The sequence below is a fragment of the Nicotiana sylvestris genome, chromosome 4 (genome assembly GCF_000393655.2).
Source record: "Nicotiana sylvestris chromosome 4, ASM39365v2, whole genome shotgun sequence".
NCBI lineage: Eukaryota > Viridiplantae > Streptophyta > Magnoliopsida > Solanales > Solanaceae > Nicotiana > Nicotiana sylvestris.
In genome coordinates this window covers 9,449,245-9,521,333 of record NC_091060.1, presented here as the reverse complement: position 1 = coordinate 9,521,333, position 72,089 = coordinate 9,449,245, and the positions used below count along the sequence as shown (strand labels likewise).

General features: G+C 38.1%; 3 protein-coding genes across 3 annotated transcripts; 2 read left to right on the top strand and 1 right to left on the bottom strand.

Moving 5' to 3' along the window:
- Window positions 1-16,592: 16,592 nt before the first annotated feature.
- On the bottom strand, window positions 16,593-17,158 carry LOC138889231 (uncharacterized). Its single transcript, XM_070172507.1, has 2 exons — window positions 16,972-17,158; window positions 16,593-16,855 (listed from the first exon to the last, which is right to left on the bottom strand). Exons 1-2 carry the CDS (start codon window positions 17,156-17,158, stop codon window positions 16,593-16,595), a joined length of 450 nt encoding a protein of 149 aa, XP_070028608.1.
- A 28,845-nt stretch (window positions 17,159-46,003) lies between these two features.
- Window positions 46,004-50,226, top strand: LOC104225997 (protein S-acyltransferase 8-like). Its single transcript, XM_009777883.2, has 5 exons — window positions 46,004-46,148; window positions 47,646-47,831; window positions 48,251-48,541; window positions 48,750-48,980; window positions 49,170-50,226. Exons 1-5 carry the CDS (start codon window positions 46,104-46,106, stop codon window positions 49,581-49,583), a joined length of 1,167 nt encoding a protein of 388 aa, XP_009776185.1. The 5' UTR covers window positions 46,004-46,103; the 3' UTR covers window positions 49,584-50,226.
- A 1,243-nt stretch (window positions 50,227-51,469) lies between these two features.
- Window positions 51,470-65,161, top strand: LOC104225999 (26S proteasome non-ATPase regulatory subunit 12 homolog A-like). Its single transcript, XM_009777885.2, has 11 exons — window positions 51,470-51,605; window positions 51,690-51,884; window positions 53,000-53,107; window positions 53,199-53,303; window positions 53,463-53,519; window positions 53,599-53,795; window positions 55,363-55,462; window positions 56,336-56,448; window positions 63,624-63,777; window positions 63,870-63,947; window positions 64,632-65,161. The coding sequence occupies exons 1-11, from the start codon at window positions 51,603-51,605 to the stop codon at window positions 64,851-64,853; spliced, it is 1,332 nt and encodes a 443-aa protein (XP_009776187.1). The 5' UTR covers window positions 51,470-51,602; the 3' UTR covers window positions 64,854-65,161.
- Window positions 65,162-72,089: the final 6,928 nt, after the last annotated feature.

Sequence of the window (72,089 nt, the reverse complement as noted above, 5' to 3'; positions counted from 1 at the left end):
TTTATTACGACATTTACAGTGGGTGTGAACCCCAAACCGAATGTTCCCCAGTTCTCGGGGAGAGATACTGGTTGTATAATTCCTTGCAAAGATAAGCCCAGAGCTTTGCCGGGTATAAAGCCATTCTTTAAAATTTCATAAGCTACCATGACTGATGCAGAGGATATCTTTGGATTCGGAAGGTATTTCCACTCTGGAATTTTCTCCACCGACACTGTGTCGGACACTTGGTATACCCATGGTCCCTGGTCATTTTCTGTTCCCTCGACTGGTACAATGGTACTGTTGCGAGCATTTAAACTTTCTTCCCCATGCACAACTATTTCTTGATGATCCCATTCAAACTTGACAGCCTGATGTAGTGTTGACGGGACTGCTTTAGCAGCATGGATCCATGGTCGACCCAACAACAAGTTGTAAGAAACAGTTATGTCCAACACTTGAAATTCCATTGTGAATTCAACTGGCCCTATAGTTAGTTCCAACACTATGTCGCCAAATGAATCTCTGCTTCCACCGTCAAACCCCCGTACGCAGATACTATTCTTCTGGATCCTCTCCTCTTTAATTTTTAATTTGCTTAAAGTGGAGAGAGGGCATATGTTTGCACTTGACCCATTGTCAACCAATACCCGGGTTACTACGGAGTTTTCACATTTCACGGTGAGGTAAAGAGCTCTGTTATGCTCGGTACCTTCCACAGGTAATTCATCATCAGCAAATGTAATTCTGTTTGTCTCAAAGATTCTGTTGGCTATTCTTCCCAAATGATTTACAGAGATCTTTTCAGGAACATGAGCCTCATTCAGGATTTTCATTAAAGCCAGACGGTGCTCCTCTGAATGGATCAGTAATGACAACAATGAAATTTGAGCGGGCGTCTTCTTTAATTGATCCACAACAGAATAATCATGGAGTTTCATTTTTCTTAAAAACTCTTCCGCCTCTTCTTCCGTCACAGCTCTCTTTGTTGGTGTTGGATTATTTTTAGTTTTTCTTAACTCTTCGGGAGTAAAACATCTTCCCGAACGAGTCAAGCCTTGCACCTCACACACTTCTTCCTTGACTTCTTTTCCCCTGTACATTACAATCACCCGTTCATAGTTCCATGGGATGGCTTTGTTGTTGATGACCGGCAGCTGGGTTATAGGTGCAATAATAACCCGATCTGTACGGGCTCCTTCCACGAATACAATGGGTTTGTTAGCAACCCCTGGTACTATCACTTTCGGCCTTTCTTTTTTTGGAGCAACTTTGCTCGATGATCCCTCCTTGTCTACCACAGATGATTCATCGCCATTTCTGCTCTGTTTAGGTACCGGTTTCTCCTTTGTTAACTGCTTATCTAGTTTGGCTTCATGAGACTTGATCATCATGACAGTTTGTGACGGCTTCTTTGTCTCCCCATCAGCTTGTATGATTTCTATCATATTGGCCTCTTGATGGGCTGGCATTGGATTTCTATTGATATTTGGAGTTTCTGGGGTTTGAACCTCGATTTTATTAGTATCAATCAGTTCTTGTATTGCATTTTTCAAATGCCAGCATTTCTCCGTGTCATGGCCTGGTGCACCGGAGCAATACTCACAGCTAATGGTGTAATCCAGATTCTTTGGAGGAGGATTGGGTAGCTTGGATTGTATTGGTCTCAGCATGTCCAGCTGTCTCAGCCTGTGGAACAGACTAGTGTAAGACTCTCCCAATGGAGTGTAAGTTTTCTTTTTCTGTTCTCTTTCCCCCCTGAATGCTGGCCTCGGCCTGAAACCTGGTCCGGGATAGGCTCGTGGGTAAGTACTTGGTATGACAGGAGCACGCCAATTGGCGTGAACAGGTGGCTGATTGTATGCTTGAGCATGGTTAATGGAGAAATGAGACTCCGAATGGTGATAGTAGTGTTGGGATAAATCATGGTGGTAAGTTGATTGGCGAGGTCGTTGTTGATTATAGTAAGGCGGTAAACCTCTTGGTCCCGACCAAATTCCTGAATCAACTACGGCTGCTTCCTCCCTCTTCTTTCTTCCGATTCCTCCTACCCCGCCTTGAATAGCTTGAGTAGTTGCCTTAATTGCTGAATAGCTCATGATTTTATTTGTCTTGAGGCCTTCTTCCACCATACCTCCCATCTTCACTACTTCGTTGAATGATTTCCCAACCGCTGAAACCAAGTGGGCATAGTAAGTTGGTTCCAAGGCTTGGAGGAAGTAGTCTACCATTTCACTCTCCTTCATAGGAGGATCCACTCTTGCTGCCTGTTCTCTCCACCGGAAGCCGTACTCTCTGAAACTTTCATTGTGTTTCTTCTCAAATTTTGTCAAAGATAATCGATCTAGGATGATTTCCAGATTGTATTGGAAATGGTATGCGAATGCCTGTGCCAGGTCATCCCAGATGTACCATCTCCCATGATCCTGGCGTGTATACCACTCCAAAGCTGATCCGCTTAAACTTTGACTGAAGTAAGCCATCAATAATTCATCCTTTCCCCCAGCTCCTCGCATTTTGCTACAAAATCCCCTTAAGTGGGCTACTGGGTCGTCGTGCCCGTTGTATAGGTCAAATTTGGGCATCTTGAAGCCAACTGGTAATTGTACATTGGGGAATAAGCATAAATCTTTGTATGCTACACTGACTTGTCCACCTAATCCTCGCATGTCTCTGAATGATTGTTCTAGACTTTTGACCTTCCTGAACATCTCTTCTTGTTCAGCATTTTTGGTTGGCTTGTCAATTTCTGTTGGGAGATCAAAATGAGGAGCAGTTGAATTATTTTCGGAGGCTTTGAGGGTGGGCTCCGGGGGGTAATTTTGGTTGTCCTGGGACTGAAATGTAGGCTCACTAGGAGATTTGTGAAATGTAGCAGGGGGAGGTGCTACGAAAACAGGAGTCATAGGAGGAGGAAAGTATGGAACTGGTTTCGGAGGTGGAGACTGTGGTGTCTGAGAGGTGGTGCCTCGGTAGTGCTGGTAAATGGGGAAGTTTGGGGATAATTCAGTGGTAATATTATCCTGAGTTTGGGTCATTGATGGAGCAGGGTTATTTGGGTAAGATGGGGGTAACTGTCCTGTAGACCAGGCTTGGTACATCTCAGCCATTTGCTGCTTGAGTTTAAACATCTCTTCTTTCATTTTCCCGACATCCATCTCCTCTAGCTCCATACCTGTGTCAACATCTGGGATAGACATACTTTCGGGTATTGGTCCTTTTGATCTTGTGTGATAGTGATAATATGCCAGTATACTCTTTAGAGAAACTAACTGCTTGAATTCTGAAAATGAACAAACTTGTTAGTTTTGAGAGTTTAACACATATATAATCACACGTTGAGATGCAATGCTCCTAGACAAATAATCCCTTTCTATTATGCATTTGCTCGGCTGCTTGTGTCGTCCCAGCTTTCTTGAAATTTTTATTGTTATTCACTTTTATTTATTATATATGTCCTTTATCGTGGTGGTCGAATCTTATAGAGATTGCCTACGTATCATGCCCTTACATGAATCAGACATTGCGTAGTTCGGACTAAAGGCAATCACTTTTATTCATTATACAAAGATGGAATTACATTTGAAAACTTTTAAGAAAATGGTTTGAAACACACACACTTAAATCAAAATAAAAGATACAATTCTTAACAACATGCCCCACTTTCCATTTTTGTTGTCAAATATTGGATTATCTGCTCAATGCGGGGCTTGACCTGGATGGCCTCCCAGCGTACGATACATCCTTTCCAACTCCATTGCTAGATGACGAGTAAAAGTGGGCGCATGCTCTGTAAACCTTTCATAATCCATTCCTTGGCAGTTTACATAACTTTGAGATGTGAAGACTGCCAGGTCGTGGATTTGTACCTTGAAACCTTGAAGACGTTGGTCTTGGTCTTGCAATTGCTGCTGACGAGTGGTGGCTATATCTCTGACACGGTTTTCACGATCTAGAGCTGATTCTAACAGAGCTCGGAGTTTGGCCTGCTCTAATCTTGCTTGCGCTCTTTCTCTGTCGAGGTCTGCTTGTTGATGTTCTCTGTTGCATCTTCTTGCCTCTTCTAGTTGTGCACGAAGTTGGTTTTCTGATCGTATCCAATGGTCTTTTTCCTTCTTGAATTGTGCCCTGTCTTTTTCGGATTGCCTATCTTGGCGTTCCTTATTAGACATGGCTTCTTCGTTTAATCGTTGGATCCTTTCTTTTGCTTTGCTCAACGTCCTTTCGTTTTCTGCAAGAATAGAATCATAATCTTGCATTCTTTCAAAAAGATTGGCGATGGTTTTTTGATCCTTCCAGCTCCTCTTTGGTGTTTCAGAAACTCTTTTCATTTTTTGGAATCGAGCATGAAGATTTTCATTCTCACAAGCTAGACTCTTCTTCTCGCCTTCGGCTTCTTGTGCTTGCAAATCTTTCTCCAAACTGAGGCTTCTCAGATTTTCTTTTAGGGCATGGATAGTTGCTTTGTACCCTTTTTCCTTTTCTCCCCAGATCAACCGCTCTTGGATTTTATCATTGAAGTTTTGAACATGGGGTCTTTTTGTTGGCCTTCTTAGCTCAGGCTCTGGTACATCATCCACGCGAGACCGTTTTTCAAACCACCTTGCATATCCAGGATTTATCTCACCCTTTGTAGTGTCTGGGACTTGAGTATCACTTTTTAAGTATCGACATCCATTCCACATCTGCTGAAGTAGAGCCTCGGGAATAGTGGCTTCTGGGTGTAATTCGATTACTTGCATACTCAAATCTTCATCATCAGGAACTACTTGATATCTCCCTAGTTGCCTTAAGACTCTTAGTGGCGCATACGGCTGAATGCTTCTCAATCCCAATAGTAGTAGATAACTATTTGAGGTTGACATGTGTATTACTTCCCTCATCGGGAGCCATCCCAAAGTCCATTCAATCTGATTTGCCGTTAAAGCCTTTAGATGAGATACCCATGCTTCTATTCCTTCTGGAGCCTGATAATTTTTTGTTCTTTCCTCATAGCTCTCGATGCAATTATCATTGTTTGACCCATACTGTATGATCTTGGGCTGTTGTTGGAGATGTTCCATCACCCACATTTGCAACAAAATTTTGCATCCTTCGAAGACCTTTGCTCCTGATTTACATAAAGTCAAAGCCCGATAAATGTCTGATAGAATGATGGGGACAAGGGTGTGATTTTCTTTGGTGGTGAGGATTTGCACAATTTTTGTGGTGCGAATATCAATTGTTCGCTCTTTGTTTGGGAAGATCACGATTCCTAGAAAAGCCACCATGAAGGCAAAGCGACGGTGAATCTGCCAGATGTCTTTGTTTTGCTTGTTAGTAAGGCCTTTCTCATGAATTTCGAACCCATCTGACTTTCCGAACCTTGAATACAAAAAGTTGAAGGAACAACATCCATTGATGACATTGTTTTTCCTGATTTGACTGCTGATGTTCAGAAGACCGAAGAATCGATGTACCGAAGGAGCCTTTGTGAATATCAGGCTTTGATTTCTTAGACTTCCGTCAAAACCAGCATATCCAGCTATTTCCTCTAATGTAGGAGTAAGCTCGAAGTCAGAGAAACGAAAGACATTGTGAGCAGGGTCCCAAAAAGTTACTAATGCCGCAATCAGATCATCACGGGGTTTAATCTTCATAATATCCGTGAGGTTTCCCAAATGCTTGACGACCCATTTTTGACCGTCTTCGCCTAAATCATACCACCATATTTGAAGCTGAAAGAGAAATTCTTCTGTACTCGTGGATGAGGGGCTTTGTGTGGTGCTCATTTTGTATCTGAAGTTTAATTTAATAAAGTTAAGACTCATTTTGAAAATAAAAAAAAACTATTTTCAAAATTTTATATTTTTGAAAATTTACACTAAAAAAAATCATTTTATTTATTAAATATCTTTATTTCAAAAAAAAAAACCCATTTTATTCCTCTCTTCTCACCATGATTTCGTTTAAGCTGGTCAACAAGCATGTTCGAGGCAAATGAATGCACAAGTAGCAAGTAGGATGCATCAGGATGGTCTTTTTGTTTCGGGTTCACCTGTCCTAGACAGACCCAACCCCTGTGTTGAGTCTCCAAGGCCAAATGTATATGATGCAAATATTCGTTCCTACTAGGGATCCGGTACATGGCTGAGTTATTCTAAGTGTAAAACCTGAGGTTGATTGTTCTAAACCTGGCTTACCCAAACGGACAGTTTGAGCCGAAGCGGGGGCAACGTACCGGGAGCACGAAAGTCTGCCCGGCCTAGTTACTTGTCCCAACTCCGTCTTATTTGGTATGACTTTAACAGAAAGGTGGGTCACGCGCACGTGTACACCATAAATTCAGAAGACTCAGAAAGAAGGGGGTTTCGTAGCAGTTGTATATATTCACAATTCAAATAATATTAAAGCGGTAAAAAGCAACATTTAGCATATTAGCATATAAACAGTTGAAAATCATATAGTAAATAAAGCCAATTAACACAGATATTTTAAGCTCGAATTCTTTAAACCCTGAACCAATGGTTCTGGGTTATAGTTTACACTTTTAATTCCCCAGCAGAGTTGCCAGAGCTGTCGCACCTCCTTTTTACCGCGCCTGCGAGGGTGCGTAGGGAGTTTTCTCCAATTAAAGGACAGTCGAAACGGGATTTGTTTGTTTGTTTCAGAGTCGCCACCTGGGAATTTTAAGGCGTCCCAAGTCACCGGTTTTAATCCCTGAATCGAGGAGAATATGACTCTGTTTGTTATTCTGCGAACCAGAAATCCTGAGTAAGGAATTCTGTTAATCCGGAAGAAGGTGTTAGGCATTTCCGAATTCCGTGGTTCTAGCACGGTCGCTTAACTGTTTTTATTATTGGCTTAATTATCTTGATTTTTATTAAATACTTTTTGTTACGTGATTTTTCTACCGCTTTTACTTATTGTGATTAAGGACCCTTCTTTGAATCGAATTACGCGTACGTATATTCGTGTTATAAATTTAAAAATGCGGAATTGTGTCACGCGTACGTATACATGATAACTTTTGATAATATATTTATTAAACAATCATTTTTTCGAAATTGTGTTGAATCAAGAATATTTGTTTTTCTTAAATAGTGAACCGCACATCTCGGGTTTTTATGAAATCAATTTAACGTCCTCGAAGAAATCCCTTATATTAAATATTCGCTCGAAATTGTGCGTACGCATAATTCGAATTGCTTTTATTGGTATAATCAGGTTACGCGAACGTATCCCTAATTACACCAAATATTCTTAATGGTATTATGAATTTTTCACAAATTGTTTGTTATATCTACACATTTATATGAAAATACTGAGAAATTCATATTCAAGGGATGTCTTTGAATTCTTTTAAAAGAAATTCACGATTTATTAAATGCTGTCCGTCGATTATAATTCCCGGATATAAATTATATTCAGCCCAACTATTCAAGTTCAAAGAAAAGAATAAAAATATGATTCTAGCAAATACAACATATATATGCCAAAGGATGAATTGTATATGAAACTAACAAACATGATTTATGAAGGGAAGAAGTATTTTTGAACAATTTTTCATTATTTAATTCATTTGGTGCAAATTCTATTTCTAATTACCATTAATATAAAATGTTACATTTTATACATCTCATCTTATTCTCATATACTTGGTTTTAATCTAATAAGCCTAATTATTTTAATTGATTTGTTTACGATAGTAGATAGGCATCGAATTGATGAGAAAGTGAATTATTATACAAATTGATTAACCACATTGCCTTATATGCAACATATTTGTATGTCTTGAAACATTCATAGCACTTTAACATCATAATGAGTCATAACAACTCAACTCATCATCCACTAATGGTTCTATAGATACCTGTTATCATGCCACATAATAACGTACAACTTATATCATTCCATCCATAACTAAATCAAGTATCAGAATAAACTAGAAATATGGTTTTGACATTTTCACGCTATTCTTTATTCAACTAACAACGCCACAAGGCCTAGTTAATGGCCAATCTTTATGTCATGTTTCCTACCTTGACAGTTCAAATACGACTAAACTAATGAGATGAAGGGCTAACATTATTACAAAGCTTTATACGAATTTTCAAAGTAAGACGATTAACTCATAGCTATCAAATTGAATTCACTACTAATTAACTAACATGAAACAAAAATGAAATTTAAACTGATGAACTTGGACAAATAGAAAACAGAATTGCAATTCAAGCTTCATTGATTAGTCATGTTGAATCTCTTTCCAACATAAAATTTAAAAGACATGTACCTGAAAATGAAGGCAGAATGAGTAAATTTGAGCAGTAGCAGCAGTAACAAAATCAGCAGAATAGCAGTCTTTCCACAGATTTGAGCAATAATGAGACCCGAGAAACCCAGATGCACAGTAACAGTATTTTAAAAGAAAACTTCAGATTTTAACTAAACTATGGATTCAAATAAATCCGGACAGATTTAACCAAGGGACATTATTTCAGATTTTAGTTTCTCTTCTGTTTCAAATTCCTGTTTTTGACTTTTTTGTTTCTGATTTTTTTTTTTTTTTGTTTCTTCTTCTTGAACTCTAAAAAAAATCTCCTCAATCAGATTTTTTCTGTTTCTGTTTTCAAATTTCTGTTTCTGATTCTATTTCTATCTCTTTCTTTCTTTCTGTTTTTCTCTCTTAAAATCTGCCCTCAAATCTGATTTTTTTCTCTTTCAAAAAAAATCTCTCTTATCAGATTTTTCTCTTTCAAAATCTGCCCCTAAATCAGTCCCAATCCCCCTCTATTTATACAGGGCTGTCCTGTACCCTTCTAGTGCTGCCTGGACCCTTTTCTCCTTTTAAAATCAGAAAGTTTTCCATTAAAACTACTTTTGAATACTTTAAATCCTATTGAGTGCTATTATCCTGTTTTTCAGCAGCCCATTACCCTTTGTTTCCCACTATCCTATTAAATTAAAAACCATTAACAAACCACTTTCAGCCCACTATTATGTCACATTACCCTTACTGTTTTATCCCAGAAATGCCCCCTGACTCCTACTGTTATTACTGAAAAAATCAGAACCTACTGCAAAACTGATTCTATAATCTGTATAAACTTGATTATTCTTCTGATTTACAGTTATAACCAATCCTATGAACCTCCTAACACAATTGTATTTGACCAACTTTTGTAAACTTGAATTCAAACTTAACATCACAACAATATTACACTGAGTTCAGTATAATGATTCAAACGAACTTTAACTTTGAACAAAATCAAACAAACACAGGAGCATTGTCAATATACTGACAATGCCCTGAAACTCAATGTTCAGAAATCAACATATACACACCATTGACAAACTTTCTGATTTATTAAACAAGAATCAATTAATTGGGAAGAACTAATTGATTAATTTCAATGATAATAATCAACTCCAAACAGATAAACAGGGTATTACAAACAACATTTTCAGAAGCAAGATTCACAATACAACTAATCGACGAACTTAATCGAGTCGATTACACACATTGTACATAATCACAATCAACAGAAACAATTCACATTTAGAATCAAGTAGACGGGTAGGGGACAGTATAACAAAATTGACTAGAAAATTATGAAAATTTAGACAAACTAATGAAACGAACATAGAGTATACGTAGAATACACACAAGAAACAGAAAATTACCTCTGAACCTTCAAATTCAACCGGACTCAACTCAACTTGGATTTGGATTTTGTTTGAAATCAAACAGACCTTAGTCGAAGTATTTTCTACTGAAAATACTTTGACTAAGGTCGATTAAACCTCAATCTTTCATCTGAAGTGAAAAAGATGCCAAGGCTGGAAAATTTAGGGTTTCAGACCTTGGCTTTTAAATCTGAACACTTCTGGGTGGATTCGAGGGAAACCAAAAATGGCACAAGGGTGAGGGAAGCCTAAAGGTCATTTGGTGTTAATTTGGGAGGAATCTGAGTTTGTTCTTGTTTGGTCCGAATCTTCAAAAGAAGATTCGAGAAGCTCGGAAATGATTCGAGCCAAACAAACTTCAGATCCATAACGAGGCATGCTAGGGGGTACTATGGTGTTATTTTGGAAGCCATTGGAAAGGTTTGAGTTTGACCCACCTTCGATTTAGTATTAGAAGAGTTGGGGTCTGATTCGAAGGAAACTAAGGTCAGATTTGTGTAGAGGATATTCAGGGGGTTCTAGGGTGTTATTTTGGTAACCGGCGGCGTTGATGCCGCCGGGTTTCAAGCGGTGGGATTCTAGGGCGGCTAGGGTTAGGGGTGGGGTTTGGGGACGATGATGAACAGTGAGAGGAGGGGGGTGTTCAGTTAGGGGCCGGGGTAGGGGCTTGAGCCTTATATAGGGGTGGGGTGGATTGATCTCATCCGTTGGATCAATTAAGATGCACGGTTGAGATCAATCCACTTATCCAAACGACATCGTTCGATTTAAGTTGGGGAAAGGGGTCAACCCAGGGTTGAAATGGATCGGGTTTGGGTGAGTTTTTAAGACCGTGGGATCAAGATGGATGAACGGTTCAGATCTAGTTGCCCTTAAACGTCGTCGTTTCATTTATGCAGAAGCTGAACTGGACCGTTTGATTGCAATGAATCAACGGCTCAGATTTGAGGTATCTCATGCGGCGTCGTTTAGGCTTGTTCGAATTGGACCGGACAGGGGGATGTTGGATTGGGCTGTGGGGGGGGGGGGTAATTTGATTTGGGCCTGGATTTTAATCCAGGTCCAATTTTTATTTTACAACTTATATTATTTTTTTCTATTCTATTTTATTATTTATCATTAAAAAATCCTAACAAAAATTATAAAACAATTTTTAACCTTACACAAAAAATATTAATCACTTCATAACAACTATTCAACATACACATAAAACATTAATCACACAGTGGAATATAAAAAAAATAGAACGGAATGCATATTTTGGTGATTTTATTTAAATTATCTTTCAAATACATAATTAAATCGTATATGCATGCAACATGTATTTTATTTTAATTTTCATTTTATTATGACAAAGTAAACATTTACGGACATAACACAAATATTTAATACCACGCAAATTCAAGAATTACACAGTAAAAGAAATTTATTTTATTTTTTTGATTTATTTTGGAGTAGTTTTCGTAAGGCAAAAATCACGTGCTCACAGCTAGTACCAGGCAATACAACAGCAATACACCAGCAGCAGCAACTCAATCAATACTCCAGAAAAAAAACAGAAAGGTTGTAAACCAACAGCAACAGCAAAATACCAAGACAAACAGACTCAACCAAGCTTGTATTAAACCCAAAACTGAACCAGTAGACCACTGAACCACTTAAGCAATCAAAAGGAATGAGAATCACTGTCCAGAATTCGAATTACATCTACGGATGCAATGAAACAGTATCTTTCTTTTGGTTTTTTGTTCTTAAACTCTCCAGCACTCTCTAAAAGAAACTGATCACTTTCAAAGCTCCCAAAATGTTGTTTTTTTCTTCTCTCTTTTTTCTAAAATTAATCCCCCATATTTATACCCAACTCTTGAACCCCTTTCCAGCCCCTTTTTTTCTTTACAGTTGTCAAAGAGATCTTTTATTATTGCCCCCAAGTTTCTTTTACTTTCCAGCTTGTAATATTCCTCTACTATGTGTATCCTTTTAGCTTTTATCATTATCCCTATACCGTTATGTCTTGTTCCCCACTATCATTAAGCAAATAAAATAATTTAATGGTCCATTAGTACTTTCCTGACAGAATATTCAACTAAGCCATTTTCTAATTTCAAACTTCCCAATTACCTCCTGAGTAACCTGGAATTCCTATCCTACCCCAGTTATGACCAATTCAACTACCCATTAACTACACTGATTCCTGAATTTAAACTCTAAACACCTCAGCTATAACCAATCCAGTCTATCAAATGTCTAACAACCGAATGACTAAAGCTGAATTCTAATTGGAACAAATGGACTGAATTTGAATCAAAATCATATTAACACCACACTGAACCCAACGGAATCATTGAAGCTGAAACTGAAACTGAATCAAAATCGCGTTGATACAGGGATTAAGCTAACACAATTCTAAGTCAAACCTATACAAAATGCAGGATCACTGTCAGTATATTGACAATGAGCCCTGAAGCTACGTGTCTAAAGATCAGTACATACAACACTCGACATCAAACCATTTGACGAAACTACTGGTCTACAAACAAGAATGAATTAATCGATGAAACTATTTATAACATATGTTATTAATTGACAGAAGAAAACTGGACTAAGTAAATGGTCCGATGGAGAAGGGAGAAAATAATGGACAAAGACGAATTACAACGAACCTAATTTAGGCGAACGAATAATCGATTGAATTACTCAAACGAACATTAGAGTATTTAATCTAGCCAGAATCAGAAAAAGAGGCGGAATATTTACTGGATTAAGATTTTAACTTAAACTAAAAACCTAAAAAAGCGACTAATTACAACTTAACACAGACAAATAAACATATAGAAAAAGGAAAAGAAGAAGCTAAGAAGAACTTACTGTTCTTTTCTCGGATCCCACCAACATGCCCATTCAAACTTGAGTTCCAGTTAGTATTATACGTCTATTTCGTCAGAAATAGGCTTACAATACTAACTAGAACCCGTTCAACCCTGACAGCTTCGAAACAGTCTCGAACCGTTGAACCCTATATCCTCCATTCGACGAGTTTTACTCGGATTCGAGCCAATTTGGTTAGGGATTAGCGACGAGGAGGTCCAGGAGATTATTGGGTGTGATTTTGGGGTTAAGTGGACAGGCTAGGGTTTGGGACGGGGATGTTCGATCTAAGATTCGAGAAGTTATAGGATGATTCGAGGCAAGATGAGGGTGGATTTGGAGAGGGGAGATCGAGGGGAATCAGTGGTGTAAAGATGGGGTCGTTTGGATCACCGGAACCGCTGTGAGGCAATTTCCGGTGGGCGAAGCATGGTGGTAAGGAGCGGAGGGTTCGTTTGGTCTCTAAGGCTTAGAGACGAAGAGGTGAGGGGAGGGGGGGTTTGGCTTGGGGGTGTGGGGTAAGGTTTTAGGAATATATAGTGGGGTGGGGATTTTCTCTTGGCCGTTGGATCATTCACGATCAACGGCCTGGATCACTTCACTAATGAGAAACGACGTCATTTGGGTTTGTGCGAGGGTCGGGTTAGACCGGGTATAGGGAATGGGTCAAAACGGGTGATCTGGACCATTCGATCAAAAGAAATCAATGGCTTGGATCTATTGGCCAAATACGACGTCGTTTGGATCTATCTGGAGACGGACTGGATTGGGGCGGGTATTGGGCTGATTTTTTGGGTAAGAACTGGGCTGTGGCCAACTTGGCCCAGTCCGGTTTCCATTTTTTTTCTTTTTCTTCTTTTTCTTTTATTTCCTAATTAATAAAACTAAAATTCTAAATTAAATTTTAAACCAAATTAAAAAAACTAATTAATTCATAATAATAATTATCACACACAATTAAATACCAACTAAAATAAAATCACACAATTGGAGATTAAATGGTAAAAAATGCAAAGTACATATTTTGTGATTTTCATTCTCGCAAATTCAAATATTGTTTAATTAATTTCTAATTGTAAAATTAAATCCTAAATGCACATGCAACACATATTTTTGTATTTTTACTTAATTAAAGCAAAAATAAACATGCACAGACAGATACAAATAAATCATAAACAACACAAAACTATTTTGTTTTAAATTTTTTGGGAGTAGTTCTCGTAGGGCAAAAATCACGTGCTCACAGACATGTTTCTCTAACTAACAGCAGGTTTAAAAGTAAGTAGAATAAATAGAAGGGGAAAACACGATTAAAGTTACTTAATGAAAACTGAATTTTCAACAATTAGCACAAGTACACACTCGTCACCTTACGTACAAGGCATTTCAATTATCACAATACCAATCCTAAGGGGAAAGTCCCCCACGCAAGGTTAGACAAGTCACTTACCTTGAACCGGCTCAAAATCAACTCGAGACCACGTTCTTGTCACGAGTACTCGACTCCAAATGGCTCAAATCTATTCAATTCAATTTCATAATGTAAATAACACTTCAAATAACTGATTCTACAATTAAATTCTAAGTTAATACGCGAAATTAGGTAAAATGACCAAAACGCCCCTCGGGCCCACGTCTCGAAATCGGGTGAAATTTACATTTTCAGAAACCTCGTATTCTCACAAGTCTATACATAACAAGAACATTAAAATTGGAGTTCAATTGACCCCTCAAATACTCATGTTAAGGTCCCTTAATCTAAAGCCCTAATTACCCATTTTTCCCAAATTTTTCACAACTAATTAGGTCTTTAATCACATATAAACGAGTTATGAAGTCAAAAATGTTACCTCCAAGTGATTCCCCTTTGTTTTCCTCAAAATTCTCCCGCAAAAGCTTCAATCCCGTTAAAAAATGGTGGAAAAATGAAGAAGGATCGCGGATTGGGCTTTTAAAACACTGCCCAGCGTTTTAATAAAATCCTTCACTGCGATCGCGGTTCATCGCATGCGTTCGCATAGAACTGGTTGACTTCCCTCTATGCGATCGCGTACCCCCAATCGCGTTCGCATAGAGTAAACACTCAACCCCCTGCCACGCGCGTCCACACTATGCGTTCGCATGCAGCCTCACGCGACCGCATTGCTTTGTCTCCTCACACTTTGCGATCGCGGGCCAACCCTGGCGATCGCATAGAACAAATTCTGCCACCTCACCAACAACCCTATGTGATCGCAGCCTCACTATTGCAATCGCATATAAGGAATCTAGATACCAGATTTTCTGCAATTCTAACAAGTTCCAAAATGACCCGTTGGGCATCCGAAACACACCCGAGGCCCTCGGGACCTCAACCAAACCTGCCAAGCAATCCTAAAACATTATTCAAATTTGTTCCGACCTTTGGAATGCTCAAAACAACATCAAAACACCTATTTTTGATCGGATTCAAGCTTAAGAATTCCAACAACAACAACAACATCCCAGTATAATCCCACAAGTGGGGTCTGGGGAGGGTAATATGTACGCAGACCTTACCCCTACCCCGAGGGATAGAGAGGTTGTTTCCAGGAGACCCTCAACTCAAGAGAGAAACAAGAGACGATATATTAGTACTATCAATAGACGCATAATAAAATAACATAAAATACATAACAAAATTGCACAATAATAGCAATATAAAAAAATATAGGAAATATGAAAATGATGGAAGGTATACTAATATTCAACAGATAAAGCCCTGCATCGATAGTTGATCAGTAGCAGCCTAAGGCTAACTCCTAACTGGCTAGTCTCACTCTAGTGCGATGTATAAACATTCACAACTTCCCTAACCTACAACCTTAATGCTCGACCTCTACAATTCCCTGTCAAGGGTCATGTCCTCATTAATCCTAAGTCATGTCATGTTCTGCCTGATCACCTCTCCCCAATACTTCTTGGGTCTCCCTCTACCTATCCTCATGCCCACCACAGCCAGTCGCTCACACCTCCTCACTGGTGCTTCAATGCTCCTCCTCTAAATGCCCGAACCATCTGAGTCTTGCTTCCCGCATCTTGTCCTCTGTGGGGGGACACGCCCACTTTCTCTCGAATATCTTCATTCCTAATATTATCCATCCTTGTATGCCCGCACATCCACCTCAGCATCCTCATCTCTGCTACTTTCATCTTCTGAATGTGTGAGTTCTTAACCGGCCAACACTCGGTCCCATACAACATAGCAGGCCTAACCACTACTCTATAAAACTTACCTTTTAGTAACGGTGGCACTTTCTTGTCACACAAGACTCCCATCGCTAACCTCCACTTCATCCACCCCACCACTATATGGTGTGTGACATCCTCGTCGATCTCCCCGATCCCCTGAATAACTGACCCAAGGTACTTGAAACTACCCCTCTTAGGGATGGCTTGAGAGTCAATCCTCACTTCCACTCCTGCTTCCGTCGGCTCGGCCCCAAATTTGCACTCGAGGTATTCCGTCTTCGTCCTACTCTAAAAATAATTCCAAAAACTCTAAAAATACGCTTTCGATCAAAATGTCCACCAACCCTCGTCCGAATGACCTGAAATTTTGCATACAGGTCACATTAAACAATACAGAGCTACTCCAACTACCGGAATTACATTCCGATCCTCGGATCAAAATCTCACTATCGAACCGGAAACTTCAAAAATTCAACTTTCGGCATTTCAAGTCTAAATTATCTACGGACCTCCAAAACACAATCCGAACACGCTCATAACCCCTAAATCACCCAACAGAGCTAACGGGACCATCAGATTTCCATTATGAGGTCGTCTTCATACTATTCCGACTACGGTCAACTTTCTAACACTTAAACTCTCATTTAAGGACTAAGTATCCCAAAACTCTCCGAAACTCAAAACCGAACATCCCGATAAATCAAAATAGCAGGAATAAACTTGGGGAAAGTAGTTAATAGGGGATTGGGGCGTAAATTCTTAAGACGACCAGCCAGGTTGTCATAATCAGGCCTTGAGTCTACATATATTTGCCCATCTCCAGTTGAGGTTTGTGTTGCTAAATCCTCAACTGAATTTTGTAGTTGCTATTTTTTGTCTGCAACATTTTTCGTTATGCTTGAATCCACGGCTGAATTGATACTTCTAGAAGCCTGCTGATCACCACGGATTTGTTTAATTCCCCATTGTGAAGGGAACTTAATAACCTGATGCAAAGTAGACGGAACAACATCCATCTCATGAATCCAAGGTCTGCCGAGAATCATATTATAAGCCATGTTCGTATCTATCACTTGAAATTTTGTATCTTTGACTACTCCTTCTACAAATGTGGTGAGCACTATTTCCCCTTTTGTAACAATGCTCGAATTGTCAAATCCAGATAAGGTATGTGTTTTGGGCACCAATTTATCATTGGCTTGCATCTCGTTTACCACTCTTAAATAATGATATTTACAGAGCTACCTGGATCAATTAAAACTTGTTTCACATTAGTATCATGTACAAGTAAAGATATTACCAATGCATCATTGTGAGGGATCATCACGTCATCTGCATCTGAATCATCAAACATTATGTTGTCTTCTTCCAAAACTTGGCAAACTCGCTTTCCATGGGTAACTGTGACTTTTGATGTCTTTTTTGCTGCCATATATGTCACACCGTTTACCTCCTTATCACGACCCAAATTTCCCACCCTCGGGAGTTGTGATGGCGTCTACTAGTGAAAGCTAGGCAAACCGTTTATTTCAATTATTTAACCATTTTCATTTTAAATCCCTTAACAGTTGTAAAGTAACATTTTATAAACAGCGAAAATATTAAAGCGATAGAATGAAATGTAATAACTTAAGATAATACCGATACAAATCCATAACATAAACCACCCAGAACTGGTGTCACAATCTCACGGACTATCTAAGAAGAGCTACAAATAAAGTGTGAATAAGAAAGTACATGTATGTCTTTAGAATATAAAAGAACAGAAAGAAACTAGATAGGGAGGGGACGCCAAGGCCTGCGAACGCCTGAAAGTCTACCTCGGGTCTCTTGATGGACGGAAGGCAGCAACCCCTAGCTAAGGTACGTATGCTCCAGTATTGAGATCTGCACAAAGTGCAGAGTGTAGTATCAGCACAACCGACCCCATGTGCTGGTAAGTGTCGAGCCTAACCTCGGTGAAGTAGTGACGAGGATAGGACACAACTACCAAATAAACCTATGCACTTAAAGCATATATGGAAAGAAATAATAACAGAAACTAGCAGTTAAAGATGGGAAGGGAAACATGTTGTGGGGAAATATCAAATACCAACAGTAACTCAGGAGAAAAACATAAAGAACATTTTAAGGTTTGCTTTAGTAAGAGTAAGGAAAACAGTAACAAATCATTATCCACTTTTATTATTTATTGTTGCGGCACACAACCCGATCCAAATAATATAATACTATTGCAGCATGCAACCTGATCCAATCATATATAAATGTTGCAGCGTGCAACCCGATCCAATCATATATCACTGTTGCGGCGTGCAACCTGACCCCTCCTCTCCTCCCTTATTACTCCATGTTGCGGCGTGCAACCTGATCCCATATAGTACTGTTGCGGCGTGCAACCCAATCCCAATATACAATTCAGCACAAATCACAAATGAATCCCAGCAAGGGAATAATAAGGAAACAACAATGTTCCGACAAGGGAATCAACAATGAGAATAAGTACATCCCGACAAGGGAACCAACAGTAAGAAGTAAATATGTCCCGGCAAGGGAATCATCTATAACCAAACATATACCAACATTTAACTTCACAAATGAAACATCAACTGGAACCAATACCCAACAACAACCAAATACCATGAGAATAATCATAATTCTTGCACAACACAGAGAATCAACAACTTAGGCATTTGTAGTATTTATCAAGAACACAACGATTACAATTTAAGACTCACGGGCATGCTTGACACCAACGTATAGATACTCGTCACCATTCCTATATGGCGTACTCAACAATTAACACATAGCAAATAAGACACAACTCCTAATCCCTCAAGCTAAGGTTAGACCAAACACTTACCTCAATGCCACGAACACAATTCAAGCCCCAACTACCGCTTTACCTCTTGTTTCCACCACCAATTCGCTTGTATCTAGCCACAATATACATAACAATATCAATAAATGCTAAATAAATCAATTATAATGCATGAAAATAGGTTTTCCAATGATTTTCCCAAAAAGTCAAAAATCAACCTCGGGCCCACATGGTCAAAACCCGAGGCTCGAACCAAAACATGATTACCAATTCACCCAAGAACTCAAATATAAAATTTGTTTTGAAATCGGACCTCAAATCGAGGTCCAAATCCCCAAAATTTGAAAATCCTAAGTTCTATCCAAAACACCCAATTTCTCCCTTGAAAACCTTGATTTTGAGTTGAAATCATGTGAAAAGGTGTTATATATTAAAGAAAATGAGTTAGAAATGACTTACAATCGATTTGGAGAAGAACTTTTCTTTAGAAAATCGCCCAAGAGAGCTTAGGGTTTGGGAGAATTTGAAAAATGAAGAAAAATGCGTCTAAGTCCTAATTCACTGGTTGCAGATGTCGCAATTGCAAACCCCTTCAGGACCTGCTATCTTTGCAAATGCAAAGAATCTGTCACATTTGCGACCAAGGGGAAATTCGGTCACATTCGCATTTGTGAGGGACCAGTCGCATTTGCGAGAAATGGTCGCATTTGCGACACTGGGGTTGCAATTACCAAGCATGTCCTCTTCGCAATTGCGAAGTCTGATCTCGCAATTGCGAGATCAGAGGCCTGGGAAAAAATACCAGATACCAGCACTTGCTCCTAAGTCCAATTTCACTCTATGGCCTATCCAAAACTCACCTAAGCCCTCGAGACTCCAAACCAAACATGCACACTAACCTAAAAACATCATATGGACTTTCTCGTGCGATCTAATCACCAAAATAACATCAATAACTATGAATTAAACCTCAATTTTATGAAATCACTCAAGAACATTAAATTTTTCAAATTTCTCAACTATAGGTCCGTTTTATACCAAACCAACTCCGATCTTTGCCAAATTTTGCAGATTCATCTTAATTATTATATCAAACTTGTGTTGGGCTCCGGAACCAAGATACGGGCCTGATACCATCAAGAAAACGCATCAATTCACTTCTAAAATCCTTTATATTTTCCAGAAAATAATGTTCTTTAAAAATTTATTTCTCGGGCTTGGGACCTGTCCCACCCCCTTTTTCCGTCTGTGGAAATTGGATTTATGACATTTTGGTATGGGACAACTCACTCCTTTTGGGAAAGGGGGTTTGCGATTTTGAAGAGTTGCCACCTAACGATTTTAAGGTGTGTTAGGGCACCTATAGGGTTTATTTATAACAACGTTTGGTAACCAGAGATAGGATAAGGGCTTAAAATTATCCTGAAGGAAAGGTGTTAGGCACCCCTTAGGATCTACTAGTGTGGTTCCCAGCCAAACAATTTTTTGTGAATTTGTACAAGTAGCAAATAAACAAGTATGGCTCAAATAGTAGGGGATTTAAATTTAAATACACAGGTGTTTGAAAACAATTAGTGAAAAGAGAAATTTTGAAAAGAATTACAATCTAAGCAGGCTTATGAATGTAAAGAGGTGTGTCCTAGGTTTGTTTATAATATGGATCACATCAATGCAATACCCGGTATGACACTCCTCAAAGAGGGGCTATACGTGGTATTAACCCACCGGTCATCATATCCATATCTACCCTTTCCCGCCCCGTGAAGGTAACTAAAGCGAGGGTTGGTCTCGACCCCTATTGCATGCTGTTACCCGTCCCTTCCTATCAGTCCCGGAGGAATTTAGGACTCCTATTCTATAAGAAGGAGGTTCTAGGCAGACCCTCAGGTTTAAAGGCAAAATACTAAGGTGACATACAATGACAAGTAGGACTTCAATTAAGGGGAGCAGGGAAGACAGACGGAAGGCTCATATATACCTCCATAGGTAATGTACATAAACAGTATGACTCATACACAATTAAAGTCTGAATTTAAATCCTATGCATGGTATCTAAGTGATAACAACAGAACTAGATTTATTATATGACTCAGGAAAGAAGTCCGAATCAGGCTTGCCTACTGATTTTAAAAGTTGACAGTTAAACAAAGGCAGTTCTGGTTTTATTTAAAGTTATTAAAGTAAGACTTCTGAAAGTACAAGAGTAACAGCTTTTATGCCAATGTTGTTATCGTCCTAGGAGCAGGATTTCTAAGTGATAGACATAAATCATGGATTAGCAAGAAACATTGGACCGAAGAGCATGATTTCTAATGCATGTATGAACCCTAAGCATGGTTTCTATTGCGCAATTAGGAATGTAACCCTAATAACATGTTTTCTACCCTTGACAACTATAGCATGCATATTTACCCCATCCCTTTTCACTAGTCAACCCCAATACTTGTTTACAACAGGTTATTACAGGCCAACATGAAATGAATTACATAAGTAGCAATGAAAAATAAGAAGTTACACTATAGGAAGTCTGATTAGGACTTCCTCTCTGAGTTATATAATCAATCACCTCAAGTGCCAAAATGGTTTCATAGCTTTTCCTCATATCTAGGTGTGTTAGAGTTCCCTAAGGACCTCAAGGGATCCCGGGCAGTGCTCACACTCAAATTTCATAGCCAAAACAGAGTAAGTACAGTGTGGAAAGGCCAGCTTTCATGTGTCCAAATTCAGAGGGAACTCAAGGGTCCCAAGGCAAGGCTCACACAAAAGGGGTAGAACCTAGTGTTCTAAGAGTATAGTAAAAATGCAGGACACATGTTTGAAAGGAGTTTGTTTAAAAACTGGACTGATAGGTCCATTTTGAAAGCAATCAATAACAGAAATGGTTGAAAGCAGTTGTATTAGTAAGACAGAGTTCAAACACTTCAGGGTAAGACCACACACATCAAGTGAATGAATTCAGTAATCACACATGGGGGTCAAAGGCGATTTGGGGATACATATATATTGACTACAGACACCTGACCTCAGTAGGAATATTAGGACCGGTAGGAACATGCTCAGAGATAGTTGGACACTGGCATAATCACAAAAAAGTCATGAAACACATAGAGAAGGGATAGGGGATTTGGGATTCATAAAATGGTTAGTGCATAGTGGGTAAAAGAATACAATCATATAGGCATGCTTGAATTACATGAATTTAAAGGGAGGGGAATCATATCAGCATGCTTAGATACAAACTTCACAACAATACCACAAGTAAAACCAGGCCAGAAATAAAAGAAACTGAAGCAGGAATAGAAAAATGTTGTTATTGAGGCTTTAAATTAAACTAGGACATACCAGTGAAGATAGAGGTAAACAAAATGAAGGAACCAAGGTTTAAATATGATTAGCCTTGGTTTGCAGCCGGCCAATAGTCGTAGAATAACACAGAATTTTTCTTTAAGTAAGAGAGGGGTTTTTGAAAGCCAAGCCTGGTGTCTTGTTAATCAAAGACTTAGGGTATTTATGTGACGACCCAAAGGGGTCATCGCCGGATTCCTTCCTTTTCCATGCTTCCTAGGCTTTGAAAGCCTTGATTTTAGTTGCCTCTATTGCGTGCGCAGTCCAGGCGCGTAGCCGAAAAGCTTTTATGTTGAAATATGCGAATTATATGAAACATTTGATGAATTTTGATATTAATATTGTTAAAGTCGACTTCGGTCAACATTTTGGGTAAACGGACCTGGACCCGTGATGTGACGGTCCCGGAGGGTCTGTAGGAAAATATGGGACTCGAGCGTATTCCTGGAATCGAAATCCGAGGTCCCGAGCCCGAGTAAAGAATTTTTGAAAAAAAATGTTTTTCTGAAAATGATATGAAAACTTGAAATGAAAATGAGTTAGAAAATATAGGTATCGGGCCCGTATTTTAGTTCTGGAGCTCGGTACAGGTCTTAAATATGCGCTAAGCACTTTCTGTGAAGTTTGGTCGAAATCAGACGTCGTTTGGCGTGTTTCGGACCTAAATATCTAAAGTTAGAAGTTTGAGAAGTTTGAATTGGAAACGATGATTTTGAGGCTTGATTCATAGATTACGATATTATTTTGGCGATTTGATCGCACAAGTAAGTTCGTAAGGTGTTTTAGAGATCATATGTATGTTTGGTTTGGAGCCCCGAGGGCTCGGGTGAGTTTTGAGTGGGGCCCGGGAGGTCTTAGACTTAAAAAAAATAGCAGGTTCAGGTGTTGCAGGCCCCAGTGCGGCCGCGGCCATTTCCGCGCGGTCCGCGCTGGTAGCCACGCGGCCGCGGTGCTTTTCTGTGCGGTCCGCATGGTGGGGTTCAAAGGGTCGGTAGCCAGGTCGAACAGCGCGACCGCGCACCAAATCAGTGCGGTCCGCACTGGGTGGGTTCAGAGAGCCCACTTCTTCCCTCCCTCGGTGCGGCCGCGGTACGTTTCTACGCGGTCCGAGCCAGCCCCCCAACAAAGTATATAAACTCGGAATTTTCATTCATTTTTCCACTTTTCAAAAACCCAAAACCTAAGAGGCGATTTTCCAAACAATGTCTCTTCTATAAAACGATTGGTAAGTGATCTCTAACTTAATTTCTTTATTCCTTGACATCTTTTAACATGATTTCGACTTGAATCAAGGATTTTCATAAATGGGAATTGGGGGTTTTGGTTAGAACTTAGGTTTTTCTTAAATTTGGGGAGTTGGACCTCAAATTGAGGTCCGATTTCAACACTAAGCATATATTTGGATTTATGGGGGAATGGGTTTTGGTCCGAACCTCGAGTTTCGACCATGTGGGCCCAGGGGCATTTTCAACCTTTTTTGGGAAAAACCTTGTAAAAACTATTTTTATGCATTGGGGCTAGTTCCAATAGTATTTATTAATGCATTCAAGTAATTTGTGACTAGATTCGAGCGGTTGGGTGGTGAATTCGAGGGGTAAAGCTATTCTAGAAGCATGAGTTGAGTTTGGAGCATTCGAGGTAAGTGGCTTGTCTAACCTTGTGTGGGGGACCTTTCCCCTTAGGATATGCTATATTTGATAATTGAAATGCCCTGTACGTGAGGTGACGAGCGCGTACTTGAGCTAATTGTTGAAAATCCGGTTTTTCCTTAAGTATTTCAATTGAGTTCTTTTTTTCCTATTTTATTCTACTTGTGAATTTAGCATGTTGCTAGTCTAGAAAGGCATGTTTAGTTGACTTAATTGCCTATTTGCTTAAATTGCCTGAATTGCATTACGTGAAGCATGTTAGGCTAGAAGTAAATGTTTACTTGGTACGAAATTAGCGTTTAATTTAATATTCTTGTGTTGTTGCTCTGTGTTTTAAATTGGGACTACAGGACGATATCCCGGGAGATTTCCCCTGCACATTTACTTTGGGACTACGGGTTAGATTCCCGGGAGATCCCCCATGCATATTTACTTTGGGACTACGGGTTAGATTCCCGGGAGATCCCCCCTGCATATTTACTTTGGGACTACGGGCTAGATTCCCGGGAGGTCCCCTCGCATATATATTGAGGATACCAAGAGATCCTCGGGATACCAAGAGATCCCTGGCATATATTGAGGATACCGAGATATCCTCGAGATACCAAGAGATCCCTAGCACGCATATTGAGGATACCGAGAGATCCTCGGGATACCAAGAGATCCCTGGCATATATTGAGGATACCAAGAGATCCTCGGTATACCAAGAGATCCCTAGCACATGTTGAGGATACTAAGAGATCCTCGGGATACTTAGAGATCCCCGGTTACTTCCCTTGTGGTTTGCTTTCACCTCTGTTTCCGTTATTGTACTCTTATTATCCTGTGTAGATTCTTATTGTAGATTCTCAATTGCACTGTTTATCTTATCCTGTCATCTTTATATTTTATTTAACCTCAGTAGGGCCCTGACCTTCCTCGTTACTACCCAACCGAGGTTAGGCTTGGCACTTACTGAGTACCGTTATGGTGTACTCACGCCTCTTCTGCGCCTGTTTTCATGTGCAGATCCAGGTACCTCTACTCAGGCGCACTCAGTGAGGCAGGAGGACTACGGAGACTTCGAGGTAGATCTGCTGCGTCCGCAGACCGACGAGTCTCCCTCTTTATTCCATCTTTAGTACTTAGTTCTCTTTCCTTCCGTTTGTTAGATATTCTGGAGTTTGGAGCCTCACTATACATATTCTGTAGCCTGTGTTTCCCGTGAGTTTCCGGGTTTTGGGATTGTTTTAGTCTTGGGATATTGAGTTGTATATGTCGAGTGGCATTCAATACAATTTCCTTTTTTATTTATTTATTTAGATATGGTATTCTATTTTTTTGCAATTATTATGTTTCCGCAAGTGTTAGGCTTACCTGGTCACGGAGACTAGGTGCCGTCATGACATGTTCACGGTTGGTGACTAGGGTCGTGACAATTTATAGCTTAGAATAATAGATAGAAAATAAGGTAACAAGTAAAGGTTTAGCATAATTATGGAAGCAATCACAATTAGAATCCAATTAATACAAGTACTCCCCTTTAATCAAGGAATTACAGCTTAAATAGATACCAACAGGGATAATTAAGGGGAAAAAATCAGTTTAAGAAAGATTGGTTTTTACCAAATAAGGGGTAGTAAAAGTATAGAGCATATGATTGAGTCTAAGTACAGAATATATTAATTTGAGGAAAGGATTCAGAAAAAATGAAGCACCACAGCAAATAAGGGAATGGAATCAATCAACTTAAACAAACGAGTAAAATTTTAGTGGTTTATAAGAAAACCTTGCAATCAAACCGTAATTTAAGGAAATCAGGATCAATCAAGAGGGAGTCATGATTCTGCACTTTGACATATAAATAGAGAAGAATGCACAGGCGTATCAGACATGCAAGGTCAGCCATATTGCTAAAAAGAAACAAGAGATGAACAAACTAGATGAACACAATCATACAGAAGTGACACGAGTTGGCTAAGGACCAAAAAGAACCCACTCGAAGCATGGTAATTAACAGAAACTTAACAAAGTCAAGTAGTCATGGCTACACATAGAACCAGAGTGAAGAAACCAATCTAACACACAGCAACAGGTAAAGAAGGTTAGGCCAACACACAGAAACAAGTAAAGAAAACCTTTAAGACTTACAGTAACAAGTGAAGAAAGTCTTTAAGAAATTAGAGCTTTTAGCAAAGTTGAGTTAAAAGAGGTAATAACTTAGAATCGGTCAAGATAAACAAAGAAAAACGTCTAATCATAAAGAAATCGATCGAATCAAATAAATAAAGATAGTTCCAGAACAACGGATAAAACCAAAATAATTAGGGTTTTCAACGTGATGAATCAGGTATAAGAAAAACATAAATAAACCATTTAAAAATAGTAAAATCATATGATAGTACTAAAAATCAAAGGAGAAGTCATAAAAAAGGGGTTAAGAAACCCTAGTCTTGAAAGCGAAAAGTCACTTTGAAAAAATCGGGAAAAACCTTTGAGGAAAACACCAAAAGCCCATGATATACACAGATCTAAGACAGATCTAAAAGAAAATCGGAAAATCTTTAGAGTTAGGGTTTCGAAGAACCCAGAGAAGGTGAGAAAACCTTAAAATTTTACCGGTTTTAGCCGGAAGAGTAATAGATCTTACTCGAACGGCCATGGATGGCTGGAAAATGGCATGAGAAACCATGGGAGGCGTCAAAACGATGACACACGTTCAAGAGGGAGCCATAAGGCTGGTAGATGGCGAGAACACCATGGATTCTGGTAGGGAGATGGACGGAGAAGGTGGATAAGGTACATCGGAGAGGGTGGAAGAAGAGAAGGTTCTAGAGAGAATCAGAGATAGAGAGAGGGAGATGAGAGACCGGTAGAGAGAGAATGAGAGGGGGAAATGAGAGATGGGGGGTAGTCTTTAAGGTTTAATATGGTAAGAGTGAATCCGGACCGTTGATCAATCCGTTGATCAAAATTGATCAACGGCCAGGATTAACTCAGGTCTGGGTCGGGTATGGTTTGGGTTTGGGCTTGGGTCTGATGGATTATTTAATTGGGTTGGGGATCTGTGGGTTTAGGCAAGAATTGAAAGCCAATTTTGGCTATAAGTTAAATAGCCAGTTTTCCCTATTTAATTTATAGAAAATAGTAGATAATTTCTTAAAATAATTTTAAAATGCTAAAATGATTTATAATACATAATTAGCAATTTAAAAAATATAGGATCCAATTTTATGCATATAAAACATAACTAAATCTTAAAAGGGTTAATATTGTAATTATGTGCAATTTAGCTTTAAAAATACTAAATGTAATGATGAAAATATGTAAAAATTACCTTAGCCATATTTTGGAATAAATATAAATACAACAATAGATGAATTATCAAAATAATAATTTTAAAAATAATTATTGGGGATTTTATGGATAAAGAGGGAGAAAATAAATCAATTTAAACCTTTAAAATTATGGGGAAAAATAAAATAAAACCCTTGGACATGCTTATATATGCATATATATGTTATTTTGAAGATAATATGCATATTAAAATATATAGGAAAAAATTGGGTATCAACAGGACCTCAGAATTCGATTCCGGGCATACGCCCAAGTCCCAAATTTTACCACAGACCCTACGAGACCGTCGGATCACGGGTCCGGGTCCGTTTACCAGGAATGTTGACCAAAGTCAACTTTATTCAATTTTAAAAGCCAATTTCCTTATTTTAATTAGTTTTCACATAAAAGCTTTTCGGAGACACGGCCAAACTATGCACGCATATCGAGGTGAGACAAAAGGAGGTTTTTAAGGCCTCGGAACACATAATTTGCTTGTAACACAAGTGAAGGTCATCACATCCTCCACCTATAAAACAATCGTTCTTCCTCGAATGGACATAGAAAAGAAGTACCTGAGTCGGGGAAAAGATGGGGATATCGGCTTCGCATATCGGATTCGGACTCCCAGGTCGCTACCTCAACAGGCTGACCTCTCCACAAACACGAACAGAAGGGAAACTCTTCGATCTCAACTAACAAACCTGTCGATCTAGAATAGCTATCGGCTCCTACTCATAGGACAAGTCCTTGTCCAACTGGACAGTGCTGAAGTCTAATACGTGGGATGGATCGCCGTGATACTTCCGAAGCATGGACACATGAAACACTGGATGCACGGCTGATAAACTCGGCGGCACCGCAAGTCTGTAAGCCACCTCTCCCACTCGATCAAGAATCTCAAACGGGCCAATGAATCTAGGGCTAAGCTTGCCCCTCTTCCCAAATCTCATCACGCCCTTCATAGGTGACACCCGAAGCAACACCCGCTCGCCGACCATGAATGCCACATCACGAAAACTCTTTTGCCTAGACTGAGCTGTATGAAGCCTATCCTAAATGATCCTGACCTTGTCCAAGGCATCCTGTACTAGATCCGTACCCAAAAATCGAGCCTTTCCCGGCTTAAACCATCCGACCGGCGAACGACATCGTCTACCATATAAAGCCTCATAAGGAGCCATCTGGATGCTCGACTGGTAGCTGTTGTTGTAGGCAAACTCCACTAAAGGCAAGAACTGATCCCACGAACCTCCAAAGTCCATAACACAAGCTCGGATCATATCCTCCAAAATCTGAATAGTACGCTCGAACTGTCCGTCCGTCTGGGGATGAAATGTTGTGCTCAACTCGACCCGTGTGCCCAACTCATGCTGAACTTCCCTCCATAAATGTGAGGTAAACTGTGTACCTTGGTCCGAAATGATAGACACGGGCATACCATGAAGACGAACAATCTCCCGGATATAGATCTCACCTAACCTCTCAGAAGAAGAAGAGACTATCGCAGGAATGAAATATGCTGACTTGGTCGGCCTATCAACAATAACCCACGTTGCATTGAACCTCCTCTGAGTCTGTGGGAGTCCAACAACAAAGTCCATAGTGATACGCTTCCACTTCCACTCGGGAAGATCAATCCTCTGAAACAAACCACCAGGTCTCTGATGCTCGTACTTTACTTGCTGACAATTCAAATGCCGAGCCACATATGCAACAATATCCTTCTTCATCCTCATCCACCAATAATGTTGCTGCAAATCTTGATACATCTTAGCGGCGCCCAAATGAATAGAGTACCGGGAACTATGGGCCTCCTCTAAAATCAACTCTCAAAGTCCATCCACATTAGACATACAAATACGACCCTACATCCTCATAACTCCATCATCTCCAACTGTAACCTGCTTGGCACCTCCGTGTCGCACGGTGTCTCTAAGGACAAGCAAATGAGGATCATCATATTGCTAATCTCGGATATTCTCAAATAATGAAGAACGAGCGACTATGCAAGCTAGAACATAATTGGGGTCGGAAACATCCAACCTCACGAACTGATTGGCCAAAGCCTGAACATCCAAAGCAAGCGGTCTCTCACCGACCGGAATATATGCAAGATTGACCATACTAGCTAACTTTCTACTCAAAGCATCGGCCATCACATTGGCCTTTCCTGGATGATATAAGATGGTGATATCATAGTCTTTCAACAGCTCCAACCACCTTCTCTACCTCAAATTTAACTCCTTCTGCTTGAACAAGTATTGCAAACTCTTGTGATCCGTGAACACCTCACATGACACGCCATACAAATAATGCCTCCCAATCTTCAATGCGTGAACAATGGCGGCTAACTCCAAATCATAAATTGGATAATTCTTCTCATGAATCTTTAACTGTCGCAAAGCATATGCAATAACCTTACCATTCTACATCAACACCGCACCAAGTCCAATATGCGATGCATCATAATACACTTTATATGGCCCTGAACCTATGGGAAAAACCAACATTGGCGCTGTAGTCAAAGCTGTCTTGAGCTTCTGAAAGCTCGCCTCACACTCATCCGACCACCTGAACTGGGCACCCTTCTAGGTCAACCTGGTCATCGGGGCTGCAATGGATGAAAACCCCTCCACAAACTGACAGTAATAGCCTGCCAAATCCAAGAAACTCCGGATCTCTATAGCTAACACGGGTCTAGACCAGTTCTTAACTGCCTCTATCTTCTTCGAATCCACCTGAATACCCTCAGCTGAAACAACGTGACCCAAGAATGCAACTGAACTCAGCCAGAACTCACACTTTGAAAACTTAGCATACAACTGACTATCTCTCAAAGTCTGAAGAACCACTCTCAAATGATGCTCATGCTCTTCCCGGCTATGAGAATAGATCAAAATATCATCAATGAAGACTATCATAAATGAATCCAAGTAAGGCTTGAACACTCGGTTCATCAAATCCATAAAAGCTGCTGGGGTATTTGTCAACCCAAATGACATTACCAAGAACTCATAATGCCCGTACCGAGTGAGGAAAGCTGTCTTAGGGACTGAGATGCCCTAATCCTCAAATGATGGTAGCAAGATCTCAAGTCAATCTTCGAAAATACCTTGGCACCTTGAAGCTGATCAAACAAATCATCAATCCTCGGCAATGGATACTTATTCTTGATTGTAACCTTGTTCAACTGCCGGTAATATATACACATCCTCATTGATCTATCCTTCTTCTTAACAAACAACACCGGCGCACCCCAAGGCGAGATACTAGGTCTAATAAAGCCTTTATCAAGCAAGTATTGCAATTGCTCCTTCAATTCTTTCAACTCAAGCGGGGCCATACGATACGGTGGAAGAGAAATAGGCTGAGTGCCCGGAGCCAAATCAATGCAGAAGTCAATATACTTATCGGGTGGCATACCCGGTAGGTCTGAAGGAAATACCTCAGGAAACTCATGAACAATAGCCATAGAATCCATAGAAGGAACCTAAGCAATAGAATCACGAACATATGCCAAATAGGCCAAACACCCCTTCTCGACCATATGCTGAGCCTTCATATATGAGATAACCCTACGGGTAGAATGACCAAGAGTCCATCTCCACTCTAAATGAGGTAAACCCCATAAGGCTAAGGTCACAGTCTTGTCATGACAGTCCAAGATAGCGTGGTAAGGTGATAACCAGTCCATCCCCATTATGACATCAAAATCAACCATATCCAATAGCAACAAATCTACTCGAGTCTCAAGACCCCCAATCATGACTATACATGAACGACGGACATGATCTACCATAATAAAATCACCCACCAGTGTAGACACATATACAGGAGCAATCAAAGAATCACTAGGCATGACCAAATACGATGAAAACTAAGATGACATATAGGAGTATGTAGATCCTGGATCAAATAGAACTGAAGCATCTCTACTACAAACTAGAACAGTACCTGTGATAACTACATCGGAAGCCTCAGCCTCAAGCCTGGCTGGAAGAGCATAACATCGAGGCTGGGCCCTACCACTCTGAGCTACGTCCTTGGGATGGCCTCTTGCTGGCTGGCCTCCACCTCTAGCGGCCTGACCTCCACCTCTAATATCTCTACCTCCACCTCCAGCACCTCTACCCCCCACCCCTAGCTGGCTGAGTAGGCAGTGGAACACCTAGTGTTGGAACAATAGCATGGGAACCCTGCTGCTGCGACTGAACACCCACTAATCTCGGACAAGCCCTCCGGATATGACCATACTCACCACACTCAAAGCATCCACCTGAGTACTGCGGCTGAGGGAACTGAGACTGGCCCTGGCTGACCATGAGAATAGCTCTAAATAAGAGGTGCTCTTATAGGAGCTGATGGTGCACGGTAGGACTGTTGATCAGAATACTGCATATGAGAACCATGGCCACCTAAAGCACCTTGAGAAGTCTGAAGTGCTGAATGAAACGGCCTGGGAGGATTGCCCCTACCAAAAGGATCCCTGCCTCCAGATGAGGCACCACTGAACCTACCTGAATGACGGGGCCTCTTATCAGACCCCTGACCACTACCCTGTGATAGAACCATCTCAACTCTCCTGGCCACATTGGCTGTATCCTGAAAAGAAATCTCGCTCCTAGTCTCCTTATCCATTTGTAATCGAATCGGCTGAGTGAGTCCCTCAATGAACCTCATCACTCTCTCTCTCTCTCTCTCTCTCGATAGGAAGTATGATAAGATCATGACAGGACAAAACAATAAATCTGGTCTCGTACTGAGTGACGGTCATGGAACCCTGCTGAAGACGCTCAAACTGCCTCCGATAGTCCTCCCTATGAGTGATGGGAAGAAACTTCTCCAGAAATAGCTGAGAAAACTGATCCCAAGTCAAGGCAGGTTACCCAGCTGGCCTATCCAAACAATAATCCCTCCACCAAGTCTTGGTGGAACCTGATAGATGAAAAGTAGCAAAGTCGACCCTATTGGTCTCCACTATCCCAATGTTCTGAAGAACCTCATAATAGCTGTGTAAGTAATCCTGGGGAACCTCTGAAGATGTACCACCATAAGTAGTAGTGAACAGCTTGGTGAACCTCTCCAACCTCCACAAGGCATCGGCAGACATAGCTACTCCATCACCGGTCTAAGCTACCACACCTGGTTGAACTACTCTAACTGGCTGAGCTGATGGAGTCTGAAACTAGGGAGCCATCTACTCCAGAGTGCGGGTAGCGGGAGTCTGTGCTCCTCCCCCAGCCTGAGAGACGACTGGTGCTACAGGAAGTAATCCTACCGGGTGACACTCTCCATAAGGCCTACTAGATGGACCAGAGCATCTTGGAGTACTGGGTAGCAATGAACCCCTCTAGGACCTGATCTGAGCCCACCGAAACTGTTTGGGCCGGAACCTCATCATAAAACTCAACCTGAGGCTCCACCACTGGTGCTACTGCTCTGGGCTGAGCTATGCCCCTACCTCGGCCTCTAGCACGGCCTCGGCCTCGCCCTCTGCCCCTCGTAAGAGCTGCTGTTAGGGGCTCGGGTTACTGATCAGTGGATGAGAAAGCACGTGTTCTCACCATCTGTGTAGAACATAGTAGAAATTCAATTAGCATTAAGAAACCAAACCGCACGGCAGAGATGAATAGAAGTGAAGCTGTTCCTAACTCTGTAGCCTCTAGGGATAAGCACAGACGTCTCTATACCGATCCCTCAGACTCTACCAAGCTTGTCCGTGAATTGTGAGACCTAAGCAACCTAGAGCTTTGATACCAACTTGTCACGACCTGGATTTTCCACCCTCGGGAGTCGTGATGGTGCCTACTAGTGAAAGCGAGGCAAGCCGATTATTCTAATTGTTTAATCTTTTTCATTTTAAATCCCTTAACAGTTGTAAAGTAACATTTTATAAACAGCGAAAATATTAAAGCGGAAGAATGAAATGTAACAACTTAAGCTAATACCGATACAAATCCATAACATAAACCACCCAGAACTTGTGTCACAATCTCACAGACTATCTAAGAAGAGCTACAAATAAAGTCTAAACAAGAAAGTACATGTCCGTCTTTGGAATATAAAAGAACAGAAAGAAACTAGATAGGGAGGGGATGCCAAGGCCTGCGGACGCCTGCAAGTCTACCTCAGGTCTCCTGATGGACTGAAGGCAGCAACCCCTAGATAAGGTCCGTATGCTCTAGTACCGAGATCTGCACACAGTGCAGAGTATAGTATAAGCCCAACCGACCCTATGTGCTGGTAAGTGTCGAGCCTAACCTCGAGAAGTAGTGACGAGGCTAGGACACGACTACCAAATAAACCTGTGTAGTTAAAGCATATATGTCAAGAAATAATAACGGAAACTAGCAGTTAAAGATAGAAAGGGGAAACATGTTGCGGGAAAATATCAAATACCAACAGTAACTCAGGAGAAAAGCATAAAGAACATTTTAAGGTTTGCTTCAGTAAGAGTAAGGAAAACAGTAACAAATCACTATCCACTTTTATTATTTATTATTGTGGCACACAACCCGATCTAAATAATATAATACTATTGCGGCGTGCAACTCGATCCAACCATATATAATTATTGCGGCGTGCAACCCGATCCAATCATATATCACTGTTGCGGCATGCAACCCGACCCCTCATGTCCTCCTTTATTCCTCCATATTGCGGCGTGCAACCCGATCCCATATAATATTGTTGCGGCGTGCAACTATATCCCAATATACAATTCAACACAAATCACAAATGAATCCCGGCAAGGGAATAATAAGGAAACAACAATGTCCCGACAAGGGATTCAACAACGAGAACAAGTACATCCCGGCAAGGGAACCAATGGTAAGAATTAAATACGTCCCGGCAAGGGAATCAGCTATAACCAAACTTATACCAACATTTAACTTCACAAATGAAACCTCAACTGGAACCAATACTCAACAACAACCAAATACCACGAAAATAATCATAATTCTTGCCCAACACAGAGAATCAACAGCTTAGGCATTTGTAGTATTTATCAAGAACACAACGATTACAATTTAAGACTCACGGGCATGCTTGACACCAACGTATAGATACTCATCAACATGCCTATACGTCGTACTCAACAATTAACACATAGCAAATAAGACACAACTCGTAATCCCTCAAGCTAAGGTTAGACCAAACACTTACCTCAATGCCACGAACACAATTCAAGCCCCAACTACCCCTTTACCTATTATTTCCACCACCAATTCGCTTGTATCTAGCCACAATATACTTAACAATATCAATAAATGCTAAATGAATCAATTCTAATGCATGAAAATAGGTTTTCCAATAATTTCCCCAAAAAGTTAAAAATCGACCCCTGGCCCACATGGTCAAAACCCGAGGTTCGAACCAAACGTGATTACCTATTCACCCAAGAATTCAAATATATAATTTATTTTGAAAACGGACCTAAAATCGAGGTCCAAATCCCCAAAATTTGAAAATTCTAAGTTCTACCCAAAATACCCAATTTCCCCCAAGAAAACCCTTGATTTTGAGTTGAAATCACATGAAAAGATGTTATAGATTAAAGAAAATGAGTTAGAAATGACTTACAATCGATTTGGAGAAGAACCTTTCTTTAGAAAATCGCCCAAGAAAGCTTAGGGTTTGAGAGAGTTTGAAAAATGAAGAAAAATGCGTCTAAGTCCTAATTCACTGGTCGCAGATGTTGCAATTGCGACCAGGGTTCGCAATTGCGAACCCCTTCAGGACCTGCTAGCTTCGCAAATGCGAAGAATCTGTCGCATTTGCGACCAAGGGGAAATCCGGTCACCTTCGCATTTGCGAGGGACTAGTCGCATTTGCGACATCGTATTTGTGAGAAATGGTCGCATTTGCGACCAAGGCCTGCCCAGGCTTGGTTCGCATTTATGACATTGGGGTCGCAATCACCAAGCATGTCCTCTTCACAATTGCGAAGCCTGATCTCGCAATTGCGAGATCAGAGGCATGGGCAAAAATACCAGATACCAGCACTTGCTCCTAAGTCCAATTTCACTCCGTGGCCTATCCAAAACTCTCCCGAGCCCTCGGGGCTCCATACCAAACATGAACACTAACCTAAAAATATTATCCGGACTTTCTCATACGATCAAATCACCAAAATAACATCAATAACTATGAATTAAACCTCAATTTCATGAAATCACTCAAGAACATCAAATTTTCCAAATTTCTCAACTATAGGTTCGTTTTATACCAAACCAACTCCAATCTTTACCAAATTTTACAGATCCATCTTAATTATTATTTTAAACTTGTGCCGGGTTCGGAACCAAGATACGGACCCGATACCATCAATAAAACGCATCAATTCACTTCTAAAAACCTTAATATTTTCCAGAAAATAATTTTCTTTAAAAATTCATTTCTCGGGCTTGGGACCTCGGAATTTGATGCTAGGCATACGCCCAAGTTCCAAATTTTACCACGGACCCTACGAGACCGTCGGATCACAGGTCCGGGTCCGTTCACTAGGAATATTGACCAAAGTCAACTTTATTCAACTTTAAAAGCCAATTTCCTTATTTTACTTGGTTTTCACATAAAAGCTTTCCGGAGACGCGTCCGGACTGCGCACGCATATCGAGGTAAGATAAAAAGAGGTTTTTAAGGCCTTGGAACACAAGTGATGATGACCTTTTGGGTCATCACACTCCTCTCCTTCGCTTATAACGTTAACTGTTCTTTTTGGTGACGGAGGTTTTGGTGACTCATGTCGATTCTTCATATACGCTTGCTTAACCTTCTCACTAAACAAATCAGTTAAATAACCTTATTTTAACAAGTGCTCTATTTCACCTTGCAGCAATCTGCAATCTGCTGTTTTATGACCGTGATCACTAAAAACTCAAACCAGAAATCTGGGTTTCTTCTGCTAGGGTTCGATCTCATTTCTTTTGGCCACCGCACCTTATCTCCCATACTCCTTAAAACAGCTACCAACTCAGATGTACTAATATTGAAACTATAATCACCAATCTTTGCCTTTGTATTAACATTGATATCCCGCGTACCTCGCTCATTTCTAAACTTGGATGATGAACCCGCATCTCTATCCCTTGATCTAGAACCGTACCTCGGGTTTTCGTGTTTAGAATGTGAATTTCTTCCTGCTGGTCCCATGAAAGTTCGTACCCATTCTTACCAGACCTTTTTCCAATTTCTGGTCGCCTCGAACTTGTTCTTTCATCACCCTGTGACTGAGTGATACTATCTTCTTCCTGTGACACTTGGCTTCCAGGGCTGTTGAGAATATTTATCAATATTTACTCCTTTAATCACGGATGGAATACCAGGTATCTGCTTTATGCGATCATTCTTCTCCTTGAGCTGCTTCTGCAAAGTTAGTACTAAACCTTGTAAATCGGAATTATTTGGCGTACCCGACCTTCCATCGCGAGAATCGCTGGGAGTTCCTCCACTGCCTGAATTAGCAAGTCCCGAGCGTGGGTTCTCTATGGTTGCGGTGTTGTTTGGAGGTGGAGTTGGTGGTACAGTTGGTAACCTGGTAACGAAAACTTGAAGAGCATTGTTGACGTGTTCTACAATTAGTTGTTTCAATGCATCTTCAGTAGTTTGATCGTCCCCTTGTTGATTATTCGCATGTGATGTTGATCTTTTAAGTGACCATTCTCGAGAGTGTTGAGGAGAATTTTGGGGTGAAGGGATTGGAGTCTCATCCTCTTGTTGATTCTGTCAGTTTTGTTGGTTGTTGTCGTTGGCAGTCGACATGATTGTTTGATAGAAAAATGAATTTGGAAAGTAAAAAAATTATCAGATTTCCGATAACATAACCAATTTGTTTAACCAAAAAATATATTTTTCGATCAAAGTCTATTTTTAGAAGAACTCGGGTTACTGATAACCAAGAAATTTCGTACTTTCTCGATTATATGAAAGGAAAAGTATAAGAATAAGTAAGAAAATAACTGATTGCAAAGTCAATTGAAAAATAAAGTGAATACATTCCAATATTATCTCAAATGTCTTTACAAATAAAATTCTCTTCCCATATATAGGAATTTACAAACATAACGTTTCCTCCCTTTTTATGGCCGAATTATTATGATCATTAATGACATTAATGATCCATTATAATTGGAAATTGTAACTGTTTATGGAGATTTTGTAACGGTTCCAATTCTTCTTCCTCATTAATTAGAGGTTCGTGAATCTTCCCCTTCTTACTGTCTTGATTCATTCAGCCCATAGTTACTGAATGATTTAGACTCGAGCAACTGCATCCCTTCATCTCGTGAGTGATTTGCTCGTACCTCTTGTATCTGTACATCTTCTAATGCAATATTCCAGCTGTCACCTTCTTAGTGATCCACGTATCATGCCTTGTCAGCCACACATAATTTCATGTGTCATATTTATTTTTTACTAATACAATTAGAAATATGAGCCGATTGTTGTACGTGAGTACATATTCTTTTCTTAAGCCAAGGGTATATCAGAAATAGCCTCTTTATCTTCACAAGGTAGGGGCAAGGTCTGTGTACATACTAACCCTCTCAGACCCTATTTGCAAAAATAAACTAGGAATATTGTTATTATCGTTATTGTCGTTGTTAGTTATATTTGGTTAAGTTTGAATAAAGTCCTAAGTTTGCATTTGCCAAACTTTCACACACTTTGCCTTTTTGGCAACAACCTTGCTTCTTAAAACACTTTAGCCAGCTCAAAGATGTAGTTGGATGTTTGGGTTCCTAGCTCCTCCTTGAAATATCATACTATATTATAAGTATAAAGATGTTTGAGTTCCTAGCTCCTCCTTGAACCATCATATTATACTATATTATAAGTATCAATATCAAGAGTTGAATGTGAAAGACTAAAATAACCCTATAATATTATTGGACTTTTATGCCCTTACAAGTTATATTAATAAACAAAATATGTAATCTATAAAGGTTAGTTTTGTAATGTTACATTTGACTTGAGATTATCAAAGAATTTATTAAGATACATGTATCTAAATTATTCACTTTACAAAGTTAAGCTCTTTAACTTTCCGTGAATATAATAATTGTTTTGAGCTAACATTTACAATTCTTATATTTTATCTTCTCATTCTACTTCTCTTAGTTTATTTAGATTGTTATGATTTCTAAGTACAATACTATTCTTATAAATACAATTAAGATTTAAAGCGTTTTTCCACACAGGTAAAAAGCGATATAATTTTTTTTAATTTTGTACTAATTATAGGAAAAATTTCACATAAGAACAACTGAGATCCCTACTTTTCCATTTTATAGCTCATATTTTAATTTACAACCAACTAGCCCAAAAATAATAGGCTAAGATTTAACATCCAACTTCAATAGGTTCTCAAAATTACTATTTAATTTTTAAAAACGATTGCTCAAACTTTTAAGTTAATTTTTGAATCAGTAACTGTAACCTAAATATTAGTTCAACAAACCAAATCTATTTGGATGGTGAAAATTAGATTTTTAACAAGCTTAAATATGTGGGTTTAGATTCCGAATTTAATTTTGTGAGAAATTTGGAGTGGGTATTATCTAGAATTGTTAGAAACAGTATAAGGAGGTTGTATATAAAATTTGAAGTCATTTAATGGAGATTTGGACTGATTTTGAACAAGAATTGCAACTAAAAATCGTGGAAAAAGTTCGTCTACAGACGTTTGTATAAGGTGTATAATAGTGTATAAGATGTGTTTATACACTCACATACACTATTATACATAATTATACAAAAAAACTGACTTCGTGTCTTCTTCATTGCGTTTTTTCTGAAATTTAACTCAAATCTTGCTCAAATCTACTCCAAATCACTTCAAATTTAAATTTTAAACTCATTTTGATATTTTCAATCAATTGGAACAACATCCAATCCAAACAACTAACAAACTCGGAAAAAAAATAGTTTTGAAAGCCAAGCTCTGAATGGCCTTCAATGGTGAAATGTTGAATCTTCAATTTTCTTACATTGCAACCAGGTGACACATGGGAGAAGCAGTAATGGCGGACAGCTCCTTGAAGCATATGTAGAAGATGTGAGAAGAAAAGAGAGTGAAAGCAATGTTTGTGAGAATATAGATTTAACTTCATAGCTTTTAGAAGCAATGATTGTAAGAAAATAGAATTTGAATTTTCTAGTGCTTTCAAAATATGTACAATATAGGCTATGTCGAATAAAACTTAAAAATATGGTCCATTTTTTGTTATGGTGTGAAGCCAAGTGTATTTTCTTGTAATTCTTTCCTAATTATATGGGATACACGCGCAACGCGCGTGCCCATTGACTAGTTTAATCAAAAGTTTCAAGTTTGAATCTTGACCATGAAGCATCTATCATGAGATTTTTGTCCCCCTTAGTAAGCTATCGCAGTGTGAATGGCCTAAATGGCACCTATACTTGTGTCACTTTGTCATGCCGGTCCTTCTACTTTACTTTTTTTCATCCAGACACTTCAACTTGTTCAAAATCTATATTTTAAACTTCTCTGACCATTGACCAGGCACATGTGGTAAAATAATGGTTGAGCTGGACAAAGTGAGTGTAATTCACACGGATAATGACCGTGAATATGAATATTTTGAACCAGCAATAGTTAAAATCCAACAACACCTCCTCCCTTTTTGGGTTGGAGAAATTCAAAGGGAGTACTTTGGAAATTCCAGGTGCTGATCTTTTTGCAATGAAGGAGAGGGAATTCTCAATTGTTTCAGGGACTGGTTTTTTCAGATTTATTAAAGGTTATGGCATTATGACAACTCACTTTATTGATATTTCTAATCTCATAGCCATTCTTAAGCTTCATGTTACTGTCAAGCACTATTGACGTTTACTAGTTCTATTTATTGGTAGTTTTGTGGGTCCTATCCTAAGTTAAAGTTGCTTCATGATTCAATTTACAAATTGAATTGTAATGTCTAGGTTAATAGATTTCATGAAGAATGTGATTTATGATGTTGGAAGGTTTTTTTAGGCAACTATTTTCTGTGCTTGGTCAATGGTGATGTACGCTTCTCCCTTCCCCAGCTTCTTCTTTCTCCCCTCCACCTTCTGGTTGTGAATGGAGAAGGGATATGAGATGGACAAGGAAGAAGAAATCTGTGAATTTGAGGGAAGAAAGGTGAGGTTGAGGTATTGATTTTCTTTTTCTTTTTCTTTAAGGAAATAGTATATAATAAGTTTTTAGTAAATAAAATATAAAAAATGACATGGAATATGATGTGTCATCCACGTCAAGCAAGTGAAATACACACACGGTCAGAGAGGTTTAAAATATAGATTTTGAACAGTTAAAGTGTCTGGATGAAAAAAAGTAAAGTAGGAGGACCGGCATGACAAAGTGACACAAGTATAAGTGTCATTTAGGTCATTCTGCCTTCAAATTAATCATTTAATAAACTTCGAATATATAATGATTCGCAAGTTTTTTTGCTTTAAAAAAAGTGTACTTTAGTCTTTAGTGACATAGCTTGCATAAGGATGATTAATTGATCTAATAGGGGGAAAGGGGCATGGATATATAAAGGAGTAAATCTTGATTAGGTGAGTATATAGATTAAAGTCTCTGCAATATTAATTAAGATCATAAGGATCAACCAAAATTCAAGATAAAATATTAATTTCAGCAAAATAACAAAGCGAATAAGATACAATTAAAAATAAAAACTCTTAAAAATAAACTATAGCACAACTAATAAAGACGAAGGAAAATAAAAAATGGAAGATGCAAAATATAAAAAGTTGCAATGGTCGGAAAATGATAAGAAAATAAATGAAAGAGAAAGATCATGAAATTAATACTCTGTAGTATATTTGAAAATAGAAATAAAAGATAATTTAAAAAGTCATCATGTAATTAGTTGCAATAATTCTCAGTTCTCACATTTCTGGTGAGAGTTACAACTTGTTTGGATGGTTGTTACATATCATTTCATAATCTAGCGTATCGTAATGTATTGTATTGTACTGTACCATTTGATAAATACAATATTTGGATAGATTGTGACGTTTGTCATCGTTCCATGATATCATGCACCAGCAATATGAAGAATAAACTTGTAATATTATTTTTAAAAATTATAATACGGGGTAAAATTACTATATAAAAAGTAATGTAAATGATAAAATAAAATTATTTAATAATAATGAAGGGTGAGATTGAGATAAAAAGATAAGGTAACGGCACGACCACACTAAATCGATCGTTACATAAAGTGACACATTTAGTCGTTACGTAACGACGGATTTAACGATACGATACAATAAAATTAAAGTAACAATCAAAATAAATATTGTATTTAAAGTAACAATACGATATAATACAATAGGTAACAATCATCCAAACAAGTTGTTAGAGAGCATAATTACTTTTTTTTAATTATACTCGAGTTTATATTAATAAAGTAATTACTTGGCCGGATAAACACATTAGAAATTTTTTGTAATTGCATCCAATGTGTTGTCTTTTTCAATTTATTTTTGAAAATTTTCTTTCTTTTTATCCAAGAGAAAAAAGAACACACAAAGAATGAGCCGTATGTATTTTTGAAGGACCTTCTAATTCAAAATTAATTTAGCAAGATTTAAATTATTATTTTTCGATATTTTCTTTATTCAACTGTATCTCTATACAAAGTTGATTTCTTGAGATTATGTTACGATTCAAGTGGAGCAAATTTGAAATTGCAAGTAAAGGAAGATTCTTTACGAACTGTTGTGTCAAAAATATCATTCTTGTGGATTAAATTAGTATACTTCAATCAAAAAAGATTTCGTAATCTTAAATATTCATTATAGTATCTCATAACATTTTTTATCTGCTTGACACTATACTTTGCTCAATTTTTAATATCCCCGTTCCCTTTTTTGTATATTTGCAGTTTGAGGTTTTTTTTTCCATAACGATGTTCGAGTTAATTTACATATAATTATATAGTTGAGTAACCGCTATCTCTCCTCAAAACATGGATTAGATGAAAAAAGTCATTCCATATTGAGATTTAAACTCTAGTCAGCTATAATTTTTATTATGCTTCAATCCCACTTCCTTTATTTTAGTTTCATTTACTTTATTTTAATTAATTAGAGATATTTGTCCCGGATAATGGAATATATATCCAATGTTGCCTTTCCTTCTCTTACTCGGTCAAAATAGCACTATGCAATCACAACGTGAAATGTGCCACTGATATTGTTTGACTATACTTTCCTATTGCCAAAAGCAAAATGTGAATATACAAAAAAAAAAATGTTGTAGTTGATCACACTGTTTTAAAAGGCTTTTCTAGGACTCGCCTCGGGGCTCGCCCCGGGGTGGGGCACTATCAAAACGCCTTGAGACTTATGTGTAGGACTTAGTTTTCTGAGGCTTACGCTCCCAAGCGTCCAACGGTGCACCCTAAACACACCTAACGCTCAACGCTCAGGACTCACCCTACAGTTCCTATGCAAATTATGGGTTGAATTCACTAATTGCACTGTTTGCTCCGAAAATTCTTTAACAAATGAATGACTAAAGTTCTTTTTATCTATAGAAATATAAAAATTGTGAATAACTCAAATAACGAAATATATTATTGCACACTTACTAATTGAGAACATCTTGAGGGTGAATATCATTTGAATATTTCTTCTAAAAATGGATAACCAAAATTTATATCTTTACTTGATAGATCTTCATGTCTTAGTTTTATGTCTCTCAAAATTATCATAAATTTGTTATTTTACTATTTAAAAATAATTTTATATTTATTCATGAAGGAGTAATATTTTAAATTACAATGTTGATTTTTTTTTATGTATTTACTTTTAAAGAGGTAAAATATGTAGCTTGATAATATTTTTTAAGAAATTATAATTTTTAATTGTTTAAAAATTAAGAGGCTGGAGTTAATTTATATTTCATAGTAACTTTAACAGTATTGTATTGTTTATACTTGTAAAACATGTTAAATATTTTATTTTATATGAATTTCTTTAGTTCTTTTTAGTTTTCTTGAACTTTTAATGTATCTTTTATATTTTATTGTGTTATAATGCTATATTATTAATTCATAAATTTAAAAAATTAAAGATCCGTAGGGCTTACGCCCCATGCCTCGAGGATTTCGCCGCACCCTGTATTAAGTAAAATGCCCCGCCTCACGCCCTCGCCTTTTGAAACACTGGTTGATCGCTTGATTGTACCTTAGTTTTCCACCATTTAATTTACTCTAGCCTTATCAAGTTACCATAGTGAATACTTTTTTGTCTCTCAGAAAGAGCGGCTAAACGATTAGATGTAATTGCTCTAATATTATTTTATTAACTTGTCACGATCCAAATCTTAATTTGTTATGATGACGCCTATCATGGTACTAGGCCAGCTGACATTTCCAATATTTAATAGAAAATGAATAAAAGTAGTTCTAAATGACTAAATTTTCATAAACGGGGTAAAACCCAAAACACAAATGCGGAACATAACTCCCAAATCGGGGTGTCACTGAGCTCATGAGCATCTATACATCACCAACCTATAAAAGTAATGACCACAAAGGTCTGGATCTAAATACAATAAAAAGGAAAGATAAGGAAGGAGAAACAAGGATTGCGAACGCGGGGTAGCTACCTCGTAATCTCCAAAGATCAGTTGAGCACGATATCAACACCCGCCGTATCCGGAAACACCTGGATCTACACACGAAGTTCAGGGTGTAATGTGAGTACAACCAACTCAGTAAGTAACAAGACTAAATAAAAAGCTGAAGATAGTGACGAGCTACACAGTTACAGTTCAATTTCAGTGTTCTCAACAAAGAAAGTAGACATGCTTTCAAATCCGGCCATTTAAGTCAAATCAGTTTATACATGCTAAGTTTAACTAAAAATCGGATATAATATCTCTCAGAAGTTTCAAATTAGTGATAAATGGCAACTGTGTGCAACAACAATGAAATCAAATCAACCTCTCAGAGCAATAGTCACTCAGTCCATCACTCATTCCTCACAGTCACTCAATACTCAACACCCATCGCAAATAGGCCTCCAAACGTCTCGAATCTAGCCAGGAACAATACAATACAATCAATACGGGCTAAGGAATCAATTCTATAAGAAATTACGAAGTTATAACTCAATAATCCGAAAATGGTTCAAACCGGCCTCCCGAGTCCACGACCGGAATCCAACAAAACTCACAAAAATCGAAGGCCCATCCAACCACTAGTCCAACCATACAATTTATATCAAAATCCAACACTAATTCGTCACCCAAATTCCCAAATTACACTCTCTAATTTCCTAGACTTAAACTCCTAAATTACATCCCAAAAACATACCTACTAGGTGGGAAAATCAATATATAAACATAATTATTGAAGAAATTTAACCACAAGTGACTTACCTCAAGAATTCCTTTGAAATATCTCTAAATAATCGCCCAATTCCGAGTTCAAAATATTAAAATGAAGCCAAAATCGCGAGCCCTAACATTTATATGTTCTGCCCAGTTATATCGCACATGCGGTCCCAAAATCCGCTTCTACGGTCCCGTTTTTGTGGTGAAAACTCTTCTTCTGCGGAAGTCACTAATTCCAGCTGTCTCTGCTTCTGCGACACCCTTACCGCATCTGCGCCATCGCAGGTGCGAAAAACCCATCGCATGCGGTCTCTGCGACTCCCTTCAACTCCGCTTCTGCGGTCCACCTGCCGCACCTGCGGCATCGCACCTGTGGCCAAGACCCTCGCAGGTGCGATCACACCAGCAGAAACCAACTTCAGGTGCCTCTTAAATCAATTCCAAGTCCGTTAACCACTCGAAATCAACCCGAGGCCCTCAGGACCTCAACCAAACATACCAACACGTCATCAAAAACATGAATCACACTCCAATTCAAGTCTAGTGAACTTTAAAATTTTCAAATTCTACAAATGACGCCGAAATCTATCACATCACGTTCGATTAACCTCAAATTTTCCACACAAGCCACAAATGACACCACATACCTACTCCAACTTCCGAAATTGGAATCCGACCCCGGTCAAACTTTCCAAAATTCCAACTTTCGCCATTTAAAGCCTAATTCTACTACGAACCTTCAAATTACAATCCGGACTCGCTCCTAAGTCCAAAATACCTAACGAAGCTAACGGAACCATGAAAACTCAAATTTGAGGTCGTTTACACATAAGTTAACATCCGGTCAACTTTTCCCTTTCCATTATGAGATTAAGTGTCTCAATTCACTATGAAATCCTTTCGGACCCGAACCAACTAACCCGGTAGGTCATAAAATAACTGTAAAGCACAAAATGATTAGTAAATGGAAAAACGGGACTACAACTCTCAAAACGACCGATTGGATCATTACACAATGAGATGCTCATTACTAAGGGACGAACTTGTTGAGAAACAAAGCTTATTTTCTCAAAATGTAACTAATAACATTATATTAAGGGTGTCAACAATTTTCTTATGATTCATTCTCGAACATTTAAGTAAGTATTATTTCCTCTGGTTCATACTAAGTGATTTTTTGTCCTTTTTATTTTTATCAGAAATAAGTATTTTTTTATATAATTAAGAAAAAATTAATTTTATTTTTTCATTAATTGCCCTTATATATATATTCGAATGCGTCAGTTATCGATATGCAAATTTTAATTAAGGGTAATTTAGTCAATTTTTTTCTAGGAATTAGTATTTTCTTAGAGAGTGTGCCAAAAGCTAAAAGTTAGTTATTATATATCGGAGGGAGTATTTTTTACAAGGATAAAGCTAATACGTTATGAATTTTATATTATATAGAAACATGTATATTTGTATTAAAAAATTTGCGTAGTTTTTATTAAAAGAATTACGTAGTTAGTTCTTTAGATGCGATATTCGTTCTTTAGGAAAAAGAACTAAGGTTCGCCCATTAGTCATTAGATTAAGAAAAACAAAAGAAAAAGCATAAGAAAAAGAAGGGCCGACAGTGAAAAGCAAAGAAATAAAGAAAAGAAAAAAGAGAAAGGAAAAAGCCATATAACCATGATTAAATCCACCGCATTTTAAACCACAGACCGCCATTTTGACACGAATTTGTATGCAAAAAAGTAAAAAAGAAGAATGAAACAACAAAAAATAAAATAAAATAAAATAAAAATGAAAACAAGAATTCCAAATTCTGTTCATTTTTCCCCCCTTCTTCTATTCTTCTTCCAGTTTTAGTAAAGTGACCAAAACAAGAATCATTATTTCATGGCCAAACCCGAGAGAGTGTACCAGTCTTGGAAAGGGAACAATGTAAGTTTCTTTCTAGTCCATATATTTATGTTATACATTACAATATGCAAACTGTTGTGTAGTGTATTCTTTCATTTTCTTTCTAATTAAGCTCATTCTTTTCTAAAAATATGACTAATTGTGTGTGCTTATATTGTGTTAAAACTCAATGGTTTGGTTTTACTTTGTGGAACTTGATCTGGATTTTTGTTGCTTTACTTGCTTGTCTTCAACAAGAAAGAAGATTTTGCTTGTTGGGGTTTGCTGGTTTGAGTTGTACTTTGTTTTTTGTTTTTTTTTATAATTCTGGGCCAGCTTGCACGTTTCTCCACTATTGCATCACATACATGCCATCTCCTACCAGCAGGGGCGGATCTAGCATGTGGAATACGGTTTCGGTAGAACCCAATAGCTTTGGTTCAAATCCCATATTTGTCTTAGGAAATCCATTAAATATGTACTAATTAATTAATTTAGACACCAGTAACTTAAACAAACTACAATTTGAACTCATAAACTTCAAATTCTAGCTCCGCCTTTGTCTACCCGCTATAGGGTAACTTTGCCGACCAAAGTTTAGGCATTTGAGTGCTGGGTTGAGTTGTATTAGTTCATTATTTCTTTTGAGCTTAAGATTATACAAATTGGAGAGTATACTTTGATTTTGTTTTCGTAGCTAATGGCTTTTTAGGGATATGAGTATTTGGTGTGCATAAATTTTGTATGCATTTTTATCTACTTTGGAGGAATTTAATCTGGATTTTTGTTGCTTTACTTGCCTTTTTTCAACAAGTAAAAAGATTTTGTCTTGTTGGGTTGCTGAATTTAGTTGTATTAGTTGATTATTTGTTTGAACTTAAGGGTCATGTATCCTTTAATATTGTTTGGTAAGCTAATGGTTTCTGAAGGGTATTGTTAATTAGTTGTCCTTATATTGTGCTTAAAGTCTATAATTTGGTGTACTTAAGCGGAATTTGATCTGGGGTTTTTTCGCTTTAATCACCGGTCTTGGACAAGATATGAAAGTTTGGTCTTTTGGATTGCTGGATTAGTTGTATTGGTTTATCACATGTTTGAGCTTGAGGATTTCGGCGTCTTACATATTGTTTCTTGCTTGTTGATGGGATGATGATGTATTAGTAGTAATGCTATAGTTTCAGTTAGTTATTTAGGTTTATTGTTTTAGGTGAACGATTTGACACTGTTGTGGATTTTCTACGCATAGGTGAACTGCAATCGCACATGGTAACCTTGACTAGGTATCAGTTACCGAAATTATGTTAACCTTGACTTTATTTGAATATTGAATGGGTGTGGTTTTGAAGTCAAAAGAACTAAAACTAGAAACAACAAACACAAAGTAAAACTTAAGGCAGTCGGCTTCACCAATGCTTCACTTGGCAATCACTAGTTTGTTGATGTTATTATTTGGCATGAGATGCCAATATAGGATTTATTCTTCTCTGATGTTGTGTTGGCATTTAACTTTTGTTTTTGGGTAATGTTTATAATCTGCAGAAATTCTTATTTGATGGGAGGCTGATATTCGGACCAGATGCTAAGTCACTGATCGTCACCTTTACGCTTATCCTTGTCCCTGTTGTTACATTTTGCGTATTTGTTGCAAGAAATCTTGTTCACGAATTCTCAACAGGAAGTACAGGATATGCAATTATGGTCTTAGCAATTGTCTTCACAATCTATGTTAGTTCACTTCCCTTTATTGGGCCTGTAATATTCTATCGTTTGTGGGGCAGAGTTCGGCTAAATACTTCATTTCCTTCTTACTTTCTGCTAGCAGATACTGTTAAACTTGTGACCATCACACTTTAAATTACTTAATTGTATTATATCTAAACACGCCCCCTCATGTCTGAGCCTGATTCTTTTTCATGGACCAAACATTTGGAAATATTTCTCTTTGTTTTTTTTTAGGTGGTGGGGTGAGATTTAACAAAAAATCTCTTGCCTACTCCGATACCATGTTGAACCGTGTGACATCTCATCTAAAAGCTTAAGCTTTTAGTTAGTACATTTGTAGCTGCAGTCCCCTAGTACCATCGTGCTTTCTTCTGTTGTTTTATTAGTACTTCATAGTCTTGATATCGTGCTGCTTGTGATAGGTCTTCTTGCTTCTATTTGCAACATCAACTAAGGATCCTGGCGTTGTTCCACGTAATTCTCATCCTCCAGAGGAAGTGTTAGGTTATGATTCTTCAGCTTCCAATGAAGCTGGTGGGAAACCTTTGCCTCGCACCAAACAAATCCTAGTCAATGGTCTGCCCGTGAAAGTTAAATATTGTGAAACATGCATGTTGTATCGTCCACCAAGATGCTCTCATTGCTCAGTATGTGATAACTGTGTGGAGCGGTTTGATCATCACTGCCCTTGGGTGGGTCAATGCATTGGAAAGGTAATGGATCTTCCTTCTCTACAACTCTTTTTATGACTACTTTATGGTTTCTTAAGGAGAAAAAAGCAGTACGCGTTCCCTGTTTGCTTTGTATCAGTTGCTTATGTGCTTGTAAATGAAAGGTCTATGAGAAAGAACTTCAACTTTCTACGTTTAGCTGCTCTTTCACTGCCTCTTGAGACTCGTTTGTTTCTTTTTTGGTGTACAGCGCAACTATCGTTGCTTCTTCCTATTTGTTTCGTCAACTGCTCTCCTCTGTGTTTATGTCTTTTCCATGTCGGCGTTATATCTTAAGCTCCTTGTGGATGATTATGGAACTATTTGGAAGGCTATTAAAGTATCGCCTGCGTCAGTGGCACTGATGGCGTATTGTTTTGTTTCGCTGTGGTTTGTTGGAGGTCTCACTGGCTTCCATTTGTATCTCATATGTCGAAATCAGGTTAGTCTTTTACACCTCTATGTCAATATATAATTTAATTCTGATGTGCTTTAGTTTACAACAAGAATTAACTTTTCATAAGATAAAAATTACGAGGCTGTCGAATACAGATCAGAAAATGAATTTCATATCAATGTGCTTTTTTTTTTTTTTTTTTCCTATTCGTGATTTTGATTTGTTTTTCTATAGACCACATATGAGAACTTTCGTCATAGAGGACTAAGAGGAGATAACAGGATCAATGTGTATGACCGAGGTTGCACGAACAATTTTCTTGAAGTATTCTGCTCAAGGATTGAACCTTCGAAAAACAATTTCCGCGGATATGTGCATGAAGAGGCATTAAAGTCTAGCAAGGTAGGAAACATTCAAGTAACGGAAGTTGATACCTCTGATGGGGATAGAAGAGTCAAGGTAGAAGAAGATCTTGAGATTGGAGATGATCTCATGAAGATATCCCAACGACGTAACTCTCAAGATATTGGAGATATTCGAGGTAGAGGAAGCGACAGGTCACCCATAAGTCGTTCTGAGCTTGACTTTGGATTTGGTCTGGAGTCACAGTTTTCGTCCAGATCAGAGAGTCGCCATTCTGGCTGGTGAAGCTGAAGTGATGGTAACTGAACCGATAATAACATCTTGATTTTGCAGTCAGTTCCAAGATTTGAAATATGATACATTAAGGTGTCTAGCCATCAAAATGCATCTCGAGTGCTCTTTCCGGGTAACATTCTTGCTCAACCTCTTTTCGTGGACGAGACCAGGCACAGAACAGCACAAAACACAGATAATCTGTTGACTTTGATAATATTTTTGCTGGTTATTATTTGCTGAAAGAACTAGGAAGATATGTCAAAGGCATTTGAAAACGTATACATGTAATCATTCTTTTCCTGTTACCCTTCTTCCTATATGGGTTAAAAGGGCAGCCTGGTGCACTAAGCTCCCGCATAGGGTCCGGAAAAAGGCCGGACCACAAGGGTCTATTTATGCAACCTTACCCAGCATTTCTGCAAGAGATTGTTTCCACGGCTCGAACCCGTGAGCTCCTGATCACATGACAACAATTTTACCAGTTACGCCAAGGCTTTCCTTACTATGTGTGTTATATTGTGAAATTTAGCACTGGCTCTGCCTTTTAATGTCACAAATTGATGATGTGTGGCCTGCTTCAAGCCAAATATTATTGATGAAGGGGGATATAAATTACACTTTTGCTCAGAGAAAATGATAAAAATTAGTATTATACACTGTTTTCTTAGCTAAACTTGTGAATGATGGAAAAGTATTAAAGAGAATAGAGTCGATTTTTGTATAACATTAGTATATTGTTTGGCAACTAGGAAAGAAAAAGAGAAAGGAGAAGTAGGAGGGGAAGTGGGAAAGAATAAGATTCTTTTGCACATTAAATCTGTCCAAGTGGAGCATGACTTCTTTCAATTGCCAAAAAGGAAAAAAGACATTATTAAGTTATTGTCCTGGGTATTTGTTTATAGTTTATTGTCTTGGGTACAGTCAAATCTTTGTATAACAGTCATTTTTTATAACAACACTTTATTATAACGGACAAATTTTATTTGGAATCAATTGTTCATACTTCATATTATGTTATAATATATGTTCTTTATAACAATAGTTCACTATAACAATAAAAAAATATCGGAACAAACAAGTCTATTATAGAGTTTTAACTGTATTTTTTAAAGCCTTTTAGTAAGGAAATGCATTGCAAACTCAAATTACATATAAACTCTTCGATCGTGTTAGACTTGTGTCTGATTTAAGTAATACAAGTATGGCACTTTGTGCGAATTATTCGGAATACATCAATAGAGTAAGTAGAGTTATCAAATATTTATGTGGATAGAAAGTAACAAGTATTCCATGGATTAATTGTGTTAGGCAAACTGATCTTGTTCCACCATTGTTAAAAACTATATAAATATCTATATTTGATAATTAGACGCCGCAAATGATTTGCACGTTATTGAAAAAAGTCTCTATAATATTATTTTCTTTAAAAAAAATAAAAAAATTTGTGCTTCATACCACTAACACAAATGTGTGAAAATTCTCTTTGTTTGACAAGTGAATTTTAATTCATAATTTTCGCTTGTCAAACATAAACAAATTCTCTCAATAATAACTTTTGAGGAGAAGTAGAAGCAGAAAAAAGTAGCTTATCTCCAAAAATACTTTTCAGAGAAGTACTTTTGAGAAAAATACATTTAGAAGTAGTTTTTAAAAGCTTGGCAAACCTAATTACTGCTCAAAAATATTTTTCAAATTAATTAGTTAAGCACAAATTGCTTATCACCAAAAATACTTTCTTAAAAAGTATTTTTGATAAATTCCTTCTCAAAATAAGCTGATTTTAGAAACTTGTGTCAACAAGATAAAATAATTTTTTTTGAGATTTTAATTAAAAAAACATTACATCCTAGCCCCCTTCTACAAGAAAACGAGATTGAAAGAAAAGAGAAAAAGATACTAAAACAAAGAAAAAGTAGCATAAGGACTCAAAAGAGTAAAATAGACCGTCTTCAACACTGGATACTTTCCTTCTCTCTCTCTTAGGGTTCCGCAACGATCTCAATCAAGTTCCCGAACTCGAATTCAAAAATGGTAATTCACTATTCTACACTTAAATTCCTCAATTTCAGATCTTATTTCGTCACATTGAATGTAATTTTATTGCTCAATTTTCAGGAAGGTGATGGGAAATTGGAAGCGCAAATAGAGGCACTGTTGAATGTAGAGAAGCAAATGAGGCAAGCTGGCGATGTTGCGGGTACGAGGAAAGCGGCCACCGATATTCTTCAGCTTTGTTTCGAAGCTCGTGCTTGGACAATACTTAATGAGCAGATTGTTCTCTTGTCTAAGCGTCGTGGTCAATTGAAACAGGTAAATTTTTACTCTCTTCCTTCTAATTTATATAATGTTGATTCACTGTGCTCGGAGTTTATGAAAAAAAAAAAAAACTTTTGATGATTAGTATAATGAAAGCACCTGTTTATTCTGTCTCTTTTTAAACTTCGAAGCTAATCAATTTATTGTGCTAGATGGTTTGATGGATTTTGTTTGTATCCTTGGTGTTTTTAGGTAATATTTCGTGTTGAAATTTTGTATGAGTTTAGTTTCATTCATTAGTATGGTTGAATTGGAATGTGTCATGAATGAAGAAACTCTTATGAGTGAATTTAGAGCAAAGACACCAAGCGGAAACGAATTGAAGCTCAATAAAGCAGCAGTGAGACAGAGAAACATAAACTATGAATAGAATACAAAATATGGAAAATACAATTTGGGAGACCATACTATGGAAATATAAGATTTTATGAAGTGTTAGTAAGACCCCATCGCTAATATTAATTTTTCTAGCATATTAATTAATATTAATATATAAATATATATAATAAATAAGTTATTCATATAAATAATAATAAATAAGACGAATGAATGAGTTCTTTTTGATTCTGCATCTTCACGTGACTCAATTAATCCTCTAGAATTTCGAAGCTATCTTTTCCATGGTGCCCAAAGATATAGCAGAGGGATTGGTTGTGGTATGCAGTGATTATGGTCTCCGATGTAGACTTCTTTAGTAAAATTTGGGTTGCACCTTATTGGTGCTTTCTAATGTTTGTTCACTTACCTTCAGAAATAATCAATAAAAGTCATATGCATTTGGTGGGAGGAAGAGAGGATCTTCCTTTTATATAATTCACTCATCATCTGCATGAGTTCATGTGTAATGTGGCTACATGTATATGGATTTGGATGCTTGGGGTGTGCTTGGCTACTACCATGGTACAATTGAATATATGCTCCTATTCCATTGCTTTAGGAAGTGCTTATCTAGGTAGGCTTTTTCTTTACATAACATATTGTGTGTAGAACTATCAACTGTTAATAGAATATTGTGAAGGCATATTGTGTGTAGGATGATCTTATGGATTTGTTTTTCCTACTAAAACTGCATGGTGATTTTGTATAGTGGTTTCTTTGGGCTTGTGCAGGCAGTACAGGCTATGGTCCAACAAGCGATGCAATATATTGACCAGACACCAGATCTTGAAACTAAGATAGAACTCATCAAGACCCTGAACAATGTGTCTGCAGGAAAGGTAAGTTTTTTTCTTAAAAAAAAATAAAAAAAATAGAACACTTCAGTTAGCCTTCTTCTTTCTCACTGAGGAACTTTGATCTTGCATGTAGATATATGTTGAAATTGAGAGAGCACGATTGATTAAGAAACTTGCAAAGATTAAAGAAGACCAAAAACTCATAGATGACGCTGCCGATTTGATGCAAGAAGTGGCGGTCAGTATTTGTTGACCTTCTCCTCGGTGACTTCTAGCTCTTTTTGCTTCTAGTAATCAGTATTAAACTGAACAGAAGAGTCCCCTTTTTCTTTCTGAAAGAAGCCTTTTGGATTACTTACTTGCAATGTTAACCATCTCTGGGTGTATTGACTGACAGGTTGAAACTTTTGGGGCAATGGCAAAAACAGAGAAGATAGCTTTTATTCTTGAACAAGTATGTCTTGCTAATCTTTTACTTTCTAGTGAAAACCGAAGCCTGGCTTGGGCTAATTATCTAATGCTGAACTCTGCAGGTGCGTCTCTGTTTAGATCGTAAAGATTATGTTCGTGCACAAATACTCTCTAGAAAGATCAATCCCAAAGTGTTTGAAGCTGATCCTTCCAAAGAAAAGAAGAAACCAAAAGAAGGTGAAAATGTGGTCGAAGAGCCTGCACCAGATATTCCATCTCTGTTAGAGTTGAAGCGAATCTACTATGAATTAATGATTAGGTCTGTGGATTATGCTTCTTCACTGATTGTACCTCAAGTTATTTTATCTTACTTTTCAAGTTCATGTCCATTTTACAATTGAATGTGGTTAAAATGTGCATTCTCGTGAAACATTCTGGTAGTGCACATTTTGCATCTTATTGGGTTTGTCTTTTAAATGAATTTGAGCTACTTGTGCTTCTTTTAGTTAATCCTCCTTATGGTGGCAGGCATTTGGCAATGATACTGAGTAGAACTTACTGCTGTTATCAACTGTTCTGTGCTACTAATAAAAGTATGCTTATTTAGTCTGCTTGTACACAAAAATTTTAGATTTTCCACCAAAGAGATAACATTCATGCTTGTGATATCACGCTTACCTGATACCAGATCTTTGTATCTGAGCTATAGTTCTCCTTTGTTGTATTTTGAGATTGGTTTTTGTAATGAATGGACTTTCAATACCAGTAATGAAATGATCCGATTGAAAAATGTCTCAGTACCGGTCCCAGCTAGTTTGGGATGGAAGCATGGTTGGTTGAAACATTGATTGAACTCAACATAAGATTGCATTGGGACCGGAATGCTTAGCTGTTAGGAGGTCAATTATAGTTTCATCTGTACTCGCTTTTTCCCTCCAAAAAGTTTGTCATTGGTTTTTGAATGCTAGACAGTTGTTATGTGGACTCTAACATCCTTTTTAGCAGTGGCGAATGATTATTTTACAAATGCTAAAACAATATTTATAGTAGGGTCTCTCTTTCTCCCTCCCTCCCTCCCACCATTTTGCTGCTTTGCATGCGCATGATTGTGCACAAGCTGCATATGGTTGTAACATGCTTAATGGAAATGGTAATCTATAGAGGTCTTCAGCAGTTCTATCTACCTATATGGCCTAGTTAAGATCATGTAATCTCTTTACTACAGTTCAGGCACTTGAGTTGCTTACTCGGGTTTGAAGTGGGAGAATCCTTTTGAAACTCAAGTCATGCTTCTTATCGCAGACCATATCATTCCCTTAGCCATATCATTCTCTTAGTGGAAGTTTCATGCTTGAGCGGGGACCACTTCCCTGTCAGAATCTGAAGGAATTAAGAGTCTTGATCCGTGCTAACCTGAAGGGAAACCTCTGAATCCAGAGAAAGATTGACTATATTGTGAGAAGATAGAAAGTGGCCAAGAGCGAACTATACTACATGAGGATAGTATAAGCTGTTGTATCTGCCATTGTGACCTAGTTAAGATAATGCTTTTTTTAAAGTTCAGGCACCTGAATTTGATTTGGGAAATTCCATTGACACTCAAGTCATGCGTCGCATCATAGACTTAAGTCCATGCTCTTCATAGAAGAGTTTTACGTTCGAGTGATGCCCACTGTGGCCAGCACTTGATTGCACCTGATTTTCGTTGACTTATATGTTTTGTCGATTCTAGAGCCTGAAGGAACTCACTTAGTTATGTACTATAAGATTACTGTAAACACTTCTATAAAAATGGGAGATGGAGTTGTTGCATCTGGAACCTTGCTTTGCATTTGTTTCGTCTTAAACTTGTCACTTGTCAGACATTCTTTTATCCCGTGCTGCAGGTATTACTTTCATAGCAATGATTACCTTGAGATATGTCGCTGTTACAAGGCCATATATGAGATCCCTTCTGTAAAGCAAGACCCAGAACGGTGGATACCAGTAAGTCTAGCTCATGTATATTTTTGGATGCTAGTTATAGTACACGGCGTAATGCATGTGCGGTGTTTTCATTTTCAGGATTGCGTTCCTGACTAAGAGATCTTAACTAGTGAATTAATCTATAATATCAACGTCGTGCAACAGTTAACATCATTTACAATAACTAATTCCAATTAGAACATTGGTGTCACAAGTAAAAGATGGTGTTGAATATTATAGTATTTACTCGATAGAGCATTTTTTTTGGGGGGGGGGGTGTGTGTGTGCAGGGAAATGGATTAATTTTGTAAAGAAGAAAGTGAAAGTTTTTCCTTTGGTATCAGCTCTTTAAGATACTAATGAGTTGAGAAAAGTCTTGTGCAGGTAGTCTTTTTCCTTTTAATCTAAGGAAGAAAGAATAGAAATCCTTCTCATTTGTGAGGAAGAAAATCACATGGTAATAAGTAATAAAAATTGAAAAGAATAAAACACTATTATAAGCATGCTCAAGTCCATCCCTTTGTGATTAAGTAGTTTTGGATTGCTGGTATGTCAGGAGAAAAATGTGCTGTATGATGGATATATCCTATAAGTTCAGAACTTAACGGGAACATGATGATCTTTGAAATCTTAAGCATTTCCAACTCAGAGTGGTGAGATAATGTATGTCAATAGGAGCTTGACTTATTGCATTTTTTGTTTTCAAAATGTTGGAAGAAGGAATAATTGCAAGAACAACAAGATGTTTGAATCATGTTTGACAAAAACGAAGCAAAATAACTTTTTGATTTAATGAATTAATGCCACTGGACTTCTTCAAAAGCAGGGACGCAAATATATAATGATACTTGGTTGCCCCACAAGCATGCTGAATTCCTCTTCTATATTATGTAGGTGTTGAGGAAAATTTGCTGGTACTTGGTGCTGTCACCTCATGATCCGATGCAGTCAAGTCTTCATAACGCAACTTTGGAGGACAAGAATCTTTCAGAGATCCCTCATTTCAGGTTTTTCTTTAAAATTGAAATTTGCACTCTTATGTTTATGGAGCTGAGGATAAACAATTAGCTTTCATTCGTCTGGAAGAGGTTGTCACTACTTGCCAACCATCTTCAGCAACCTCTCTGGAAAATATACCCTACTCTTGTATCGACGGACCTTTCGGTAATAAAGTGCTTTGTAATAGAATTGAGAAGGAGACCCATGATTTAACTTATGTTCTCTTTATGCAAGTTAGGTATGAGTTTCATAATAACTTGAATCCTTATTAAAGATGTTTAGATACAAATGTAATAGGTTGCATGTTTGATATAACTTCTAATGTATATGTTTGTAATAAGTTGAATGGTGAGGCTGCTTTGAGATGGACTTCAAGAACATGGTCTTTTATGAGGCTGCTTCTTCATTGAAACATCATTTTTTCACAAACTTCAAAGGTGTATATCATAATTCAAACATTTTTCTGAATTAACAATGTTTAGTTTCTGAACTTATGTTTTTAATTAAAAATTGTAAAGAAAATATCAAGTAATCCTTTGGGATTTTCTTAATCAAAAATGATTTTGGATTTATTAGCCATATATGTAGTGTATATAGTGTGGCAATGAGTTGAGTGGCGAGGCTGCTCTTGATGAACTTTTAGAACTCATTCTTTACAATGCATCAATAAAATCATTGCAATTCAAGGGACAAAGTACAAATACTGTACAATAAATCTTTTCAATTTGCTCTCAGGCACACTCCTCGAGGAGCCTGAGAACCTGGAATTCTGAGTTTATACAAACACCATCGGAGAGCCACTAGTGACGCGAGCCTACCCCTGCAAACAGCTCCGACGACGGATCTTCCACGCGCGGCCAAGCACCGACGAGCACTCAACCACGCACCGTCGCGTGAGCCTACTCCGGGCAAGTTTTCAACTTTTTTCTTCGGGACAGCCTCTTCATCACCCTTTTCCGACCCCACCCATCCTTGCAGTTCTAGATTCCGACCACTTTTACTTTTCTCCGGCAATGGGAAGCTTTTTTCCGACCAGTTTTCAATCATTTTTCATTCAGTTGCCAAACAAAATTCTCTCTTCTTCTTCTCAAGTCTGCAGAATACCATTATGGGGAGCTTCTCAATGGAGCCAAACATCTCCTTCGGAATCAGCCAGTTTTCAATCATTTTTCATTCTCTCTTCTTCTCAAGTCTGCAGAATACCATTACGGGGAGCTTCTTAACGGAGCCAAACATCTCCTTCGGAATCAGTATTCACCCACTGTGATTATTACCAAACACCCTCTATAATTTTCATAACCTGAGCAGCTGGTTAGTACAATATGGGAGACAACAGGATATACTTCAACGTCAGATTCAAATCTTTCGACATCACCCGATGGAACTCCAACAAAGATATATGGTTTTAATGGGTGGAGAAAAGCCGCAACATGATGAGACGCTTATCCATGGGTAGAAAGACAATGGAATGGATTTGCTATGTACTTAAAGAAGCCTCGACAGATCAAAAGAATTTAGTGAAGAGATGGAAGTATAAGGACCAAATGACAAGACATTTTTGCACTAGGAAATTTAATGCTCATGGAAGATATATGAGTATTCTGTCACTAAAGGGAGAAGGGAGGTCAGTTATTATAATCCCAGAGTTAGCCTTGAATGCAGGCTGGAAAGACATAGCAGCTAAGATAGAAAGATTCATCTATCATGCCCTCAAGTTGAATACCACAGTACCACCCAGAAACACTGTGGACAACTATCCTTATGTCAAAGCAGTTAAGGAGAGTAAATGGCAATCCAATACCCTTCGAGAGGCAAATGTCAGTACAGACAATGGAGATATCTCTGTTTTGGATCCTTCAGGAGCGGAGGACACAGGTTTACTAAAAAGATGCATTATTGGGTATTTTGGGAAAGAAATCACTCAGAGACCCACTTTAGCAGACATAAGGCGATGTGCTACTGCTTCATGGAACAAAGCCTATGGAGTCAACGTGTATGACATGACTGGCAACATGTTTCTATTTGAGTTTCCGAACAGATACATGGCTGAGCAGATTCTACAAGGAGATTGGAGATGGAAAAAGTTCTAGCTCCATCTGGAATGGTGGAACTACACTGCTGGATGCATTCCAAACTCGCAAATTGTGGAAACATGCTGGATTAGAGCCATGGGGATTCCCTTACATCTGTGGTCACAAAAGATCTTCAAAGAAATAGGAGATCTCTGTGGGGGATGGATAGCTACTGAAGAAGAAACTGATCTAAAAAATCACCTTAAGTGGGCTAGAATTCAAATTGTTGGTGATGGCAGAAAGATTCCTAATGAGATTGGGATTGAAAGGGAAGGGACCAAATTTTTCATCCCAATCTGGGCTGAAAAACAGGCAAGATTTAAGCTGAAGTCGTCGAAAAACACACACAGCTTTGGAGCAGAGAGAAACCTGGGCGACCAAGTGGGATGCACCATATTGCAAAATAATAATAAGGGAAAGGCACGTGTGCAACATACGCAAGGTCCAAGTTCGACAAATCTGAGCATGAATGCGGCGAATAATGAGCTGAAATCAAATGGGTCTGATATGGCTGCACAGGTCATTTTTAATGATCTCTTGTGTGAGGCCACTGATAAAATTAGACTGACGCCTTGTATTGAGGAACTGGGATGTACCTCTTACTTGAAAGTCAAAGAATCCAACCTAGGGGATCCAATTCCCATTGCAAACCTTGAAATTATGCCACAGGCAACACATATGAGTTGCGATCAGCCAGAAGGTGAAGCAAAGATAGGAATATTGGGACAGAAGGCAAGGGAGCATACCATAAACAAAAAGATGGGGGAGGATCAAGTTGAAAATGCATTGAAGCACCAACAACAGCTAAAGCACTTCAACTCTATCCAAGATTGGTAAATCGAGGAGGTTACTCCTATATCAGTACAACAACCCAATCCAGTAATGGATAAAGAGATGGATGCAACACTATGGGTCCATCAAAATATGATCAAATTGGGGAAATTTTTTGGAGTAGATTTTCAAGGCCATGAAGAAGAAGCATTGGAGTTACTAATGCAAATTGATAGTTGCAGACAAGTTAGAAGAGTGGAGACAGAGATGGAGGTGAAGAAACAAAGGTTCAAAGGCTCACTGGAATTAAAAGGATTAACCTCCTTTGATGTCAAATTCAAGAGTGATGGGAAAAGGAGTAGGGGAAGAGATCTATCTATTATTGCAATATGAAGGTCAATTTAATTTCATGGAATGTAAGGGGATTAAATGACAATAAGAAAAGGGAGATCATAAAAAGTCAAGTGCTGAATTGGAAGACAGACATTATTTGTATGCATGAGACAAAAGTGGAGGGGGATATCAAGGAAATAGTCAATAAAATTTAGGGTGGGAGATGGGTGATGTACGCATGTTTAGAAGCTAACGGCACGAGAGGGGGGATTTTGTTACTATGGGATTGCAGAGTATGGAAAGGAGAGGTGTTACAGACTGGTGCATACACTTTGACATGCAAGTTCGAGGCACTTTTACAGAATTTTCTATGTCATATAACATGAGTGTATGCTCCGAATTGCAGAATAGAAAGAACAGTATGGAGAGAAATTGGTGCAGTGAGGGAAGGCCCTTTGGTAGTCTGTGGTGATTTTAACGTCACAAGGTACCCTTCTGAAAAACGGGAATGCTCGAGGAGGTCCAGAGAGATGATGGAATTCTCAAATTTTATAGAAGACATGGAGTTGATAGATCTTCAACTCGAAGGAGGCTACTATACTTGGTTCAAAAGGGATAATCATACAACCGCTTCTAGAATTGATAGATTTCTCATTTCAGAAGAGTGGGATGAAAGCTTCAGAAATATCAAGCAAACTCTCCAACAAAGGCTGATTTCTGACCACACCAGTGGCTTTATGCTGTGGTGCCTTGGAACAAGCTAAATCATACTTTAAGTTTGAAAATTGGTGGCTGAACGTGGAAGGTTTTGATGACAGAATTAGAAACTAGTGGACATCTTTTGAATTTTCAGGAAGACCAGACTATATTTTAGCTTGCAAATTAAAAGCTCTCAAAGGCAAGTTAAAAGAATGGAGCAGAAGTTGTAAAGGAAATCTGGGATTGCAAAAATCAAAATTGCTGAGTCAATTGGCAGGTTTTGAGGCAACACAATAATTAAGAGCTTTGACAGAGGAGGAATCAGTGAGGAAGGCAGCTACCCTCATGGAGTTTGAGGATCACCTCAAGAACGAAGAAAGTGCATGGAGACAGAAATCAAGAGCTCTGTGGCTCAAAGAATGGGATAGGAATACAAAGTTTTTCCATCGTACTGCCAATGCACACAAGAGAAACAACAATATTGATCAACTAATGATTCAAGATGAAGCAGTAGAGGAGCCAGGCAGAATAAAAAATGTGATCATTGAATTCTACAAGGGGTTATACACAGAACCTGAAGAGTGGAGACCGACAGTCAATTTCGAAAACAGTTCCAAAATCTCTGAATCAGAGAAGGAGTCTTTACAGAGTAAATTTGAGGAACAAGAAGTCATGATACACAATGGGTTTTTTCATTAAGTGCTGGGATATTCTGAAGCACGACATCATGGAGGCCTTCAACAACTTCCATTCCCAGGAGATGTTTGAGAAAAGCTTCAATGCAACATACATAGCCTTGATTCCAAAGAAGACAAGTGCGAAAGAATTGAGAGATTTCAGGTCAATCAGTTTGATAGGGAGTTTCTACAAACTGCTCTCAAAAGTCTTGACTGAAAGACTTAAGAGTGTGGTAGGAAAACTAGTAGATGCTCAACAAATGGCTTTCATCAAAAGAAGACAAATAATAGATGCAGTGTTGATTGCCAATGAAGCTGTGGATTCAAGAATCAAAAAGAAAGAACTCGAAATCCTATGCAAACTAGATATTGAGAAGGCTTATGATCATGTCAACTGGAGCTTTCTATTGAAATTGTTAGAACAAATGGGTTTTGGGCAGAAATGGATCAGTTGGATGAAATTTTGCACATCTACTGTTACATTCTCCATTCTCATAAATGGATCTCCTGAAGGTTTCTTCCATGCACACAGAGATCTAAGACAAGGTGATCCTTTATCTCCCTTTCTATTCATTATAGCCATGGAAGAACTGCACAACATGATTAAAACGGCCAAAGTCAATGGATGGGTTAAAGGTTTCGAGGTTCACAGGAATGGGGCAAACAGTTTAGAGATTACACATCTTCAATATGCTGATGATACTCTAGTCTTCTGTGATGCTGAAGAGGAGCAATTTAGGTTTCTAAGGATTATCTTGGTCTTATTCGAGGGAATTTTGAGACTACACATCAACTGGAGAAAGAGCCATATTTATCCCATTAATGAAGTTAATAACATGGAGCAACTGACACAGATAATGGGAGGAGAAGTAGGGTCCCTACCTATTGTATACCTTGGGATGCCTCTTGGTGCAAGATCCAAATCCAAAGAGATCTGGAATTTAGTTATTGAAAAGTGTGAGAAGAAGCTGTCAAGATGGAAATCGCAATACCTATCAATGGGGGGAAGGCTAGTTTTAATTAACTCATTATCAGACTCACTTCCTACTTACATGATGTCTTTGTTCCCAATCCCTGCCGGAATCATACAGAGACTCTGGACAAACTCCGAAGATCCTTCCTTTGGCAAGGGAATAAGGAGACAAAGGTTTTCCATTTAGTTAAATGGAAGATCCTCATAATGGCCAAAAAACAAGGTGGTTTAGGAATAAGAAATTTGAAGAATCAAAGCAAGGCTCTTAGAATGAAATAACTATGGAAATATTCTCAAGAACCTCAAACTTTATGGAGCAAAGTGATCAAAGCTAAGTACGGTGAGGAAAATAACTGGGTGTCAAACAAAGTCAGCACATCATATGGAGTTAGTGTGTGGAAATCCATTAGAGAACTTTGGCCTATAATGAAGATTCACTCTTCCATAAGAGTGAACAATGGAAGGAACACATCATTCTGGAACGATAATTGGTTGGGACATGGATGCCTAAAGGAAAGATACCCTGATATATTTGGTTTGGCACAAAACCAGCATAGGACAATGGCTGATATGTGGAGTTATCAAGGATGAGAACTCACTCTTAGAAGACAGTTGAATGACTGGGAGATAACAAGATTAGCTGACCTCTACAAAGAGCTGGAAGCATTTAAAGGATTACAGGAAGGGGTGGATTCACTTTGGTGGCAGAGGCACAATAGAGGAGGGGTCTATCAGGTGAAGGATGCATATAAGATTTTGAATCAAAATGATCTTCAGATAGATGCTTGGCCATGGAAGCATATATGGAGAACAAAAATTCCATATAAGGTAGCATGTTTCTCTTGGCTACTAGCAAAGGAGGTTGTATTAAACCCAGGATAATCTCATAAAAAGAAGAATTTCTCTATGTTCAAGATGTTTCCTATGTGGGGAAAACGCTGAGACTGTTAGCCATTTATTTCTACATTGCAAGATAACAGACCAACTATGGAAAATCTTTATTAGTCTTAGGGGTATTTCATGGATAATGCCATGCAGGATTAATGAAGTTCTTTATAGTTGGGAAGAAGCTGGTGCTGAAGCAACTAACAGAGATAGATGGAGGACTCTCCCGGCTTGTATTTGGTGGACGGTTTGGAGGGAAAGGAATGCTAGTTGTTTTGAAGATAGAAGCAACCCAGTACAGAAGATCAAACTCAATTGTATTCTTCTTTTTTGTTTTTGGTGTAAACAATATTACACAGAAGATACATTGACAATCGTAGACATACTAGGATCTTGCTAGGTTGCACACCAGCACATCTACTCACCACCTATTTGTAAATTTGGTTTTTAGTACAACCTATGTACTGATGTTATTAATATATACAAAAGTTATCAATTCAAAAAAAAATCATTGCAATTCAATGATCAAGGTGTTTATCTTAATTAACATAGATTCTGAAACCAATTCTTCCAAGTAGAACTATTAAAGGAAAATATTAAGTAATGGCTTGGGATGAATTTACCATGTGATACTCTTTGCAGCGTCCTCCAGTCTTTTATAAACCTTGAAGTTGGCATTTCAATTAGAGATATTGTTGGAAAATATTCTCATCTCTTATGGGTAACTTCGATATGAAAGTCGACAATAAATTTCCATCCTTCTGCTGTTGTAGGCTGCTTCTGAAACAATTAATTACCATGGAAGTCATTCAGTGGACATCATTATGGAATACTTTCAAGGATGAGTTTGAAAATGAAAAGAATATGCTAGGTGGATCTTTGGGTGACAAGGCAGCTGAAGATCTCAGACTGAGAGTTATAGAACATGTACTACCCTATGCTGCAAATCTCCATTTTCCTTCTTTTTATAGTTTCTAACTTTCTATTGATTCATTTTTCCTATTACTATTTCCTTGCAGAACATTCTTGTTGTCTCAAAATACTACTCGAGGATAACTTTGAAGAGATTAGCAGATTTATTGTGCCTTTCTATTCAGGTTGGTACTCACTCTTCCAAATTACATATCACATCCTTAGAGAACAGTTATTTATTACATATCACTATTCAGGTTGGTGCCTTTCTATTTGTTATTTAGAAGGATTCTAACAACAACTAGCATGTTACCGTATCTTCTTTTCCGACATGTCGCTAACATTGTTTCTTGAAAAAACGGTATGTAGTAGCATACATCTCTAGCTTTTGCAACTCATGGTTAGCACGTTAATTGTGCTCCTTCAAGACGTAAAATGTAAAAGGTAAAGAATATCTTTGAGTTAACAATAATAAACAGTATTGACATGAATCAGCATAGTAGCTACTACAAGCTCTCAAATTAGAGACCACCCTTGTATTTATGTCAATAGTAACCCAAAAACACCGTTGGCAGTTAATTCTGCTGGTGTAGTTAGTTAGTTTGAGTGGTTTAGGAAGTAAAAACTATGATACTGCCTAAGTTACTATTTCATGGCTTTGATCAAATTGTGTGTGCATGTCTGTTATCAAGTTCTGTATGATCTTCTTGATCAAATTGTGTGCGCATCTGAGCCCCAGCTTCTTTCTTCAATGTTATTTAGAACATTGTTTACATGTTCCTTCTTCATTCTTGATTCAATGAGATTGTGTCTTTTACTTAATAACATGATTCTTCTGATTTTACTCATCTTTTGTTCTCTCATCTCAGGACGCTGAAAAGCACCTTTCAGAAATGGTTGTATCAAAAGCACTGGTAGCAAAGATTGACAGACCTGTGGGTATAGTCTGTTTTCAACCTGGCAAAGACAGCAATGACATTTTAAATTCCTGGGCTTTTAATTTGGAGAAGCTACTTGACCTTGTTGAGAAGAGTTGTCACCAAATCCACAAGGAAACTATGGTGCACAAAGCTGCAACAATAAGGGCTTGAAATAGTGAAGGACTCTACATGTAGCTCATCAGTTATGGTAATTGTGATCAGGGAGCAGTTATGTGACAACATTGAAATCGTTTTGCAGTCTGGCCTGCCCCACTTTGAGACGTGCAGCAGGGAAAAGAAACTCATGGTGTTGATCCTTCTTCCCCTGCTTGCTTTCGTCGGCTCCTGTGCTTTGACGTTTTAACTGCATTTACTACCTTTTTATGGTTTTGTATTTTCTTGTTTTGTCCAGATACTTTATTCATTTGTGATCAACAACATTCTTCATTGATTCCAAGAGATCACAGGTTCAATACTTATTTACTGCTATTCATCAAATAGGATCAGATCATCAGAAAAATGCAGCTTTTTATATGTTTGATGTCAATCATGTGCCTCCACGTGACTACGGATTTTAGTTTATGGTGGCTAACGCATATATCATCTCCTGTGTTGTCAAGATTAGAATACTTGATGACGAGTGCATTCGATAACCGTTTTTAATTTATGTTGTCGCGATCAGTTATTCAGTCTTTAGAGTTATTACAAGAAAAAATGTCGTTAAGTTTGAAAATTTTCCGTTTTTAACTGATTGAAATTATTCAAGGAAACCTCTCTAATGTATAATACAAATTGACAAACTCGTGAGAACTGTACCATCATTTCTTTTATTGTACCAATGTCTCTTCCTTTGAAATTCATGAGACCTGGTAATCATAGCTTCGTCATGATCATTCTTTCGTTTTTTGGTATTTTAGGGTCATAAAATAGGTATTCAACACGATACCTAGATTTTCGTGTACTATAGTCTATGTCATCTGCATGAATTCGGGGGATCGGTTCCGAATCACTTATAATCTTGCGGGACCATGAAAAACGACTTAATGAATAATATTCATCGCTTCGTCATGACCTTTCCTCTTTTTTAGCATTTTAACATTTTAAGGCCATAAAATAGGAATTCACCACGATTTTTAGATTATCGTGTGCTATACCATGCCATCTGCATGAATTTGGGCGATCGGCTCTGAATCACCTAAAATTTTATGGAATTATTAAAAAAAAATGATATAATGAACAATAGTTATCGCTTTGCCATGACCGTTCCTCGTCTTTTTGCATTTTAGGGCCATAAAAAAGGAATTCATCATGATTCTCATATTTTCGTGTGCTATAGTCCATGCCATCTTCACGAATTCGGGCGATCGAATCTGAATCGCCTAAAATTTTGCTTGACCATCAAAATTGACCTAGTGAATAATAGTCATCGTTTCCCATGACCGTTCCTTGTTTTTCGGAGTTTAAGGTCCATAAAATCAAAATTTAGCATAGTTCTCAGATTTTTGTGTGCTATAGTTCACGTCATCTGTTTGAATTCGGGCGACCGGCTCCGAATCGCCTAAAATTTTGCGGAACTATAAAAAATGGCCTAAAGAACAATAGTCATTGCTTCATCATGACCATTCATCTTCTCTGGACATTTTAGGGCCATAAAATAAGAATTCAGCACGATTCCTAGATTTTCATGTGTTATAGTCCATACTCCATACCATCTGCATGAATTTGGGTGACCGGCATGAATTGCCTAAAATTTTACGAGACCATAAAAAATTATCTAATGAACAATAGGCATCGCTTCGCCATGATCGTTCCTCGTTTTTTGGAGTTTTCTTAAATTTTTGCAGGACCATAAAAAACGACCTAATGAACAATAGTCATCACTTCGCCATGACTGTTCGTTGTTTTTTTTGGCATTTTAGGGCCATAAAACATGAATTCACCTTGATTCCCAGATTTTTTCGTGTGCTATAGTCCACGCCATCTGCGTTAATTCGAGCGACTAGCTCCGAATAGCCTAAAATTTTGCAGGACCGTAAAAAAGGACATGATGAACAATAGTCATCGCTTCGCTATGGCCGTTCCTCATTTTTTTTGGCATTTTAACACCATAAAACATGAATTCAGCTCGACTCTCAGTTTCATGTGCTATGATCCATGCCATCTATATGAATTTAGGCAACTGACTCCGAATAGTCTAAAATTCTGCAGGACCATAAAAACGACCTAATGAATGATAGTCATCGCTTCGCCATGAACATTCCTTGTTTTCTTGGAATTTTAGGACCATAAAACAGGAATTCAGCACGATTCTTAGATTTTCTTGTGTTATCTTCCACGCCATCTGCATGAGTTCGAGCGACCGACTCCAAATCGCCTAAAATTTTGTGGGACCAAAAAAATAACCTAATGAAGAATAGTCATCGATTTGTCATGACTGCTCCTCGCTTTTGTCATTTTAGTACTATAAAATAAGAATTAAGCACGATTCCTAGATTTTCTTGCATTATAATCCACATCATCTGCATAAATTCGGGTGGCCAACTCTGAATCGTCTAAAATTTTTGCGAGACCTTAAAAACGACCAAATGAACAATAGTTATCAATTCATCATGATCGTTCCTGAGTTTTTTGGCATTTTAGGGCCATGAAACAAGAATTCAACACGATTCTTAGATTTTCGTGTGCTATTGTCCACGCCATTTGCATAAATTCGGGTGATCAGATCTGCATCGCCTAAAATTTTGCGGGGCCATAAAAATGACCTAATGAACAATAGTCATTGCTCGGCATGACCGTTCCTCGTTTTTTTGGGGTTTTAGGGCAATAAAACATGAATTTAGTACGATTCCAAGATTTTCATGTATTATAGTCCATGCCATCTACATGAATTCAGGCGACCGGCTCCGAATCGCCTAAAATTTTGTTGCACCATCAACAACAATCTAATGAACAATAGTCATCGCTTCTTTCTTACCGTTCCTTATTTTTTGCATTTTAGGGCCATAAACAGGAATTCAACATGATTCTCAGATTTTCATGTGCTATAGTTCACGTCATCTGCATGAATTCGGGTGATTGGCTTCGAATCGCCTAAAGTTTGCGAGACCATGAAAAACGACCTAGCTAATGAACAATTGTCATCGCTTTGCCGGGACCGTTCCTTTTTTTTTGTCATTTAGGGCCGTAAAATAGAAATTCAGCACAATTCCCAGATTTTTCTTGCACTATAGTCCAAGTCATCAGCATATATTCGGGCGACCGACTCCGAATCACCTAAATTTGCACGACCATAAAAAATGACCTAATGAACAATAGCTATCGCTTCACCATGACTGTTCGTCATTTTTTGGCATTTTAGGGCCATATAAACAAGAATTCAGCTCAATTCTCAGATTCTCGTGTGCTATAGTTCACGCCATCCACATAAATTCAGGCGACCGGTTCCGAATCGCCTAAAATTTTGCGGGACCATTAAAAATGATCTAATGAATAATAGTCATCGATTCATCACAACTGTTCCTTATTCTATGGCATTTTAGGGCCATAAAACAGGAATTCAAGCATGACTCTTAGATTTTCGTGTGCTATAGTACACACTATCTGCATGAATTCGAGCGACCAATTCCGAATCACCTAAAATTTTGCGTGACAATAAAAAACGGCTTATTAAACTATTATCATTGCGTCTCCATGATTGTTCCTCAATTTTTGCCATTTTAGGGCCATAAAACTAAAAATTCTGCACGATTCCTAGTTTTTTGTGTGTTATTGTCCACACCATCTGCATGAATTCGGGAGACTAGCTCCAAATCGCCTAAAATTTTGCGGGACCATAAAGAATGATCTAATGAACAATTGTCATCGATTCGCCTTGACCGTTCCTCGTTTTTTTTTGGAGTTTTAGGGTGTTATAACAGGAATTTAGCACGATTCCTAGATTTTTGTGTGTTATAGTCCATGCGATCTGCATGAATTCAGGCGACCGACTTCGAATCGCTTAAAATTTTGTGAGGCCATAAAAAAAAACCTAATGAACAAAAGTTATCGCTACGCCATGATCCGTTCCTTTTTTGGTCATTCTAGTGTCATAAAATAGGAATTCACCACGATTCTCAATTTTTTTTTATGTGCATAGTCCACGCCATTTGCATGAATTCGAGCGACTAGCTCCGAATCGCCTAAACTTTTGTTGGACCATAAAAAATTAGCTAATGAACAATAGTAATCACTTCACCATTATCGTTCCTTGTTTTTGTCATTTTAGCGTCATAAAACAGGAATTCAGCTCAACTCTCAGATTTTCATGTGCTATGGTCCACACCATTTGCATGAATTTAGGCGACCGACTCCGAATCGCCTAAAATTTTGCAGGATCATAAAAACGACCTAATGAACAATAGTCACTCCTTCGCCAAGGCCTTTCCTCATTTTTTGGCATTTTAGGGCCATAGAACAAGAATTCAAGACGATTTTCAGACTTTTTCATGTGATATAGTGCACGCTATCTGCATGAAATTCGGGCAACTAGCTCCGAATCGCCTAAAATGTTGCGAGACCATAAAAACGACCTGATGACAATATTAATCGCTTCACCATGGCCGTTTGTTTTGGCATTTTACGACCATAAAATTTGAATTTAGCACAATTCCTATATTTTCGCGTGCAATAGTCCACGCCATCTGCATGAAATTGTGGTGACCAACTATGAATTGCCTAAAATTTTGCGGGGCCATAAAAATGACCTTATGAACAATGGTTAGTGTTTCGCGATAACCGTTCCTCATTTTTTGGTATTTTAGAGCCATAAAACAGAATTTAGCACGATTCCCAGATTTTCGTTTGCTATAGTCCATGCCATCTGCATGAATTCGGGCGACCTGCTCTGAATCGCCTAAAATTTTTCTGGACCATCAAAATTGACCTATTGAGCAATAGTTATCAGTTTTCCATGACCGTTCCTCGTATTTTGGCATTTTTAGGGTCATAAAACAGGACTTCAACACGATTCTCAAATTTTCATGTGCTATAGTTCATGCCATCTGCATGAATTCAGTCGACCGGCTCCGAATCACTTAATATTTTGCGAGACAAAAAAACGAACTAATGAGAAATAGTCATCGCTTTGTTATGACCGTTCCTCTTTTTTGGAATATTGGGGCCATAAACAGGAATTCAACATGATTCTTAGATTTTTGTGTGTCATAATCCACGACATCTACATAAATTCGGGCGACCGATTTCGAATCGCCTAAAATTTTGCAGGACCATCGAAAACAACTTAATGAACAACAGTCACCGTTTTGGAATGATCGTTCCTCATGTTTTTGACTTTTTAGGGTCATAAACATAAATACAGCCCGATTCACTAACTTGCGTATGCTATAGTCCAAAACCATCTGCATGAATTCAGGCGATCGTCTCCAAATCGCCTAAATTTTCTGGGCCCATAAAAATGACCTAATTAACAATAGTCATCATTTGCCCATGATTGTTCCTATTTTTTTGACATTTTAGGACCATAAAAGAGGAATTCAACACGATTCCCAGATTTTCATATGTAATAATCCACGCCATCTTCATGAATTCGAGCGACTGTCTCCTAATCGCCTATAATTTTACGGGACCATAAAATAAAATTAATGAGTAATAGTCATTGCTTCGTCATGACCGTTCCTTATTTTTTGTCATATTGGGGCCATAAAATAGGAATTTAGAAGGATTCCCAGATTTATGTTGTGGTCCACGCCATCTGCATGAATTTAGACGACCGACTCTGAATCGCCTAAAATTTTGTGGGACTATTAGAAACGACCTACTGAACTATATTCATCACTTTTCCATGATCATTCCTTATTTTTTTGGTATTTTTGGACTAGAAAGTAGGAATTCAGCATGATTCCTAAAATATTTTGTGCGCTATCTGCATGAATTCGAGTGATCGTCTCCGAATCGCCTTAAATTTTGCGGGACCATGAAAAACAATCTAATGAACAATCGTCATGGCTTAGCGATGAGTGTTCCTAATCTTTTGGCATTTTAGGGCTATAAAACATGAATTCAGCACGATTCCCAGATTTTCTTATCTTATAGTCCACGCCATCTGCATGAATTCGACCGTCTCTGAATCCCCTAAAATTTTGCGAGACATAAAAATGACATAATGAGAAATACTCATCGCTTAGCCATGACAGTTCCTCATTTTTTCGGTATTTTAGGGCCATAAAATAGAAATTCAACACGATTCCCAGATTTTCATATCTATAGTCCACGCCATCTGCATGAATTTGGACGACCATCTCTGAATCGTCTAAAATTTTGTAGGACCATAAAAATGACCTAATGAATAATAGTCATCGCTTCGTCATGAGTGTTCCTTGTTATTTGATATTTTAGGCCATAAAATAGAAATTTGGCATGATTGCTCGATTTTCATGTGCTATAGTCTACGCCATCTGCATGAGTTCGGTACCGGCTCCGAAAAAATGACCTAATGAACAATAATCATCATTGCTCTATGACTATTCCTCTTTTTGGACATTTTAGGGCCATAAAATAGGAATTCAACACGATTCTCAGATTTTTATGTGCTATAGTTCACACCATCTGCATGAATTCAGACGACCCGCTCCGAATTGCCTAAAATTTTGCGGGATCATAAAAACGAACGAAAAAGCAATAGTCATCGCTTCGCCATGACCGTTCCTCATTTGTTTTTGCATATTGGGGCCATAAAATAGGAATTCAGTAGAATTTCCAAATTTTCGTGTCTATATTCCACGCCATTTGCATGAATTCGGGCGACCAGCTCAGCATCGCCTAACATTTTATGGGACCATAAAAAATAACCTTATGAACAATAGTTATCGCTTAGCTATGATTGTTCCTTGTTTTTTGGCATTGTAGGGCTATAAAAAAGGAATCCAGCATGATCCCTAGATTTTCGTGTGCTATAATCCACGCTAGCTGCATGAATTCTGGCGACCGTTGTCGAACTGCCTAAAGTTTTGTTAGACCATAAAGTGAGATAATGAACAATATTCATCTATTCTCTAAGATCGTTCCTCGGTTTTTGGCACTTTAGGGTCATAAAATAGGAATTCAACATGATTCCTAGATTTCATGTGCAATAATTCGGATAACCGGCTCCGAATCGCATACAATTTTGTGGGACCATAAAAATGACCTAATGAACAATATTTATCACTTTTACACGACCGTTCCTCATTTTTTGGCATTTTAAGGCCATAAAACATGAATTAACATGATTAGTCTACGTCATCTACATGAATTCGGGCGACAGGCTCCCAATCGACTAAAATTTTGTGGTACCATAAAAATGACCTAATGAAAAATAGTTATAAATTCGCCATGATCATTCCTCATTTTTTGGCATTTTTGGGCCATGAA

Bases quoted from the DNA above. Each gene is read 5' to 3' on its own strand.
- LOC104225999 (XM_009777885.2), top strand. The intron at 51,885-52,999 runs GTAAATTTTTAC...GGGCTTGTGCAG, and splicing joins GTCGTGGTCAATTGAAACAG to GCAGTACAGGCTATGGTCCA. The intron at 56,449-63,623 runs GTTTTTCTTTAA...CTGCTGTTGTAG, and splicing joins TCAGAGATCCCTCATTTCAG to GCTGCTTCTGAAACAATTAA.
- LOC138889231 (XM_070172507.1), bottom strand. From the start codon at position 17,158: ATGGCAGCAAAAAAGACATCAAAAGTCACAGTTACCCATGGAAAGCGA. The intron at 16,856-16,971 runs GTAGCTCTGTAA...TTGTTACAAAAG, and splicing joins ACAAGTTTTAATTGATCCAG to GGGAAATAGTGCTCACCACA.
- LOC104225997 (XM_009777883.2), top strand. From the start codon at position 46,104: ATGGCCAAACCCGAGAGAGTGTACCAGTCTTGGAAAGGGAACAAT. The intron at 46,149-47,645 runs GTAAGTTTCTTT...TATAATCTGCAG, and splicing joins AGTCTTGGAAAGGGAACAAT to AAATTCTTATTTGATGGGAG. The intron at 47,832-48,250 runs GTTAGTTCACTT...TGCTTGTGATAG, and splicing joins CAATTGTCTTCACAATCTAT to GTCTTCTTGCTTCTATTTGC.